This window comes from Magnolia sinica, chromosome 8 (genome assembly GCF_029962835.1).
Source record: "Magnolia sinica isolate HGM2019 chromosome 8, MsV1, whole genome shotgun sequence".
NCBI lineage: Eukaryota > Viridiplantae > Streptophyta > Magnoliopsida > Magnoliales > Magnoliaceae > Magnolia > Magnolia sinica.
Genome location: NC_080580.1, coordinates 87763413 through 87835501, shown reverse-complemented (window position 1 = coordinate 87835501; position 72089 = coordinate 87763413). Strand labels below are relative to the sequence as shown.

The 72089-nt window shown below is 41.0% G+C and overlaps 2 protein-coding genes across 2 annotated transcripts in view; both read right to left on the bottom strand.

Annotated features, from left to right (window-relative positions):
- Positions 1-1346, bottom strand: part of LOC131253611 (mitochondrial uncoupling protein 1-like) — a 1401-nt gene extending 55 nt beyond the window's left edge. Inside the window, exon 1 of the mRNA XM_058254681.1 lies at positions 1-1346. This exon is cut by the window's left edge and continues 55 nt beyond it. Within this exon, the coding sequence (XP_058110664.1) occupies positions 199-1116 (918 nt within the window). The 5' untranslated portion in view covers positions 1117-1346 and the 3' untranslated portion in view covers positions 1-198.
- A 32213-nt stretch (positions 1347-33559) lies between these two features.
- Positions 33560-34138, bottom strand: LOC131254363 (uncharacterized). Its single transcript, XM_058255352.1, has one exon. It carries the CDS (start codon positions 34136-34138, stop codon positions 33560-33562), a length of 579 nt encoding a protein of 192 aa, XP_058111335.1.
- Between the last annotated feature and the right edge of the window lie 37951 nt (positions 34139-72089).

The window sequence follows — 72089 nt, the reverse complement described above, 5'->3', positions numbered from 1 at the left end:
GTGAAATTTCCTCATGGTTTCTTTATCACGATGACTCTATAAGTGATGAAGATTTCATGAGTAAGAGCAAGGCCCTGTTCTTGGGGAATTTATAAGTCACTTGGCAAGATCCAATGGTAGAGAAAATCTCCCCCAGGAGGAAAAAAACAAACCTTTAATTTTTTATGGCCCATCAACTATAAAAATTGTAAAAATGTGTTAACTTGGCACTTCCCTCGTGAAGAATTTCTTGGCCTGCTCCAAAGTCAGAAACATGATCAGATCCCACGATCCTAGCCGACCGAAATTTGGGATGAAACCTTTATAAAAGGCAAATGGTCCATCATTTTTCAGAGTCTTGATGAAACAATCAAGGGTGTTTTTGTAGGTCGAATCTCCCATCTTTCTCGACTTCATCACATCAACAGGTGAACCAATGCATACTGCGACAAAACATGCCCCCAAACTGGCCAACAGGTGGGTAAAAACATTGTCCGAGAACCCAGGAATTTTCAAGATTGTCTGCTTCACTTGATCATAACTCGCTAGTTCAGCAGCATTTATGATGGCATTACGTGCAATATTAGGACCAAGCCCAGTCCACAGAGCCTTAAATCCTTCCTGTTTGATGATTGTTGAATAAGCATTCAGTGCTTCAGAATAACGCCTAGGTACCCCATCCTGCAGCTTTCCCTCGGAATATTGAAGACGGACTTTCACCAGATCGGTAGGATTAGCGATCGTAATTGCTAAAGCACCAGTAGTGAGGGCAGCAAGTATTTTCTTGGTCAAAGGAACATCACCAACAAAATCACTACCAACATAAAATGATTTAACTGGTTCATACAACCCAATTCGTAGCCCTCCGAAGAGGCACTGGCGATGTAATCCAGGGACTATGCCCTTCCAAAGCGCTGATAAACCCTCTTCCCTCGCAATCGTAGCAACAGTGCCCAACATTCCCCTACATTTGGGTGGGGTCAATCCATCCCCTGAGGTTGCTTTTTTTTGGAGCTGCAACCTAACTTTAGCAGTGTCCAGGGGAATCGTGCAAATCTCTGCAACACAGGCGGTGAAAGCACTGCTGGCGAACGTTCCCGCGAACAAGATCTCGGTCTTGGGCTTGAGATCAGACATGGGAGCTGAGCACTAGCGCCGGAGAATGCCGATCTGGTGTTGGAAAAAGCGATCGGCTACCGAGAAATGCAATGGAAGTGAAGACAAGAGAGTTAGGGTTTTTCCCTCAAAGACGGAAAGGGGAAGCTGAGGAAAACGGTTTCGTTAACGGGAATCTCGGGAAGAGAGTGCTATTTATAGAACCCAGCAAACGGAGGTCTATCTCTGTCTCCACTCTCACCACCAGCATATTCTTCGTCAGTGCATCATATTCAAATGTGAATTGGCTACAATAGTCGTTGGAGGGAGGCCGTGCAAGCACCTGTAGGCCCACCATCATGCATGTGACACAAACATCATCCGTCTTTGCTTCGGATCATGTTAGGACATAAGATCAGTAGCCGAGAGTAAACTCGAATGGGCCGCTTACCCTTGAAGTATCTCACACTCTTTCAGACTCATCTAATAGTGAGGGCAGCTAAGCAAGCTAGCCTCAAGGACGAGGTCTATATGATATTGGATATCCCGCATGGGGGGCAATCCATTGGGTAACTCTTCGAACCAGATTTCTTTAAATTCCTTCAGCAATGACCTTAAATGTGGATGAATGACTAAGGGCTCCGATTCCTCGCCCTTTACCACAAGGCATACACCTTACCTGTTTTCTTAGATTCCTCCATAAAATCTCGAATAGTCAAGAGGGAGCTCCACTCGAAGACGTAAATATTGTCTCGTCCTCGGTGGGTTGCATCATGGTTTGATTGTCTTGGTCGACTAATTAACATATGATATGCTTCCATGTCAACCATGTCAAAAAGCACTTGATACTTATAATTCTTGTCAATTGAAAATGAGACAGTGCATTATTCAGTTACCTTAGTCTTGTTCACCCTTTTTATCTAACCTATTAAGTAAGGGGAAGGATGCTTTGTCATAGGTAGCTACAAGTTATCCACCATCACCTTCGAGATGATGTTCTCGCTATTGCCACGATGTATGATTACATCACAGACCTTGTCATTGACAGTACACCGATATGGAATATATTGTGCCATTAGCGGTGCACCTCCTTCCTCGCAGTGTACAATATTCGCCCCACGATCAAAGATTCATCATGATTCTTGACCAACTATTCTTCATCACCAGCTCTTTCCTCAGCAGTTTATTCATCCTCATCAAATCCAGAGCCTTCTTTCACTGCATCACCTTCAGTGCCCCCTTCGTTAATGAGCAAGTTGGCTGCGGGGCATTGAGGATAGGTGTTTGATAAATAGCCTGGTTGGCCACAGCGTAACAACTGTTCGGCCTTGGTCGACCATCAGGATTTGAAATCTTACTTGGACCCACCGTTGTGGGTGTTGCACATTGAGGCATAGATGGACCGTTCCTTGTGTCATGGTTTGTGATTGTAAAAGGTTGAGGACACCCTCCTACTGGTTCCTTTCCTTTTTCCAGTGCCAAATCCTACGTGGTACCCATCATGGGAGGTCGAGTCAAGTAGGGACTCTTATAAGCTACATTTTTGCCCTATCGGCCAATTGAACTGCTTCATCCACGATCCTAACTGGGTGCATCTGAACTCGATCTGAAATTGCTGATTGTAAACCGATTATGAACCGTGTTACATCATGCGATTCAATATCCAAAAATTCATTATGCGTTACCAACCACTGGAATTCTTCGATGTAATCTGTGTGACTCGATTCCCCTGCCGTTAATTTTAGTATTACTTGAACAATACATGCTCGTAATCACTGGGGAGGAATTGTGATCAAAGAAGGCGTCTCATTTGCGGCCATAATCGGATGGGTGGCTTGTTCTATCGGGCACGTGAGAGTTGTGATCGCTCCCACCATGCAAAAGTACTATATTTGAATTTGAACGATACCAATTTCACTTTCTTATGTTCTAGTACATCCATGTAATCAAAAAATCATTCTACTTCAGCTAACCAATCGAGGAAGTCTTCTATACATAATAAGTCATTAAAACTTTGAAGTTCGGCCTTACCTCGATAGTCTCTTTCAGCACGATATAGTCAATCGTTTTTATGGACCGGTCATCAGGCAACAACGCCACCGATGTCCTCGTCATTGGAGCTCGACTCATTTGGGGAAGCCCTACGATTCACCTTCATAAGTGCTTTACGAAAATTAGAGTTGTTTCGTACATCGATCACAGGTGGTTGAGTATCGCACTGGGCTCGGGGCGGAATTAACGCATCTGCAATACGGTCGAAGGTTGTCTACAGCCCTTGCATGGTCAACTGGCTCTCCCGGTGGAAAGCTTTCATTCTTCCCTATAGATAACAAATTCTTGGATCACCGTCCATTGTTCACTCCCCAAGTATAGGGTTGTAATGTAGTAATAAACTCGGTGAGACCGAGGTCGAATCCCAAGGGACTGATACCTGTACGTTACCTGAAACTAACTAGAAATAGGACTAGCCTAAGATGAAATCTAAATCCAATATAAAGAATAATGGTGAGAGATTAATTTAAAACTTAAGGAATTCAGAGGAAGGAAACTAGGGATTCAGAGGATCCACTTGTAGAGATCAGGGAGATCTTATGCCTGCATTAAGAATCATGGAAATTAAACTGAACTTATTTGATCTAGTTTTCACGAGATGAAAGGTATATGAATTAGAATGGATTCCATCACCAAACCATGCCCAGGAGACAAGGCAAACAATAGAATTAAACTAATTACCAACCAATCAACAATGCCTGAAGGTTAGGAAGGGTACCGTCATCCGACCATACCCATGAGACGATGGTGAACAACAGGGCTTCCTGACGTTATAAACATCAAAAGGAGGAAGAAATACTCAAAGCCATCACAGATCTATTGTAATTTCAGTCACAACAAAACATTAAAAACTGAAAGCATTCCCATTAATCAACTAGAATCAAACGTCAGTTCATAAACATGAATCCAAAACGAAAAATCGCCCCATCACGCTATAAGCTTCACCTCTTAGCCCTAGCTAAGAGGTTTAGCCAGACATGGATGGCTAGATCTCTTAAAAATAAAATAAACAAAGTGAAATAATAAAAGAAAGAAATAACGAACTCTCAATCTTCTCTCTCTCTCTCTCCCTTGCAATCATCCAAGCCACCACCGATTCCTCTCCTTGAATACTTCACGTCCAACCCAGATCTAGCCAAAGGAGCCTGCACTCTTTTCTCTTTTTCTTTCTTTTATAGGCCAAAAGGACGACGGCTCGGAGAGAGTGGAAGCTCCTTACGCACATTACTGGAGTTGGAACCGTCCTTTCTTCGCAGTCCGAATCGTAGCAGGAATAGATTTCTTACGCTGTTTTTCCGGTGGGGCCCATTCTTGAATTCAGATAGGAGATCCACTCCATTCACCAGATTCTCCTCGAAATTTCGATTGGAGATGGTCAGTTTTGGATCAGATTCAGCGTGACCCACGAAAGAGATCAGCTACAACAGTTGTAAGGCAGTCCGTTTGTGACCATTGAAACCAGCACCTGCGCATGTATGAGTGCATAAAGACAACATGGGTTTGGCTAAAGCGAGCCCCTCTACATGATGGGCGGTTAAGATCGGACATCTGATCATCGCCAGTGGGCCAGGACGATTCGGAACATCCGGTTCTTCCGGACCGCGAAACAGAGTAGCGTCATTGACGCTGTGATGATGGTGGGGCCCACTTCACTGTTGTTTTAAGAAATCCAAGCCGTCCATTGGATTCAGGACGAAGAGCCATTCGGGAAGGGACAGTTTCAGTTTGATTTTGGTGTGGCCCACAAGCCGGTTCAGTCCACCGTCCATCTTCCGTTTGAACTGCCAGGAACCCATCCGTACTGTTTCTTGGAATTTTGTCACCTAGGGCTTGCTAATATGGACCATGAAGTTCGAGTGTATGGTCAGGATCAGCGTTCTGGGGAGCAAGTGGGGCCCACTGCACGAGATCAGCGTCCGCAGAGGAGGACGCTGTTTGCGCCGCAGCGGTCGGGTCAGCGCATGTTGACCGGATTCTCCGGTCCGGTGCGGCTCGCGAGTGCGTGCACTGAATGCACACACACCCTCATGTGGGGTTCACTGTGATGTTCGTAAGGAATCCGTACCGTCCATACTTTTCCTCAACCAATTTAAGGCGATAACAATGAAATTGAAGCGTATCCAGATTTCAGGCGGGCCCCAAACCATGATTTTAGGGGCTGATCTAGCCGTTGGGCCACTTCCACATGGATCCAAGGATTCAAATTTTATGTGTGCAGTTAATTTATATTCTTCAGGCCCTGTGTGAAGTTTCGAGTCGACTAGATGGTGGGAACTCTGTGATCTTGTATTCTGACTGATTTTTGGGCTACTTGAGCTTCAATTTCTCAGTTTTCTCGGATCTCTAGCATGTAAATCCATTGATCTTGGTCCCCCGGGGTCCATCCCTTGCCTTGGTGCATTCTGAGCGTTAATTCCATGCTTTCAGCATCCTTTTTCAGCCTAAGCTCCTAAAGTCACCTTGCAACACAAAAACGATTAAAATAGTTTGTTAAATAGTATCATGTTCATAAATGCAGGCAATAACTGGGTCTAATATGCAATATTTCACCCTCAACATCCATAAGATTTTTGTCTATTTTATTGTTAGTTGTCATCAGCCCGAGGGGAGTCCTCTCTCGAATACCAATTAATGCAGGAAAGGACGTGATGAGGTCAATCACCGTCTTCCCCAAGGATAACTACTCCGAATCCATGGAGCTCTCCGGACTCCTCATAGAGCTTCCTCAAATTTACAAGGGATAAAAATAGAAATAATTTCTAATAAATTTGAAATAAATTGATTCATAATTTTTAAAAAAATGAAATTGCAATCCTTTAAATAATGAGTTCAAACCTAAGATGGAGTTTTAAACTCAAATTCCAACTTAAGCACCTAAAAAACGTGACTTACTATAAATAGTAAACTTATTATTTATAGACGGTCATGGTTCCTACTAGACTTCATGGGCTTTGGCCAAAAATACTAAGTGTCCAATTTAGCCTATCAACGTTATTCTCCTAATTTTTCTAAGCCCTTTTCATGTCAGGCACAACTCCTAAAACTCAAAGGATCGAAAGCTATATATAATCAAATTAAAACTTACTACTTGTAGTAAAAAATGAATTTAAAAGGGATTTTCAACCATCCATTTGATGGAATCTCGCAAATCCGGCGTGGGCGACCCGACATAGCAAGTTGTTTGGCTAAAGTAGCTTCTCCTACCCCAAAATCATATATGATAGGAAAACTCATTCCGATTTGCGAAATATGATTGTTTTAAGGTTTTGACAGTCCTGATCACTTCCGCCTCCGATCGGGCCTTCTCCGGTTCATCTTTTCCATGAAGTATCCATGACCCGCTCTACATCAATTTTCAAGTATAGGGGAGATATGCCAATGGAGATATGGGGTTTATATGCCTAAATAATGTAGGACTGGGGATCAACAGGTGCTTGGGTCCAACTGGCCCACTCCCCCCCTCCTCAGTTTGGTCGTTCCTTCCCCAGCCTGTGGTGAACTTCATCTTTAATGGTGGGTTTATCACGTCGGCAGAAGATCTAGCCTGCTTCTGGCCTCACGATTAGTCAGGTATGTTTTCCGTCAAATCAACTTAGAACCTTTTCAGGCATAGTCGCCCCATTTCGTCGCGGTCTAAATGGATTTGGCACAAATCTCTTCCCCCTAAGATCTTCATCTTCGTGTGGAAGCTTCTGCAAGGTGCGATTTCTGTGGACTCCAAGATCCAAGCTAAAGGGGTCCAGATTGCCCCCAAATGCAACTGTTGTGAAGAAGGGCCCATCAACCGCCCTCAGACTAAAACCCCCTCACATCTTTTCCTGTATGGGCAGCACGCGTCCAATGTTTGGCATCACTTCAGCTCCTTCTTCGAGATTCCTATTTCTTAGCATTAATCCTTAGAAGCAAGACTGACGCAATGGCGTCTCACTGCAGCCCCTGACAACACTCCTTCTTGCATCCGCAAACTTCTCCCTTTGCTGATCCTGTGGGAAACGTGGAGATATAAGAATGGAGTGAGGTTTGATCAGAAGCCCATGTAGGTCGTTATCACCATTACTCGAATCAAGGGGAGTCTTAATATGCTACCTGCAGTCCAGACTTTGGTCTTCCCCCCTTGCCTTCTGTTCTAGGATGGGCTGGGAAGCTCATTTCCTCCCTATAGGAGGACCCATGCTAAGATTATTAAGTGGGCTAAACTGCCTATGGGCTGGGCAAAACTAAATGTGAATGGGTCATCTAAAGGGAACTCGAGCTTGTCAGGAGGAGGCGGTGTGTGCAGAAGGGACAATGGAAACCTTATGTTTGCTTTCTCGACGGGCTATGGTGTGGGGTCTAACAGTTGTGCAGAACTACGAGCAATCCATGATGGCCTCATGATGTGTCTGGATTTGGGGCTGAAAGAAGTCGAGGTAGAATCCAACTCTAAGGTGGTGATTGACCTCCTGTTGGGGAAGTCATCTATCTCGTGGCACTAGAAACCTTGGCTCTCTAGGATCTTGAAGTTGCAGCATAGGGGATCCTTCTCCTTCAACCTTATCATGCGAGAAGGTAACGGCCCCGCCAATGGGATGGCCCAGATGGGGAGCAAATGTCAAGCATCCTCCTATTTTGATAAGGTCAAAGACCTCCCAATGGAGGTGAGGGGGATGCTCTTTCTTGACAAAGTGGGTTTAGGGTACATGAGAGAGCTATAAGTTGGTGTGTTTAGTCCTTTTGTTATCAGGCCCATCCAAGAATACTGTATAGCTCCTTCTGCCATTATATATGAAATCTTAGCTGTTTAAAAATTTTAAAATATATATATATATAAATGCAGGACTGGGGATGATTAGAAAGGGTCATGGTGTAAATAACTACATATTTCCATTAGTGGTTGATTGAGTCTCTCAATTTCCTTTAGAGGGTCCTGTGGCTTAGCTTTATTTTTCTTATGTATTTTGTCTAGGTTGTATAGTGCTTATTTAGAGTTCACATGATAGGTGGAACCTTGTCTTTTTGTTGGGATCCCACTTGATTGAATCTTTGTAAAGCTTGAGCAGTTTAAGAAACAAAATTATAGGTGATGAGTTCCCCACCTTTCTGAAAAGAAAAATAAGGAATTGATGATTCAATATGAAAATATAATGCTTTGTAATATCAAATACACCAAAATAGCCACTTAGTTTTTGCTAGAATACCTAGGATATGTAATATAATATACACAAACAAATGCCATCATATTATTCATGTTTTAGCATATTAGTATGCAGTGTACACAGAAGATTTGCCACCTTATTAATTCATATTTTAACAAATCAGTATGTAATGGAGTCTACCGATATCCAAAATCAAATGGCCAAAAGAGGATAGGTCGAATCCATATCATTGTTGATCCGTGTGGGCCTCGCAAGTAGGGTAAAATATCCAACATATAGATCATCACTCATATATTTTCCAAAGTATCAATATCTTTCTTATGTATTTGCATGGGTTTGGTATTATTAAAGAAAACCTTTGACTTCCTATTAAATGTTATCTAAATAAAAACATGATGTTTGTTAAATACATCCCGATGTATTATCTATTGCAACAAAACTCAGGAGCTCAAACCATCACCAATCCAAAAAAGAATCAAGCTCCCACTTATGGAAGCGCTTGGACCGTGTGTGTAGGCGATCATGGGAAGATAATGTGAAATATCCATAGCCATAGATTTGGGTATATATATGAAAAATGAGTAGAGAGAGACAAAAGATATAGGTGGTTTGTCACAATATGCCTACATCCATGTGAATGCAATGGAAATTTATTCCATGATCAAATAAGGAGAATACAAGATACACAAAAAAATAATGCCCAATTACAATGAACATGCAATAAACACCTCCCACATCTTCTCATATAATAGGAGAACCTTTGAAAAAAATCATCACACATCTTCTCTTCAAGCAACCAAGAGAATCTTTTGAAAAAAAAAAAAAAAAAAAACTATCCCACCTCTTTTCTACACTTTTCTAATACATGAGAAGAAACCCTTGTAGAAAACTCCTCCTTTGGAGGCTCCTTAACCGGGCAATCCCTACCAATGAAGGTGTCCAATCCAGGGGAGTCTGCCTGGCATCTAAATGAGTGTGTTGCAAAGAGACCCAGGCACATCGGCTGGCTAAGGAAACGATCGCCCACCTCTTCCTATTCGGCATTCTAGCTTCGGAAGTATGGTAGAAATTCGGGGCTATTTTCAGCATATTGATTATGATGAACCAGACCATGGAGGACAACCTGAGAGCTTGGTGGACCCCCCTTCCCTCAGGACGTAATATAGCAGAATTGCGTGGCTTGGCCCCGTGTTTCATCCTCTGGGAAATCTAGAAGAGTAGAAATGAGGCTAGGTTTGAAGATATTGCTACTCAGCCCTCCAAAACCATCCACCGAGTTACTGGATGGTTTGAGGCCCTTAGCCCTAGTTTGAATAAGCCCAAGGCTAGTTCTTTGATGGGAGATCTAATATACAGGGCGCTAGGGATGGAGATTCCAAGCCACTAAGCGATGAAGTCCATTCTAGTTAAATGGACACCGCCACAGCCGTGCTGGGTGAAGTTGAATGTTGATGGGTCAACCAAAAACAATCTGGGCCTTTCAGGTGGAGGTGGGATCTACAAAGGGGACAAAGGTACCTTTTTGTTTGCTTTCTCCCTCGGTTGTGGGATGGGATCGAATAACGTGGCAGAGCTTAGAGCTATCTGGGACAGATTATCCTTCTGCAAGAGTTTGGGCAATTCCTCTATGGAAGTGGAATCCGACTCCATGATCATAATCGACACTCTGAAGGGCCGGTTTCAAATTAATTGGCGTTGGAGGTACTGGGTGTCATGGATCCGGAAGCTATCAAGCGAAGGGTGGGTCAGTTTTTCCCATGTGCTGAGAGAAGCGAATGCCCCAGCGGATGGTCTAGCTCACCTGGGGAGTGATAGTTGGGCCTCTTCCTTCTTTTAACAGACCACCGACCTCCCTTCACAGATCAGAGGTCAGTTCGTCCTAGATAAGGTCGGCCTAGGAACCTTAAGGCAATGCCCAAGCTGAAGACTGGTAGTTAGACTTCTTGATTTTGTGTATGTTTTTTGGGTTTACAATAGGCCTCCTCCTGGTCCTTTTTTTCGGATGGAGGCCCGAAAGCATCTCAGGTGATGTAAAGTCATTATATATATATATATATATATATATATATATATATATATAGAGAGAGAGAGAGAGAGAGAAACGCTCCTCCATTTCCTCTCACTGTTAATAGTACAAGGGAAAAACCCATAGGCTTCAAAGAAAAATGACTAACCCTTTAGCTTTTATAACATGCCCTAGCTTAAAGACATAAGAAAAAGACATTCTTACACATAGAAAAATACCCCTCATGTGAAGCCAATGAGATGGGTTGTTACCCCTAAAAAATTATATTAGCATACATTAAAAGTCTACCTCTTGAATTTAATTTTTTTTTAATTAACCAAATTTCATTATAGGGCTCTTTTTAAATGGTGGATACCGAAGCACCCTCAAATTTGATATTTCAACTCTTTGATTATACAAAGGTTACTATGACGCTCTAGATTCTATCAATCCGAGTCTAATCTCCCCTTTATCTTTAGAGGTTTGTTATTTGTGGATAGAGTAGGTTTGGGTAGTTCTTTTTTTTTTTTTTTTTTTTTTAAAGGGGGAATTTCATTAAACAAAATGGCCAATTACATTTGGGCGTCCCCTGGAAAAAAAGAACCTGGAGGATGCCTATCATAAAGAACCTAGGAGAAAGAAGAGAGCACTTTACAGACGAAAAAGAGATCCTAGCAGAAAAACTTAGCCACGGTTCCTCTCGGCTCATGTTTTTTCCTGAATATCTCCGAGACCCCTCCGTTTGTTCCTTCTCATGATAGGCAGGCCTATTTTTGTTTTTAGTTGACAGCTCCGCCCGAATATGTGTAAGCCTTTACCCATTTAATGAAGATATCCTTTGAAAAAAAATGAGCCAAATTATCAAAGAGTTGAAGTAATTCAAATGAGAGCTTTTATTTGTCCTCTATCCACCATACAAAGTGATCAAACTAATCGCATATATGGTTTATATCATTGGAAGATCTATATTTAAAGGATAACATCCGGAGACATTGTACTGTAATACGTTTGGATGTATTCTAACAATCCTCTAAAAGTATTGCCTATTTAATACAAACACCCAAAAGTGACTTCATCTCATATTATTTCATTGTAGTATCTAATGCATAACTACTGTTAAGATGAACTCATTATATGTAAGAGATCTAGATTTTCAACACATAACTACTATTAACTAAAATTAAATGATATGATAGGTGGGAAAGGTGGCAGCCCCACCTTTGGCGCCTTTGTAAATGGATATGATAGGCGGCCCAGATTTCCTTTTTCTTTTCTGGTGGTAGCCCGAAATGTCCGTTCTGTTAAGTTTTTTATCCTTAAGTAATGGAGATTAGTTTTTTTAAAAATAACAAAAACTAAACGAACTCATTTTTTAGTTGTCTACCAACAGGGCCTAAAAACTCCAAGACAAATGGTCGATTACCATATCTACGGGGTTTTTTTTTTTTTTTTTTTTTTTGGAGAAGGTGGAATCATTCCACCATGGAATTTTATATATGTGGAGTAAGATTTACAGCTATTCGGGTGGCTCCAACAAAAAGATCTGGAGCCCGCCTATCATATGGAAATCTTATACAAGACTAAACAGGAAGGGAAAAGGAACCAAAGAAAGGGAACCCTAAGGGACAAGGGCAGCTCGCAAGCAGTGCAGGGGAGGGGAGAAGAGAAGGGAAAGATGGGCCCCTCATGATAAAAGCAGAAGTGGGGACAAGACGCCTAAGGGACACCTAACTAGGAGGTGCCCTAGAAGGGCGCTAGCCAACGCCTGTCCTGTTCTTGCATTGCCTTAGGAGACCCACTCCAGCTTTGTCTAGCACCAAAGAGTGTCTAATTTTCTTGGGCAGATCAGTAGGATTGAAGAGAAAAGGTATCAGGAGCATCGCTGCTAGCAACGTTGGCGAGCCCGTCTGCCACTGAGTTACCTTCCCGCAAGGTATGGCTGAAGCGAAGATTGAGAGGTTGTGCCAGTCGGTGTATGGTTTGTAAGAGGTACCAAAGCTTCTAGCCATAGGAGAGAGAGATTGGAGACCGCTTCGAAAAGAGCCTTGGAATCGGTTTCAACTATGATGGATGAAAGCCCCATATCCTTGCAAAATTTTAGCCCATCTGCCATAGCACGGGCTTCCACTAACATGTTGGAGGCAAGACTGTAGCTGACATGGAAGGTGAAAATGAGGTTCCCTTCATCATCTCAACAAATATCTCCTCTGCCTCCAGCCCGAGGGAGGTTCCCTCGGGCTGAACCGTCGACATTCAACTTAATCCAGGTTGTGGATGGCCTATGCCATCTGACATTTATTAATCTATTGGTTTGGGAGTGAGGTGATGGCATAGAGAATCCCTGCACCACAAGACCTGACCAGACAGCGGGGTTAATGCCAGTGAGAAGTGTTTCAATTTCTAAGAGCCAGTTGGAGATTTTAGAGATAATGAGATCTAGATTGAAGGGCCTGTTGTCATATATAGCTCCGTTCCTGCCGAGCCAAATCTCTCAGAGGATGATGGGCATGGCCAGGCCCCGAATGAGTCTCCAGTAGGAAGAGAAGGACGCAGTTGCTATCCATTGGAGGATGCAGGCTTGGATTGACTAATTCTATATGAGAGGAATGTGAAATAAGGATGTAAAGTGGTTCCAAATCTGGTTAGCAGCTTTGCTCTAGCAAAATAAGTGGTCAGCATCTTCAATCTAGGGATCGAATTTGGTGGTTGAAAGAGAAGGAGGAAGGGGCTATTGAAGTGGGTAGACAAGGCTATTTGAGATGGAGGGCATATCTGTTGCAACAGGATGATAGTGTAGCTAACTCTGGATCTGGACAGGGGGAACAGGGAGGTTTGAGTGTGCTAGGGGTAGTTGGGAATGAGAATATAGCTTCTTCTTCTTTTTTTCTTTTTTTCTTTTTTTTTTCAAAAAGAATTTGTATTTTATATCATCAAAAGGAGTATGGATTTACAACCTAAAGCTAAAAGGACAACCCTGAAGCAAATAAGGAGGGTCGTCCATGCACAACAGCACAAACTGAACATCAAAAGGAAAAACGAGGGATGGGAAGGCTAACTGGCGGTACGAATAGTTCCAAGCCCAACCTTATCTAGGAAAATGAGGCCCCTAATCTCCTTGGGAATGGAACAAAAATGCTTATGAATGATTAATGCCCGGGACCCGCTTCCTTCTTTTGCCAAGCCATCAGCCGGACCATTACCTTCACGAAAAATGTAGAATGAGAATATAGCTGCTGACTCTGCCTATTGCCATGGGGAGGAGCCTAATGGGAAGGCCCGGGTGGCTGAGGGCTAGGGCTAAGTTGTTAATCTTTGCTGGATGTGTGGATAGGCATAGAGGTTGCAACCGCAGGTTGGGAATCAAAGATAGGCTGCAGGGGACGAGCTGACCGAGATTGGATGTGAGAGAGATCAGTGGGAGGGGCAAATAGGTGAATGGTTGGAGGCCCGCACTAGATGCACATCGAAGCTAGATTAATGCCTATGCGTTAAATGGCAAAATCTACCAAGATGGCATTGTGCATAATCTTTCAAAGGAGGACACCAATCTTAGGCGGGATGAATCTGTTCCAGGCCCATCTAGTCCACTATTGCTTTGGCTTGGGATGACGCAGAGAGTTCCAAGCAGATTTAATGAAAAACTTTCCATTAGAAGAGAGGGTCCATGTGAGCTTGTCTCTTTTATCGAAGACGAAGATGCCACTGTTGATAATAGATTGAATAGCTTGAGTGGGCAGAAGATCTGATACTTGCATTAGATTCCAGGTGCCAAATGGATCCCAAAAGTCGAAGAGAAGAGCTTGTCTGGCTTGGGGCTGAGGTAGAGGGGATGCTGCACCAATGAGAAGCCCATTTCCTGTCCAGTTATGGAGCCAAAAGGATACATTCATTTTGCCAATCAGCCATCTGGACTTTAGAATGGTAAATTGCGGCATACACTTGATGTCCTTCCAAATGCTAGAGCCAATATTCCTAGGCGGGCTGGTAGAAATGGGAATTTTCTGCAAGTATCTACGGGGGTTGTTCGAGTAAAACAACTCTAAAATTAAGGTCGTTTTACATTCTTTCCTTAATATAATTGGTCTTACTCAAATGATCTATGGACAAAAGATCAGCTCAATTGGAAGATGAAGTCTCTAATCTTGTTTTTCATAAATGTGGACTTTTTTTTAAGGTGTGAGCATACTAACTAAATTTATTAATTGAATGAATATGGCCCTTTATTATATATTAGTTTCTTGGCTATTTAGAATAATTTTAAATGGGTGAGATTATAGCACCTATGGTTTTTTAATAAGTCATCCTGTAGTGGCTGAAACGATCACCAACTACTTGATGTGACTAAAACCACCGCCTAAGCAAAACGCCACTAAAATCAAACACCATTTGATTCCAATAGCACATATATAAAATATGCAAGAATCGTGTATAATAAATAGAAAGATGATGATTAAGAAAAAGCCAACCACAAATTACATAAGAATACAAGATATACATGGTTTGCACTAGAGCTACATCCCTGGACAATCCGGCAAAGAAATAATCTACTAGAGCAATCAGGAATTACAAATAGTAAGGCATGGAGTATCTTCCTCAAGAATACAACAAAATTCCTTCAAATCCAAATTTAAAAGAAAACCCCCTACCATTACAATGCTAGTATTAAATCTTCTTAGCTTACACACCTTGAGAGGAAGACCTTGGGGCACCCCCTAAAAAAGCCTCCCCCCCCCCCCGCGAAACCATCTCTTGAATTGTCCGAAAAGAACCCCTCTCTCACTCCCTAAATTTATAACTTCACCTTAACCCTAATATAATTTAACCCTAAGCCTCCCATTTATGAGTGAAATATCAAAAATATTCTTAAAAGCTTCACAAACACTTGGGATCCAATCATGTCAACTATGCGGATCACTAAACCATGAGTTGTTATACATCAATTGTTTCATATAATTAGGTTGAACAAGCATCGGTAATTATAAAACAGATTCTCCTTCTATTCTAAAGTCAAAATACACCTGGATATTGGATGGTTCATGTCCATCCGGATTTCCATCAAGCCCAACTTACAAATAGGGGTGGCAATGGGCTAGTTTTGCTAGGTCACAGTAATCCGTACCACCACAGTATGGTACGGTTGCTAGTTTTCACCCCATATTGCATTTTAAATAATGATTTGAATCGTTCGCGCGTGCTCTGAATTCCATGTAAAACATTTGCTGAACAGGTGAGGTAAATGCACATGAAGATGAATATTTAATGGCACATATTCAAATCCAAGATTTGAAGTTTGGGATCATCGATGCATGATTTTAAGAATATAGATTCAATATGTTGGTACTGAAAATATGACGGGTTCAGATCATTCTAAGGATGCAATCCAGGGTAGGAAACTAGGCGACTATGGCCTAGCAAAACAAGGCATCATCACCCTGCGGAGCCAGGGCAACTTGGTCTGAGGGCTGGACTTGGTTTCAATTCTTGGTCTGGTGTCTGGAAAGTATGGGCCCTGATTAATGATGAATGGCTCATCCTGGCTTATTAGCCGGTGTGATCATTAAGTGGATGACCATCATACAAAACAACCAAAGTTTATGTCTACCTGTGAGCAGCTCCAATTCAACATACATGCGTTGTTTAAGAACACTTGAGTATGGGGTGATGTTTCAACGATCAAAACCATTTATATGTTGACAGTAATCATGGACAGAGGGATAACCCAAATTAATTTTCTTATTTCAAACCTAATTATTTCACTATTTTTTCTTGGGCCAGTCAGGCCCAAGGCCTAAAAAAGCCTGATTAGGGCAAAGGCCAGGCCTTTAACATAGTGGAATGGAGTCGGGATAGGGCCAACCAGGCACGGATCTAGCCTCGCCCTTTGCCACCTAAAGTATTATGGTGTGTCTCATAGTATAAAGACTCAGTGGCTCACGTCTGAGTCAACTCGGACAAGTCACACCAGAATCATCCGAGTCTTCAGACCATTCAGCTGTAGTAGGGCATGTGCGAACTCAGGGCTATGTAGAGGAAGGGCTGCTGTCATGTACTCTCCCCAGAGGGCTTCCACATCCACCTATGATAAGAGATGATGGTAGCTGCGGAAACCCTTGAGGGAGAGTGCATGCAAGATTCCCAGGAAGACGTAGAAGAAATAGGTAACCCATGTTTCATGTGCATTTTGCACCGTCCTTGCTCAATGAACAAGAGAGTCAACTACTTATATAGGGTCCATAAGATCTTTGATTGTGTCCTATGGCTAATGGATGAGATAAAAGAACAAATTCCTCGTCTTTTTCATAATCTCAATAAGAGATGTTTTCGAAGATAAAATCCCCTATAATCTTAGTCACGTGCATGATTCGTAGAGTCCAAGCTGTGTACGTGGAGGGCTCTTTCTTTGCTGTTTGATGGCGATTTAAAGGCCCAATCTCATTTGTTAATATTCGTTCACATCCGATCTACATTGATATCAAGAATTTTTCGTACTTCATGCACCCACCACCTTGCAGGGAGCCTGTGCAACAAAAAGTTTCGTGGGCCCATTATGATACCTGTGTTATATCCACTCCATTCATCTGTTGCATCAGCTGATCATGTTAGAGTGCGAGCTCAGAAATTAGGAAGATTCAAAACTCAAGTGGCCCACACCACAGCAAACAACAGAGATGGAAATGTCGACCATTGAAACCTTCTCTAGTCCCACTGAAGATATGGACAAGGCTAATATTGTGACTTCCCTTCATCCTAGTGATTCTCACCTTGTGAACGGGTTGGATGGCATATAAACATCATGGTGGACCTCAGTATAGAGTCATTCCATCCCCACCGATTTCCTGTGGGACCCATTTGACTAATAAATCTGCCTAACTTTTCCATCACGCCCTAACATGCAATCTACATGATGTTTTGTAATATCGAATGCACCAAAGCAGCGTATGTAGTTTTGCCAGAATATGAAAGATACCATGTAACACAATAAACATGAACGGATGCCACCCTATCAATGGGTGTTCAAATAGATCAGTACATAGAAGCTTGCCAAACTATTAATTCCTATTTTAACAAATCAGTGTGCAGTGGTCTCTACTGATCCAAAATCCAACAGGTAGAAGAGGATAGATCGAATCTACCTCATTGATCTGTGTGGACCCACAAAATAGGGAAAGAAAAACCAACACATGATCATCACTCATTTGCCAAAGTATTAGTTGTTGGGATATGTGCCGTGGAATCACATAGATATGGATCTAGGATAGCAATCCAATGGCACCAAGCAAACACAAGAGAACACAAAAATTTAACATGAAAAACCCTTGCGGGAAAAAACCACGGCACAAAACGACAGAATTCCACTATGAAAATAGAAATTATAAAGACAGAGGACTTACCTGATTCGAACAACCTCGAATCTCACCCTTGCTACACCTTTTAGAAACCCTAAAACCTTTTTAGGAACCCTTGGAACCCTTTTAGAAAGCCTTAGCCTTACTTAGAAAAGCCCTAGGGACCCCTATTTATAGCTTAGGAAACTCCACTTACGCAACTCTCTGAAACCGTCTCAAATTTACGCAGTCAGCACAGAATCCGTGTAGAATCTACGTAACCCTCGACTAGTCGAGCCATTTCTTCAATTGATTGAAGGACCCCTTCAACTGGTCGAGCCTGTCCCTCCACCGGTCGAGCATCCCCAAAAACTCAAATACCTCGTTGTTGGACTTCGAGTCGAACGGGCTACGACCAGTCGAAGAGACCTTCGACTGGTCGAGCAGCGCAGTGAAATAAGATTTAAGACATCCGTTTTACAACAATTTTCACCATGTCTTCAATCTTTAACCGTGTAGCTTCTTGACCTTTTCTCTTATCTCTGCATCACATCATAGCTTCTCGTGCACACTCCGTCCTCCTTTTATCCTATCGTCAAGCCCAAAGAAGTTATAAAGAACTTAAACTTCTTTGCAGGAACGACTTTGGTCATCACGTCTGCCGAATCTAAATCCACATGCCTAACCACCTTTGCTCTTGTCTTCCCAAAAGTAAAGACGTAGTTTTCTTACCATTTCACCGCTACCCAATATTGCTTGCCGAGGTATTTACTCACAACACTAATAGCCTATGAAATAACTAATCTAATACAGACCATGGCATGCACAGCCAACCGCATTCGAATAAGACTCATAAGACAAATCCTGTTTTTTCTCATCTATTTTGGGATATGTCCTGAGGAAAACTTGAGGAGAGATGCATAGGGAATGCTCTTCGGCTTTGCCTGGTCTATCACATCCGTGATCAATATCTACACAAGGTATTCTACCTAGGATTACCAAAACCTTCTCCTCTTCTAGTCTCAATGTTGAGAATTATCTTTACAGCCCCCCGATCCTTCATCTTAAATGTCCCACTTAACCGAGTCTTTATTATATTGATTTCAGACATGTCATAATTGGCAATCTATATGTCATCAGCATACAATTCCTAACTCACCATGAAAGAATCAAACCACTGCCTAAGCGACAGGTCGTACCACGACCTCCTGCAAACTTTTTTCTCAGCCCCTTTAACTTCGAACTGCTCTAGTTGCTTTATGTAGATCTTCTTTTCTAATTTTCCATGTAGAAGTGCAAACTCCACATCCATCCTTTCCAAATCAAGATCGCATTGGCCAACTAGCGCCAATCACGAATGTAATAGACACCTGTTATACCGTTAGTGCGAATATCTCTGAGAAGCTGATCCCTTCTCTTGGAGCATAACCCTTCACTACCAACCTCACTTTGTATCTATACTGTATCCTCCTAAAGATCCACCTGCATCCAACTGCTTTTCGATCTACTAGAAGCTCTACCAGCTCCCATGTGTTGATCTGGTACCCTCCCACTTCTCAACACCAGGCTCACTTAGAGTCATCTGAATAAAAGACGGATCCCCTGCGATATTGGAGTCATCCATGTAACTCACCGATATCTTGCAATTATGTTGTGTGATTCTTCTCATAAGTGGCTGCTCCACCTGCTCTGTATCTCTGTCCATACGTCTCACCTTTCATGCCCTGCCCACTCATGTGGCCATGCCCAGCATGCCACACACGTGCAGAGGTGAAATCCGCTACAGCCACTGCAGCTCCACCTTTTGAAGTGCTCTTGATCAACTTATAAGCATTATCGAGTCGTTGCGCTTTCATGATTACCCATGCCCCTTAGATACTTTAAGGACACCATCAATACTTGTGAACCTGCACCCTATAGCCTCAAGTGTACCAAGAGAAATCAGGCTCTTCATCATGTTAGGAACGTGCTTCACCCCAGTCAGGATATGCTATCCCATCAAACATCTTGACACGCACCGTACCAACAACCACAACATTACAGGCACTGTCATTATCCATAAATACATGTCCACCATCGCACTCCCTGTATCTCGTGAAACAACTCCGATGAGGAGTCATGTGAAAGGATGCCCATGTGTCTAGAATCTACTCGCCCTTACGATCATTGTAAAAGTGTCTGATCATAGACACAGACAAAACATCACAGTCACATCCGCTCGATCCATCTGACGTGGCAGCGTTGGCCTCTTTGTACAAAGCCTTAGATTATTCTCTCTTAGATTTAGGATTTGTACAATCCTTCTTTACATGTCCTTCCATCCCACAGTTCCAGCACTTTACCTTTCCTTTGCCCTTGCCCTTGGATTTGGATCTATAACCTGTATCTAGTTCAAAATTTCTATCTCATATAAACAGTGCATCAAAAGATATTCTGATGTCAACGTTAAGATTTCTCATAGCCTTTCATTGAAGGGCTGAGATAACGGTGTCGACACTCAAGTTTTATTCATGGTGCAAATTGTATCCTTGAATGACTCATACGATGCCGGAAGAGAATTCAGCAACATACATGCTTGTTCGAATTCATCTTTCATCACTTCCTCCATATCCAAAAATTTGTAAACAAATTTATTAAAGTTGTTGATGTGAGCCTCCAAATCTCTACCCTCTACCATCTTAAAGTTATACCACTGCCGCTTCAAGTGTAGGCGATATCCAGAGGTTTTTTTCGTATAGACATCCTCTAACTTCATACATAACTTAGACGCAATTTTATCCCTCATGATATTGTAGAGAACCTCATCCATGAGACATAAACAGATCGATGATAAGGCCTTCTTATCAAGAGTATTCCAATCATTATCAGTCATAGTAGACTTTCGCTCCTCAAGAGCACCATCTTTGCCTTGCTTGATTAAGGAAGTGATCATCTTGATCTTCCATAACTCAAAATTATTTTTCCCTGAGTACTTCTCAATCTCATACATAGTACTTCTCTCTCACTCACTTCATAGCAAGCTCCAACAACAAGAGAGAGAGAGAGAGAAGAGAGAGAAGAGAGAGAAGAGGGGAGGAAGAGAGAGAAGGAGAGTGTAGAAGGAGGTGGGGCCTAAGGGATTAGAATCTTGAAGAACCTTCTTCCCTTCCCCCAAAAATCTCACATTCACAGCCACAAGAACGAAATTCCCGCTGATTGAGAGGTAATCACCATTCTTCTTCAAAAATTCGTTGTTTAAGCTAGGTCCTTGCATGTATCCTAACATGTAGATGCATTTAACTCAGGACCTCAGCAAATCGACCCGCGAGTTTGGCACCCTTAGGATGATTTTGCAAGCTCTCAGCAATCCATAGGTGCGGACTATTATCATTAGGTGGCCAAGTACCAATTCTAGGATAAATTTATTGATTGTGGATGCTAGATTGATGTGCATGTGCAATTTAGAGGAAAATCTAATTAGAATCATGTCTGATAAGTCTACCTAACATGCATGCACTGATAAATTGATGTTAGGTTATTCTTCTAATTGTTTAGACCTGGAAACTATGTTGTATGTTCGTTCTTACATCTCATTTCCTGCATATTTTCCTTGTTGCATGCATGATTATATTTTCCTGCAGTATGGTTGAATTGTGATCTTCTTGTCTCTTAGACAATCCAACACCGCATGCACACACATCTAATTTCTATTGCTAAGAGTAGTTTGCATTCATTTTAACATCTTGAAATTCATGCTTTGATTTATTATATGTTTATTTCCATCTATACTTGAGGATGAATCTTATCTGTTTAGAAATGTTATTGAATATAGCCCATTCTCTAGGTTGGTCAGGAATCTGCAATTTGTGAGGGCGATCCCGTGACTAGACTAACTGATTTGGGCGGACACGAATGAACGACTGTAGCAGGACTACGTAGGTTGCTTGCACCCGATGTCGTGCGTTACGTGCTCACTTGAATTTGGGCGATTTAATCCACCGACTGACCAGCCATATTTGTTAACCATGTTTACTCACGCCCATTTAGAACCTGGAATACCCCACACCCACTGACAACAGCTAGAATCAATCCATAGACTCGTGAGCCGGGCATGGTGGAATGGGACACTTTATCTGAGTTGTCGGCCTACGCTGGGGCGAGGAGCCTTCCCATAGTGACCGCGATCGATCCCACTTTCCAGCACTCCTCACGTGCTTACATAGGGGGTAAGGAATCCGATGGGGTCAAGGATCGCGAGGCCATGGCCTCGCAAGTCGCAGGCCCTGGCCTTGCAAATGGATAAAGGCATTGATATCGTCGGGGTGTACCAGTTTCCCCAAATCTGCTGGATGAACAGAATTAACTAAACACTCGGCTAACACGTTCATGATCGCATCGCATTAGTTAAGTTAGTAACTCGGCAGTTAAGGTCGCAATGAGGGAGTGTTGGTCATATGCGAATGTTAGACGAAGTCGCTTAAGGGAGTGTTATTGGTGAGGTCATGCATCATACCATAATTCATGCATACACATTAATAAAGATTAGTTAGAGACTCCTTTTCCTGGACCGTGTGGGCACGGGTTCTGTGTGGAGTGGGGGGAGAAGGTAATTATCGCTCTTGTCTGCGGGTTCTCCGTAGAGAGTGTCCCGGGAGGGGGTTTTCTTTTCTTTCTTTTTGTGCAGCTTTTGTTTCATCGTGTCCTTGGTAAGGGCTCTTTCAGCCCATACGATAGGTGGGCCCAGCTTTGTGGCCTCTCAGAATAGGTACTCTTTTGTATCATTCTATCTATCAATATATTCCAGGTGGTGATTCCAAAAAAAAAAGATTAGTTAAAGATTTATGAATGTATGTTTTTCATTAAATTCATCATGGAATTGTTATTTGATGTAACTTATAGCTAATGGCACCCACTGAGTTAACTACTCACTCCCACTCTAGGACGGCATTTTAAAACACCAACCAGACACTTCATTAGATGCATGTGAGGTGGAGCTCGACAAGCCGAGCGGAGTGAGCATAGACAAGGAAGAGGAGCTTTCCTACTTCCAACTTATGGGTGGGTTCCCGTATACTGTACGGGTTGATTATGGGCTATTGAGTGAGGAGATATAGCGCACCATTTCTTTTGGACATTTCATATGTGTATTTTGCCGAGTGATGCCTTGTGTGACCCGGTTGATATTTCCTATAGACTCATATTCTCTAGCTACTTTTATTTCAGTAGATTAGTTATTATGTTCCTTTCGATTCCTTTATTGCTTATTTTAACTGAATTATATACAAAATTACTACAATTAGAATATAAGTGACACCCGGGAACTTGGAAGTCGAGTGTTGCTCGACCCCCAAATTTCAGGGCGTTACACAGAGCAATAGGACGAAGCCGCTTCCCAAGAGTTCTTCTTCCCTTCTCCTTAATTTTTAATGCTTTATTCTAGGATTTTAATCCAATCATGTATATAGTTGACTAGATCCCTTAGCTAGGGCTAAGGGGTAAAACTTGTAACATGATTGAGATGTTTGTTTTGCTTTGATTCATATTTTGTTGAACTGTCTTGGATTCTGGTTTGATTATGAAAGAATATTTTTAGTTTTTAATGGTTTGTTGTGACAAATTACAATAGATCTACGATATCTTGAGATATCTTCTTTTCCTGAATTGAAATTGTGAAATTAGGAAATTCCGTTGTTCACCATCATCCTTTGGGCATGGTAGGATGATGAAATCCTTTTAACGTTCACAATTCTCTTATAATTAGTTGTGGGATTGGTAAATCCTGTTGTTTGTCTTATCTCCTGGGCATGGTTAGGTGATGGAATCACTTCTAAATCCTCACAATTCTCATCCATTGATGATTAGATTCATGAAAAGTTCAGAGATTTGACAAATCTCTTCTTACCAATTGGATAGGATAGGACTCTGATTCCAGTTGTGTCCTTGAATCAAGCAAGGTAACCTCCCAATTATTGCAAGTGGATCCCGAGAAGCCCTAGTTTCCTACCTTTGATATTCTTAAGTTTTCATTGAATCTCTCACAATTACTCTCTATACTCCCAGATTTAGATTAGATCTTCCCCTAATTTTGATTCTAATTAATTTCAAAATAGACACATAAGATTAGTCCTCGTGGATTCGACCTTAGTTTCACTGAGATAATTACTACATCGCGACCATGCACTTGCGGTTGTGAACATTAGACCAAGTCCAAGTCCTCTCTCTCTCTCTAACAGTTGTAGTAGGGTACGTGCGAACTCAGGCCATTGAAGAACAAGGGCGGCTGTCATGTGCTCACCCCGAAGGACTTCAACAACCACCTATAATAAGAGATGATGGCAGGTGAGGAAGCCCTTGAGGGAGAGTGCATGCAAGATGCCCTGGGAGACGTAGAAGAAATACATAAGCCCACGTTTCATGCGCATTCTGCACCTTCCATGCTCCATAACAAAGTGAGTCAGCTACTTATATAGGGCTATGCATGTGTGACCCATGGGATCTTTGATCTTGTCCTTTGGCTGATTGATGAGATCAAAGAATAAATTCCTGTTGTTTGCCAACTTGGGTCTCTTTCATAATCTCAATGTGAGATGTTTTTGAAGATAAAATCCCCTATAATCTTAGTCACGTGCATGCATGAGCCCTAGATTCGAAGTTGTGTATGTGGAGGGCCCCTTCTTAGCCACTTGATGGTGATTTAAGGGCCCAATCTCATTCATTGATGTTCGTGTGTATCCAAATCTACGTGGATATCAAGAATTTTCCATGCTTCATGCATCCATCTGGTCGGTATACCCATGTGAGCAAATTTCCCAAAATATGTTGTAAGGAGCCTGTAAAACAAAAAGCTGTGTGACCTATTGTGATATTTGTGTTATATCCATTCCGTCCATCCACCGCGCCAGATCATCTTAGAATGAGATCCAAGATATTAGGAAGATTTAGAACTCAAGTGGCCACACCACAGCAAAAATGGGATGGAGATGACTACGATTGAAACCTTCTCGTGTCCCAAGATTCGGATAAGATGGATATTTGTGTTTTCTCTTCATCCTAGTGATATTCACCTGATGAATGGAATGGATGGGATATAAACATCACAGTGGGCCCCTGGAAAGTCAAGCCATTCCCACCGTTTGATGATATGGTTGTTTGGTTTATGCTGGCGGATTGGATTATTTTGACGTTGATGGTGGGTCGTTTGTGTTTCAGCCAGTATAGCAACAAGGCAGCAGGGGAGTTCAGGGAGTTCTGGTAGGTTTTCTGATCTCGATCAGATTTCTTTTCATTCCTTGTACTGTCTACCCAACTGAACTAGATTATTTCTATTCTGTGTTTGCTGTATTTTCTAGTTATTAGAGATGTTAGATTTCCTTTTCTTTTTTTATGTTAGATTTCCTTTTCTTTTTTTCTTTTTTTTTTTTATTTTAAAAAAAAAAAAAAGCAGCAGGGCTAGCTCTGCTCAGGGCCTAAGATGCAGCTTTTGCAGCCGTGTGTTTTCTGGGCTCTGAAAGGAGAAATTGGTGATCTGTTTATGCTGGTAGAGAGGTTTCTCCGCTATCCTTAATTCATTTAGGTGGCCATGGCATCGTGATCACAACAGATACAAAGTTTTCGCGAGGGCATTGATTGCTATGGTCGGGAGATTATGTTGTGGTATATGGCAGCCATGTTCTGCCGGGATAAGTTTTCACATTTTACATTGATTAGCAAGTTTTGTGAGTTTAAGGTTTTCTGCCAGCAGATGGTTGTCATGTGGTTGGTTATGTTGGTTGTTTATTATATAGATTCTGATATGCTACCTAATATGGTAGGGAAAGATCGGGTGTTATTTTCTGTCAGAGTCCGCCGGAAAGATTGTATGGTTTTTCCAAATTAATAAAATTACAGGTGTACTATCCTTTTTTTGTTTTAAGGAAAATGAAACTTTTATTGATGAAAGGGAGACCAATACACATTCAGGTGGGGCCCTAAAAAAGGCTAGGGTCTCACCTATCATATAGCTCAAAAACAAAACAACATAAGAGACCATAACCCAAGCCACCCATCCAAACAGGGGTCAAATCATCTTCCCAAACACCCAGCCCTCACCCGTTTCCTTTTTTTTCTTTTTTTCTTTTTTTTGTTCTTTTTTCTTTTTTTCCTGATAAATCCAACCCTTGCATTATCTAGCAAGATAGAGCCCTTGATGAGGGTGGGATGAGCTTCTTTTTTTTCTTTTTCTTTTTTTCGGTTAGCTTTTTAGTACACACCCATGTCAGTACACACATGATGGGCTCAAATGTCTTTGCGGATCTGAGAGCTATCCATGCTGGGCTTGCCTACTGCTCTCTCCTCGGCCTCCAAAGGATAGTGGTGGAATCTGACTCCAGGTCTGTTGTAGATTTTTTGAATGGCTCAACTAAGCCCAGCTGGAAATGGTCGTATTGGGTAACCCGCTTCAATCGTTTCCATCTGACAGCTCATGTGAACTTCACCCACATCTTTCGTGAGGGTAATGGCCCTGCAGATGGCATGGCCCGTTTGGGGAGTTCCTCTCAGGCCCACTTTTTCACCACGCAGCCCTCCCTTCTTCCCCAGGTCGTCGGGGCAGTCTTTTTCTCGATAGAGTCGGGCTGGGTGCCATTTGGGAGGATCCCGCCCCTGTTACATATGGTTTTCCTTCAGTTTAGTCAGGGCCCTGGACTTGTTCTTCGTATCTCTGCCCAACTTTGCTCTAGTTTTCTTCTGTTTTCCTTTACGATAGACCCCTCAAATCCTTTTTGTCCTGTCGGGGTCTGGATGTCCTCTTGTAATCCTCTCTTGATGAATGAAATACTTGTTTTAAAAAATTTAAATAAAAAAAAAAATGTCGGTACACACACTCTATGTTAGCCACCCCCGCTAGGGATCAATTCCAAGACCTTAAGTGTTGAAACGAGGTATCTCCACTCAATCTGCCAGTTGAGCCGTGGGAAGAGCTTTGATTCTAAGAGATTCCACCAGGATTTTTGTTGGTTTTGGCAAAACAAAATTCATACAATTTTAGGAGTCGATCCCCTAACATATCCCTCTACTAAGAGTGTTCCTACTAAATAGGATAAGTACTTGGTTTTATTAATAAAGGAAAAAAATCAAATTATTAATTTGTTTAGTTAGGATATCAAGTAGGTCACAAAAATCAAGGTCATTACAAGATCAGTACTAGGTGGTAACAAAAGTTCTTGTGTCAATTATTCTAAACGGCTAATGTTTAAAGTGCCTATATGACACATTCTTTTCTAAAATTCTAATTCTTAAGAATGATCACTAGAATATATTTGTTGTCCAATTACAATGAAGTAACTAAAGCTTAATATATGCAACAATAACAAATATCCTTAAAAATTGTGTTCATTCATGGTATAGAAAATTATCTAATATTCAAGTCAAGGTAATCAATCACCTGACCAAGGACTTATAATAAAAGAATCTCTAATAGCAAACACCGAACTATTGATCAATCACTTGTTCACCATGGGAGATCTCGCTACCAAAGTTTGGCATTTTTTTGGGTCATGTTTCAGCCTTCCCTCTTCCCTCCAGTGCTCAGCCGTGGGGAGAGCCACCTCTTAGTGGGCTACACCATCTGAGTCTGACCGGTTCCTCTCCCTTAGGGGCATGGCCCTGTCCCTCATTTTCTAGGAAATCTGGCTGGCCAGGAATGCCGCCCGTATGGATGGGACTGCGGTCTCCCCTAAACGAGTTCACCAGGGTGTCCAGATGGCTCCAAAGGCTCGCGGCCTTCCTCCCCCTCACATGTGCTTCATCGTTCTTCTTCTTTGGCCTTGGACAACGTGGGTCTCGTCGAGATGCCTACAATTCCAAAGCAGGCCCGCATGGTCAAATGGACCCGTCCTCCCTCTTGGCGGATTAAAGTCAATGTGGACAACTCTGCTTTGGGCAATCCAGGCAGCTCTGGTGGTGGCGGGGTAAGTAGAGATTGTGAAGGGTCCTTCATTTTTGCCTTCTCCTCGGGCTATGGTTTCGGCTCAAATGGTCGGGCTGAAGCAAAGGCTACTTGGGAAGGGCTATCTTGTTGTAAAAACCTGGGCTTTAATAAGGTGGAGTTAGTCAGCGACTCCAGAGTGATGGTAGATGCCACAAACAAGCAGATTGCCCCCTCTTGGGCCTTGTGGTACTAGTGAGTGAGAATTAAAGCCTTCTCATCCAATATGGATGTATCCATCTCCTATTCCCCTATAGAGGCTAATGCGGTTGTAGATGGGCTCAGCCAGAGGGGTAGCAGCAATCAAACCCACCATGCCTATTGATCCACGTCTAAGCTTCCCTCCCTCATCAGAGGCCTTCTCTTCCTAGATAAAGTAGGTCTAGGCTATTTACACGAGTTGTACAAGGCATTTGTCGCCTCTTCTTTATTTGTGGGCTTGCCTCTCCTTTTTTGCCGACAGGCCCATCCATACGGTGTACAACTCTTTTTTTGTAGATATATATGATATGATGGTTCTCTAAAAAAAAATTTAAAAAAAAAAAAACACCAAACTACCGATTTAATCCAGTAATAAGGTAAACCTGAGCAATAACATGATGAACTATCGTTAATGGTTAGACAATAACATCCAGACCTAAGATTTCTCAAATATCATGAAACTGAGATAAATGAATGGTAAGCACCTATGTCATCCCAAGAGCTGCACCTATAATGGTTGTCAAAAGAAAATCTTCACAAACATTCTTCAAGAACCCATTATACAGTCCAACACCTAGGCAATGATACTACTAAAGTGACAAGCTTGACACGCCCTAAAAATTCTGGAGTAGAACCAAGTTTATTTGTGCTGAAATTCAAAAGAAACAATGACAATTTGTTGACAACAAAATTAAATGAAAAGTTAATGGTAAGCAAAGGATGAAACAATGTGCACAAAATAATAATTGAAACTATGTAGGACGTCAACATATTGTTGAAGGAACGAGTCCGAATCCAACCAGCTCATCTGTAGATTCTTCGTGTTATTTTATGGTGTTTTTTTATCAACCGTGGTGGAGAACTCACTGGATTCTGTGCAATGAAGGCACCGACGAGCGCAGCAGCTACAAATGTCGGTGATGGTTACAGCTTCTATGCAGAAGGATGCAAACGCTCACATCCCAAACTACTCAAATCTTCCCTCAAAGTTGATTTGCCTCCTTCATAATGTCACATTACATGCGGATGCAGAGACAGAAGAGGTGTATGTGCAGATGACACTTCAGCCAGTCAATACATATGAGAAGGAGGCACTACTGGCGTCAAATCTTGCACTCAAGTTGAATAAACCGCAACCAGAGTTTTTCTATAAAGCATCGAGAACTAGTCATGTCTTTGATACCATGATAAAATACATGATTTGGGAAAGAAGAGACTTGTTTTCTTTGAGCCACAAACAACCCGTATTTATACAAGAATGGAGGAAAACTAAATATAGAAAACAATGAAGAAGAAGAATCTACAGAGATTACAGATAGATATATATATATATATATATGCCCATCATTCCTTCAACACATATAACAGCAATCAACTGTCAAAACCAACATGTTAACATTTTTATAGAATTGAAGGGCATGTATAGGCTTGGGATTCATACCAGATGGCATAGCAATAAGATATGATACGAAGTTTTATTCCATCAAATTATAATGGGATTTAAACTTAAGGTCCTATTTGCTAAATGCCTAAAAATAAGTCATCTCATTTTGGTCAACAAAAAGTATATTCTTGAGATCAAGATCTCTAATAAATAATGAGCTCATGTTAATAGTGATTATGCAATAATGTCAGCCCTCTCAACCATCTTAAGGTTGAACAATTGTAACTTTATATAGAAGCGATCTTCAAGAGACTTTTTTGCATAAATGTTCTTTAACTTTACCTATGTATCAACTACACTCTTCTCTCTCATAACATTATAGAGGACCTCATTCATTAGACACACAACTGGATTGAGATATTGACATTTTAATCTAACTTTTTTCTTTTTAAAGAAACCGAGTTCCGTTGATGAGGAAAATTAACACAGGCAACTATTTTGGGAGGGAGAACGAGCCAAAGACCCTACCCCTCCTATCATATGAAAAGAAAAACGAGCCTAATTACAATTTCTAATGGCATTTAGCCTGGCTTTGTCCGTTAGGAAGCATCTCTTAATAGCCCGAGGGAGTGCACTGACATCGGGGAAGAATCTGTCCATATGACCCCGACTACCCTCTTTTGCCAGCCCATCCGCTACCCCATTCACTTCTCTGAGGACAAGGAAAACGCAAAAGGATCCCCGCCTGTTGAGCTTCATAATCCTGGAGACCCAATATTTCCATTTTCAGGCATAGGAGGACTTCCCCTGGATACAATCTACCACCCACTTAGAGTCAAATTTAATAAGAACATTCCCCGCACCACGAGATAGGTAGAATTTCATCCCATCAAAGACTGCCCGAAGCTCTACATCGTTATTGGAAGAGCACCCGTACCAACTAACAAATGCAAAAATTAGATTGCCGTTATGGTCCCTGCAAAGCCCTCCCACCCAGCAAGGAAAACGCAAAAGGATCCCCACCTATTGAGCTTCATAATCCTGGAGACCCAATATTTCCATTTTCAAGCATAGGAGGACTTCCCCTGGATACAATCTACCACCCACTTAGAGTCAAATTTAATAAGAACATTCCCCGCACCACGAGATAGGTAGAATTTCATCCCATCAAAGACTGCCCAAAGCTCTACATCGTTATTGGAAAAGCACCCGTACCAACTAACAGATGCAAAAATTAGATTGCCGTTATGGTCCCTGCAAAGCCCTCCCACCCAGCAAGCCCAGGATTTGAGAGGTTTGACCCGTCAACACTTTTGGCCTGACCCATTTCACAATAATAAAACAGGGGGCGAGGCGGCCCTAACGACAAGGACAAAGCACCGCCGGCTGGGGACGGCCCTCCATCGGATGAAGGGGCGATGGAAACGGCGTAAAACACGACTCCATCCACCACTTGATCCTAGTGAAAATCCCTTGCCCTGAAATGCCATGGTCATCGAACCGAGCCCCATTTCTGGCTTTCCAGACTTCCCACAGAAGAAAAGTTGGGGCCAATCGGAGGACCAAGGGCATATGTCTGAGCAGAAGATCCCGCTGCCACCACCAAATGAGGCGACCCTGAGCCGAGGAGTGAGGAGCCAGAGACACCCCGAAAAAACTGGCCAGATTGTTCTAGCAATCCGCCGCCATCTGACAGGCCAGAAAAAGGTGGGATGCCGATTCCACGGCCGGGCCACTCCTGCAACACTCACACTTCGAGGTGATGAAAATCCCCTTCTTCTGGATGCCTAAGTCGATTGGCAAAGCATCTTGCAGCATCCTCCAAATAAGCACGGAGATCTTGGGGGGAATGTTGGGATGACACATCTTCCCAATCCAAGGAATTTTTTAGCTGCTCTCTCTAGCCACTTCCCAGGCTGACTTGACAGAGAAAATGTCGACGGGACTACATGGCCACCCCTGAGAATCATTAAAGTCAGAGGTGCATATACCCCGGCTAACAATGTATTCCTAGATCCATCTAGAAAGGTTGAAAGGGGCCCCCACTTTCAACCCATCCTCCCCAATAAAATCTAAAACTTTCAGCTCTAGCTTATCTACCAAGATATTCAGGGAGGGTAGCAAACCTAGAGGACCCAAACTAGACCAGTTAGAAGCCCACATGTTGCAGTCGCCACGCCCCACATCCATTGGACGTTACTGTCCAAAATGGGGAAAAGCCCCGCCAACACCTTCCAAATCGGCGAAGCACCTGCAGGTAAAACCGTTGGGGAGAGGGATGAGCCGTTTTTCTCGTATTTGGACCGCACAAAGCTCGCCCATAGGCTGCCTTCCTTCCCATACCTGACACTCCACGCCAATTTCATGTGAAGGGCCTTCATGAGATCCTTCATCTTCCCTATACCCAGCCCATCCTCTTCCTTTGGAAAGGAAATGCCATTCCATTTCTTCCATTGTAGTTTCCACACACCTTCCCGCCAACCCCAAAAGAAGTTAGCAAACATACCCTCCAAAAATTTTAGGACCTTCTTGGGCACAACTGTGCTGCTAGTGTATGAACAGGGATCCTGTTGAGGACATAGGTAATTAATGCCAACCTGCCAGCCTACGAAAGGATCCCGGAGCTCCACCCATGAAGCCTGGCAACCAATATGTCAAGCAGGGGAGAAAACTGACTGCACTTGATTCTCCCTTTCACCATCGGAACCCCCAGGTAGGAGAACACCACATTCGACCTACGAAAGCCGAGGTAGTGCTCAAGGCTTCTGATCCTAGCCGTTGATAGCTTGGGGGAACAGTAGAAGGCGCTCTTCCGATGGTTAACCTTTTGGCCCGAAGTGGCCTGATATCTGGCAATGAAAGATTTCACCGCATTAATGGAATTCCGAGACCCATTAAGGAACAACACCATGTCGTCAACATAGAGCAGATGGGCGACCTGAAGACACCCTTGCTTCAGCTTAAATGGTTGACACAGCCCACTAGAGACTAGCCTGGAAATCCCCCTGCTAAATACTTCAGCCGTAAGAATGAATAGGCTGGGAGAGAGGGGGTCACCCTGTCTCAGCCCCCTGCTAGATTTGAAGAAGCCACAACTCTCCCCATTAACTAGAATGGAGAACCAGCTGTTGTTCCAACAAGCTTCCACCAACTTCATCCAAGTATAGTTGAACCCAAACATCAGCAAAACCCCTTTCAGAAAACGTCACTCTACCCTTTCGTAAGCCTTCTCCATATCAAGCTTCACAACCAAGTTTCCGCCCGAACTTTTCGGTCGATGTCTCTAAATAATTCTTAACCCAAAGCTATATTTTTTGCAATGGATCGGCCCTTGATAAAGTCCCCTTGCTCAACAGAAATTAGCTTTGGGAGCAGGGTGCCCAATCTGTCGACAAGGACTTTAGCAAAAATCTTGTAAACGACATTACATAGGCTGATAGGCCTATGTTTAGCGAAGGATTTGGCGCCTGGGGATTTAGGGATCAGGCAGACCAACGTGGACGTGAAGGCCCTGGGAAGGCTGCTTCCCTGAAAGAAATCGACCACGGCGATATGCACATCTTTACCAACAATGTCCTAGCTCCTAGCAAAGAAAGCCCTTGATATTCCATTCGGCCCAGGCACGCCTTCTTTGGAAAGAGTAAGGACTGATTTGTGCACCTCCTCGAAGCTGGGAGGCCTCAGGACATAGCCATTATCTTCATTGGAGATGAGGGAAGGGATGACGTCCAGCAGCTCGTCAGCGGCAGGGGTTGACTGCGTACCATCAATGGGGTAAGAAACTTGTATCAATGGACAGCAGCTGTTGGATGAAGGCAGTGGCTTCGGTTTTGATAACCTGAGGATCCGAGGTGGATTCACCCGAATCGAGTTTGATCTCCAGAATCCTAACTCTTCTGAATTTCTCCAAAGCAGAGAGATGGAAAAACTTAGTGTTCCTATCCCCTTCTTGAAGCCAGTTGTTCTAGGCTTTTTGTTTCCAAAAGACCTCTTCGGCAAGCTCCCACCTCGTGACATCCATCTTGGCTTTGGCAAGCTCCTCTGAACTGTTATCGGCAGAGGAGGATTGAGCCCGAGACTCCGCTTGGACCAAACACTGTTCAGCCTTCCTGAGATTGCTGAAGACATCCCCAAAGACCTCCTTATTCCACTTCTTCAGCTGCTCCTTGACCCTCTTCATTTTCAGCAGCAGGTTGACCATGGGCTGGTTAGACAGGTCACCCTCCCAAGCTCCAGCTATGACTAACGGGAAGGACTTGTCGAGCTACCACATCCTCTGGAAACGGAATGGCCTTAGCACTGATGGGGTAGGGCTGGGGAAGGAGACGAGGAGAGGGGCATGACTAGATTGAATTCTCAGGAGGTTTGGAGGTTTTGAACTTGAAACCCCAGGAAGGAATGGATCCACTCCGCATTGCATAGCACCTGGTCAAGCCTAGCTCACATTCTCGTCCTGTCATCATGGTTGTTACACCATGTGAAGCGGTTTCCCCCAAACCCCACGTCCAGCAAGTCGGCTTTGTCAATAGCATCTTTGAACTTAGTAGCACTTAACAGATCAAAATCCCTATACCCCATCCTCTCTGAAGAGTCCACCACTGCATTGAAATCACCTCCGACAGCCCAAGGGCCGTTGGAGGAAGAAGCAAGAGACTCCAAAGTATTCCAAAGGGTTCTCCTAGCAAACCTGGAGCATTTAGTGTATACTATTGTCACCCTGCACCTAACCCAATGATCCTGCGAGTAAACATCTAAAGAGATGGTTTTGTTAGAATTTTCTATAACCGAAACAGACAGGGGCCCCCTATAAAGGATCCAGATCTTTCCCCTAACTCCATCATTGGAGAAGGAAGAGTGAAAACCGAGTTTGAGGCCAATTCCCACCCTCCTACTATCCCTAGCTATTCGCTCAAGGATAGCCACAATAGAGGGATTGTGGGCCCTGACAAGCCTGAGAGCCGAACGAATCGTGGCCGCGTTGGCCAAACCTCGAGAGTTCCATATAAGAAGACTATCCATCGGACACATTACCATTGGATACAGCCCGCTTTTTTAGCCTCTCGAACCTTCAATCCCAATCTTCAGCTTCTGCTCCCTGCCGATCCACCCCACTCCGAGGATGATCGTTTACCTGCTGACCTGTAACTGTAGTTGGGGTAGAATCCCCTACGATAATGGGAGCCTGAGCAGAGGACGTCCCTGTGACGTCGCAGGGGAGGGCCCCCCTCCCTCGAGTATGGGAAAACATTCCAGAGACTGCACCATCAGTCCCTTGATCTCCCTGACACCCTGTGGGAGATGCGATCTCCCCACAGCATCTAGTTCTCTCTATAAACATTAGCCGCCCCTCACTTTGGGCCATATGATACGGAGAGAGATCCACAGTGAGGTCCAACTGGTGGTAGACAGATATACAACCATCTGAGAGCCCTTTAGGAGGCACGGGACTCCATCCAACATCGTGGCAGAGCCGGGGAGTATGGGTTATGGACTCCTTTGCATCACAGATCCTCGCGGAGCCACAGTTTGCCCGAGGACCCCCGTGGGAGCCCCTAGTAGCTATGGTAGTGTTACTGCCATTAGTAAGTTGGGCTCTTGGAGGGGAGACGTCCATGGCTGGGTCGAGATGCTGGTGACTGCTCTCTCTATTACTGCAGGGGTTGGATCCAGTATTATTGAGAACTGATATGGTGCGCACCTGATTGGGGCCCTGATGACCCTGGAGGTTCTCTTCCTTCTTGTTGGACCTTACCCGAGTGACTAGAGTTGGCTCGTTTTGCAGTTTCTTCTGGCTGAAGTCTAGCTCCTGATTACATCCCAATGGATGGGGCTCCCTGATTGTCCGAACACCAACATCCGATCCCATTTGAAGTGCGAGACTGGGAGAGCACTCATGAGTCTCCATATTACCCGCTCCACGGGCTGGAAAAACCGTCCCGAAATCACCAGGAGGGAGATTGGAAGGGCCCTGATTTCGGCTGGAGTTGACATTCCCACGAACATCTGCCAGGGTGCTGGTTGGGGCAAATTCACAAACACCTGCACGGCTGTCCCCAGAAGAGGAAATAGCATCGCCTAAGCTGTTGCTGACCCAATCTCTGGACGAATCCACTTGCCCATCAGAGCTCCTATCACTAGCCCTGAATGTCTTGGGGAGGTCAGCTCCTATCTTACCTTCAAATTGGGCCCATATCCTGAAAAGTTTCCCATTAACATCGAGCATTTGGGGGAGGTTAAGAAACGACCATGCGACATTCCGGACCTGGATCCTAGCGAACATATGGAACAATCCGAACTTAGAGATAGAATCAATTTGAAGGACTTCACCGTATACACTTCCCAGGTCAGAGATGACCGATTCCAACCACACATGCACTGGGAACCCATACAGCCGGATCCAGCACACAACGTCTTCTAGCATCACCTCAGGCGACCAGGGGTTGATTTCCACCAGACCCAGTTTCTGCCAAGGGGGGGGGGGAGTCAGAAACAAAATTGGAAAGTTTCGCCTTGGTTTTGAACAATATCAGGAAACTATTCGTTGATAAACGAGTAACATCTATAGCCGAAGCCCTAAATCTGGACTATCGGAACCCTTCTATAAGTTGTAGAATGGAGATCATCTTACCACCTGTGTGCCCCACCAAACCCAGATCAAGCTCCTGGAGTTTCTTGGCAACCGCCGTGGGGTCAACCCTCGTGTATTGCCCTATTTGGGGCTGACCATGGGGGGTGGCAGTGGGTTTTTCCCAACCCCTCCAAGAGAGAAGACCCTTAGCAAGCGGAAAGGATCTCCGAGCTGGGGCTGCATCCCTTGTCCTCGTATCCCTGCTAGGGCCACTATAAGCTGTAGTTCGTTGTAGAGGTTTTGATCAGGCGTCCTTAACCGCAACTGGCCTTCCATAGATCCTTTGTCCGTCGAGAACTCCCTTGGCAGCCCTCACATCATCCTCGTACATGAATCTAACAAACCCATATCCCCTAGATTTGCTCGTCCCTGGAAAATAGGGCAGGAAAACCTCTGTAATCCACCCATAGCGCTGAAATATCTTGATCAAATCTTCGGAAGAGACGGAGAAAGGAAGGTTGCCGACGAAGAGACTGTTGGCCAGATAACGAACTCCTTTTTCCCTTTCTGATCTTCTGGGCGAGGGGCCCCGATCCCTCGGGCGGCCCCTAACCATCTAGGGTTTCTTTCGAAAAGGGAAGTTTATCTTGCCTACAAGAGATTTTTTCTTCTACATTTTAATCTAACTTATTTCACTCATCTAACTTGTTTCACTCTTCTTCTTTCATAGTTTCTAGTTGTTTTTTAAGGGGTGCATCTTTCAGTCCTTGTTGAACTAGAAGGCCCTTCATCTTCACATTATATAGTTTAAAGTTATTTTTCATTAAATATTTCTCTACTTCGAACTTTATGCTAGATGCCATAGATACATTGTCTTCATATTCGATCTGCTTCTCAACATTAACTCCGATACCACTTGTTGGGACTCACAGAAGCACATAGAGGAGAATCAAACAAGGTAATCACAATCACGCGAATATATCTAATAGAGAACACTCCGAATTTATGTGGAAAAATCTTTGTAGGAAAAAATCAAAACACAAAGCTATAATATAGTATAAATAATAAAGTTACAAGAGATGAAATCTTATTCAAAGCAGTAGCTTTTTCTGTCTCCAAAAACCTTTAAGAACTCAAGCCTTAACATAATCTCGATTACACCCATATATATAAATAAAATTAGAAATAAAAACAAACTGCGCAAAAACACGCCAAATTGCGCAATCTGTCAACCCGTCGAATCAACCGGTTGAGATGCATCGATTAGTTAGATCGACCTTTCGAAAACTCCAAAAATTGTCTAGAGAGTTTTGTCAAAAAATCCGAATATCTTCGATATCCTTCGACCTATTGACCAAACTGTCAACTAGTCGATGGCCCCTGTTTCAATATAGATTTGAGGCGTCCGATTTTCAACACAGGGTTGTAATCATCTGGGGGGGAATTGTACCCAATGAGGGTGAGTGGGGTCTTTTGTGCCTGGGGTTGTTTGATTGCGTCGCATTATTCCTCTCCTTTGTCTAGCACGCGTGTGGGTTTTTTTTTTTTGCTGGTTTTGCTCCTTTAGAAGTTTATATTGTTGGGGGTGGGTGGTTCTTGGGCTCATATGATAGGTTGGCCCTTTTTTTGGGGCCCAACCTGAATAGGTGTATTCTTTTGCTTGGAATATGAAAGCCAGTGTGGCGTGTTCCCACCCGCGAAAAAAATAATAATAATAAAAGACCACTTTAGACATGAGGAAGCGGCAATAAACAGTAGCTGATTACACTTTGTGTCATGGGTTGAGTCAGGCGGATCGGTTGGGTCCAACCCAATCACAATCAAATGGGTCAGGTTAGGTTGGTCAGGTCATAGGATTATATGTTGTGGGTCAGGTTAGGGCCAGATTTCTTGTGTGTTGGGCCTGGGCTGACCCTGACACGGATGGAACGCGACCCGATGCTAGGCATATCAGCAGTTGGAGAAAATAGAGAATGAAGAAAAATGGAAGAAAATTAAGAAGAGCAATTTGCTTTAAGTAGTACAGATTAGCTACCGTCTAGCTGTGTATCATAACAGGCTGTTGTAGAAACCATGGCCCATTCCCTGAAAGGACAAGATGTGCGCATGAAGGACTAAAATCACAGGCAGAGATATCGGCAACAAGTGCAAGGCAGCCACCATTCACACCCCCGCAAGGGCCCAACTGCCACACCAGAAATGCACTGTTGGAGCCATTGAGGGAGAGTGAGTGCTACATGCCTTGATCATCTCTCTCTCTCTCTCTCTCTCTCTCTCTCTCCCTCTCTCTCTCTCTCTCCCCCATGAAACCATTACAACTCATCAAGAAATTTGCAAAGAAATTCACCTGCATGATGCTATCATGGCAGGTCACCCGCTTACATATAAGAGGTATACGCGTGTACAAGCCATACCATCCACACGTACGCTACTCACATGTACCAGCGTCTGGTGCAACATCCAACCTCTCCATCAGGTGCATCCGCATCTCTATCTTCTCGGCCAAAAATCACGCTTCTCCACTCATTTGGTGGACCACGGATTTTTGGAACACGTGGGTGGCTTAGAAAACTTCGACCATGTTTTCTCAGCCGATATTTTTTTTGTAAATTGTGGCCCATCTAGTTGGCCGGGATATATAATTCTTCGTCCAAGTTATCAATGTAGTAAGACTCTCATGATGGATGGATTGGATCTTTTACCTATATGCCATGCGGACTCAATGAGTGGCGTGCACATGACCTTTTTGTATGGGCCGTTGTAAGATTTTCCTATATCGAAGATGATATCAAAGGAGCTCTGAACGCGAATGCAATAAAAGCCCCGCACACTCCACACGTGTGCCAGCGTGATAACATAAGTTCCTAATCCAATCCATCCATCGGTTTTCCCAAAAATAAATCAGGTCCACTCAATATGTGGGCTCCAGTATTAAGATATGATTGATGGGTTAGAAAATTTCAGCAAGTTCATCAGAGCCGTACCGTTATTTTGCAAACTCTGGTGGGAAGCGGATTGGCTGGTGTACCATTCACTAGCTATATAGCTGTTGTAGGTACGTGTCGTGCGTGGACGAGCACGGACTTCCTCGAGCTCCAAGTTGTACGAACTGTTTAAAGGAGATCAAAGTTACATGGGCCCCATACTGCTGTATTTATTATATCTATACCGTTCACCTATTTTTACAGATCATTTTAGAGCATTATCTAAAAAATGAATCATATCCAAAGATCATCTGCACCACACCATAAATAGCAGTGGAGATAATGATTTTCACCGTTAAAAATTTTTTAGGGCCCACTATTATGTTTATTTTACATTCAATCTGTTTAAAAAGGTTAAAAAGACCTAAATGAAGAGGAAAAAAAAATTTCATATTGATCAAAACTTCTGTGACTCTAAAAAGGGTTTCAATGATACGCGTTCTATTCCCCCCTCTGGTTTTTGCAGTGTGGTCCACTTGATAGTTAGATCTATCTTATTTTTCGTCTCAAGCCTTAAGACAAGCTCACCAAATGGATGCAAATGGATGAACAATTTGGATATAACACATGCTTCATGATCAGGTCAACAGAATTTGTTGATGTCAATATAACAGCTATATAGCTGGTGTGAGGTACACGGGCCAATCCGCTTCCACTCTGGTCCACCTGACAAGTGGGTCAACCTGAATCTTGGGCCATGGCATCAATATAATATAATGATACTGTTCTGATTGATGGATTGGATTTAGAAACTATCTGTCATTCCGGCACATGTGTGACATGTACTGCAAGCTTTATTACACACGTGTGGGCTTAGCAAAGCTCAGACAAAAGAATAAGTTCTTGTCGCTTGCTATCCGGCCTTGTTACATGAGTATCAAATATCAATCTAGAGATGTCAAAAAAAATCTAGAGATCTGCTTACAAAGATAATTCAGGTTATTTCCAGGAATGTACATGCACATGGATATATGTGCAGGCCGTTGGAATTTTCTTAAATTAAATTGGAAATTCGAAGTCCGTGTATTTGGTGAGAGCGGATTGCGTACTTGGTACTTGGTATCTCGTACCAGTAAACTCCGTGGGGGCCACCATCATCAATGTATCGTATTGGCACTGTCCGTTCGTTGTTTCAGATCATTTTAGAGCATGATATTAAAATTGAAGTAGAGGCAAAGCTTAAGTGGACCATAACAGAGGAAATAGTAGGAATTGAACACCTAGGGATATAAAAGTTTTGGATTAAGCTGATATTTGTGTTTTCCTTTCATCCATGTCTGTGTTTTCAACTGTGGATGCCGTTATCTGCTTTTTCTTATGACGCAGTCAACTAACATAAGCTTTCGCTCATAAGTTAAAATAAGCCAGTAAAATAAATGGACGGAGTGGATAAGACAGATGCATTATGTGTGGCCTCCACAGAGTTTACTCAGCACGCAATCTGTTCTCGTATTTGGTATAGCCTGGATGTCAATAGGCTGGGCTGGGTTGGGCTACCCGTGGGCCTTCGGGCCTAGCCTAGACCGTAACAGGCTAGGCTGGCTTGTCTGGAAAGAAGGCCCGAGGGCTGGGCTGGGGCTTAAAACTGGAGCCCGTATTTCAATGGGCTGACTTCGACTTAACTATCGAAAATCCCATTATCCCAGCTCACCCATTAAGATTTTCAAATTTCAAATTTTAAATCCAATATTTTTTCCTCTTTCAACTGAAATGTTGTTTTGGTAGCAGAAGTAAAGAGGCTGGAGCTCATTGCTTAGGAGAATTAGATCAGGGTTTTTTTTTTCTTTTTTTTTCTTTTTTTTTTTTCTTTTTTTTTTTGGGGGGTATTTAGAAGGGCAAAGATCATCCATTAGTTCAACAATAATAAAAAAAAGGATTCCAGCTCTAGAGAGGCTACTGTAAATGGATTCTGACACTTTCGAAATGTTGCTGAGATAGCTGACAGAAAATGAAATCTGGTTTGGTAGATGTAACCACAAGAGGGCTTTTTTGTGGACCCTGAAGCCTCTTTCAAGAGGGCTAACAGTTTATGTATTCTGGGTAAATGATAGGCAGGCTCCCCTTTTCTTTTTCTTTTCTTCTTCTTTTTTTTTTTTTTTTCTTTTTTTTTTTTTTTTGCCTTCTTTTTTAAAAAAAATTTGCCTGGGGGCTGATTGAGCTTTGTATAGTTGTTGCTTGAATGAAATACACTTACCATTATATATATATATATATATATATATATATATATATATATATATATATATATATATATATATATATATATATATATATACTGATATATCTGCATGTCGGTGGGCAGGGTAGCAATCATGGTGAGGCGGATTAGCTACAGACAAGTTGAGTAGCAAGATTCACTACTGGAGTGATGCCACAAGTTCTATGGGCCTCACCATGATGTAGAGATCATTTTAGGAGATGAGCCGAAGAATGGGTAAGATCTAAAGCTTGAGTGGAACCATCACATAAAATAATAGAGATTGAATGTCTACCATTAAAAACTTCTTGATCAAGATGATATTTGTATTTTCCCTTTATTCAAGTATGTGTTAACTTATAAATTGGTTGGATCTCAAATAAACATCATGGTCAACCCTAAGAAGGTTTTAATATTGGGCATCAGACTCTTCACATTGTTTCATGTAATGGGTCCACTCAAGCTTTGATTCTGCCTATTTTTTAGCTCATGCCCTAAAATGATCTCTACAAATGAATGAACAGTCTGGATACCACACATACAACACAGTGAATTTACATAACTTGCGTCAATTCAGTAGCCATCCCGCTACTCAACCCTGTCATGTAGCTAATCTGCGTGCAGCAATCACGTCTGTTATTAGCGTTTGATGGGTCATGCATCAGAAGGCAAGAAATGACCAATGTCCATGATTTTAGGGCGACGGCCAGTGCATTTAATGGCTGCCGACGCCTCTAGTGCAGCATGGATGCTAAGACTATATGGCAATGATAAGTGCACTCGAGAAAGTCTACTTTCATGGCAGTAGCCTCTCATATGTGTTCAAGATCCAAGCCGTTCCTCATGCACGTCCGACCATCTAAATGCCTTGTGTCACCGATCATCGCGTAAGCAACACATGTACGGTTAAGAGAAATTGGCCATCCGCTCACATTCAACGTGCAGCTTTCCCCACCTCATGAACACGTAAGTCATTGATATACTTTAAGGTATTACATGATGGGTTAGGTATTACAGCAGCCGAGCTGACCTCCCGAGAATGTTTAGCGGAGCTTTAGTACTATTAGACAACGCTGGGTCGGGATTGTCAAGAGAAACCCCAAACAGGGCCTGAGTAGCAGGGCTCTTGATGTAGAGTGGGTCGCTGACACTTTCATGACCAAGATGGACAAGAGAAGGCCCGATCAGAGGCAGAAGTCATCAAGATTGTTAAAACTTTAAAACAGGCATATGTCGTAAACTGGAATGAGTTACTCGGTGTACCATATATGATTTTCAGGTACGACGAGCTACTTTAGCCAACCAACTTAGATAGCCGGGTTGCCCATGCCGAATTTGTGAAATTCTATCAGATTGACAGTTGAATTTTCTGTTCATTTCTGTTTTTGTTATTTTAAATAAGTTTTGGTTTGATTATAACTTTTCATTCATTGGGCTTTAGGAGTTGTGTCCAACATAAAAAAGTGTTTAGAAAAATTAAGAGAATAGTGTAGTTAAGCCACATAGGACACTTATTATAAATAGTAAATTTACTATTTATAGTAAGTTATGAATTTTAGAGAGTTTTAGTTTATAGTTTAATTCCTAAACTTTTTCCAAGGCTTGATATCTTTATTTAAAGGTTTGTAGACCGGTTAATATCAAGCATCAATAAATTTATTTCAAATTTTTAGAATTATTTCTAGTTTCTATTTTCCTTATGGATTTGAGAAGTCTCTGTGAGGAGTCCAAAGAAACTTCATAAATTCGAAGTAGTCATTATTGAGGAAGATGGTGATCAACCTCTAACGTGGTAAGCATGTTAGTGTGATTGGTTGATTTGTGGCATATTGGAGTTGTACGGCTACTGTGAAATATTGCATACTAGACCCCAATTCTTACCTGAATTTATGGACATGATACTATTTAATGCACCGGTTTAATCGTGTTTGTGATGCAAGGTGTATTTACGAGCATGAACTGAAAAAGGGTGCTAAATGCATGAAATTGACGCTCCAGAATCACCAAGGCAAGGGACGGACCCTAGGGGACCAAGATTGACAGATTTACATGACAAAGATTCGAGAAAATTGAGAAACTGAAGCTCAAGCGGCCTGAAAGTCAGCCAGAATGCAAGATCACTGGGTTTCCATCATCTGTTTGGCTCGAAACTTTATACATGGCTCGAGGACCAAAAACTAACCGTACACGTCAAATTTCAGCCATTGGATCCTCGTGAAAGTGGCTGAACTAACAGATCAGTCCATAAAATTCTGATTTGGGGCCCACCCGTTGTCCAGATACGCTTTAACTTCGGCCCCCACGGCTTAAATGAAATGAGGAACAAGATGGTTGGTGTGGATTTCTCATAATAATCATACAGTGTACATAGTACACTTTTTGCACTAAGAGTGCATGGCAACACAGGGACGTATTTTGAAGAACTCTGTTTCTGTCATGAAATAGAGACTTCGGATGATCTCAGTGGGCCATCATCATGGTCCAAATGCTCAATCCGAGCCGTCCATCATGCAGAGGGGCTCGATTTAGCCAAACCCATGTTGACTTTATGCACTCATGCACGCACACGTGTTGGTTTCAATGGTCACAAATGGACTGCCCTACAACTATTGCAGCTGATTTCTTCCATGGACCACACCGATTTGGATCCAAAAATAGTGATTTCCGCCTGGTTTTTCGAGCAGAATACAGTGGACGGAGTGGATTTCCCAAAACAAAATCTATGTGGGCCCCACCAACTTCGACAGCGAGCCAGCGTCCGCAGGCCCTGTTTCCGCTTCCGGTTGAGTCCGGGATTTGCGGGGGATAGTGGGCCACGGTCATCAATAATTTGAGTGATCCATACCGTCCAATGTGTCCACAGGAAGGCCAATATTCTAGCCAAGATCTCAGAAATGACGGATAATTTGATATCGCGACATAAATACAACCCAAACGCAAGATATTTTGCGTTTTCACTGCGAACGCGAACGCGGCTGCGTAAATAACTATCCTTCTCTCCCGACGCTACAACTCAGACTTGGGCATGAAGTCTTTGATTCGCAGGGGACAGGAGCAGCGGCTGAAACGTGAAGTTGTGGAGGCAGACACGTGAAGGAGACTCTTTGGGGAAGAAAGCTTGGGTTGCTGAGATCGTGTGGAGCCTGGCTTGTTTTTTTCAGAGGGAGCTCAGTTGAGGCACGGCTGGAACGTGAGCAAAATGGGCAGGGCTTGGCTTTGAAGGAACGGAAGAAAAGAAGAAGCAGGAGGGATTCGGCTGGACGATCCGGGTTTTTTTTGTTTCTTGTTTTCTTTTCCTTTTATTCCTTTGATTGTTTTTCTGTGGTGCTAGCATGATCATGCTAGGCTAAACCTCTTAGCTAGGGCTAAGAGGTGAAGCCTGTAGCGAGATGGGAGATTCTACTTTGTGCCTTTAAATTTTATAAACTGAATTTGATTTAGTGATTATTATAAGGAATATTTTTCTTAGTCTTTAATGATCTGTTGTGACTGAAATTACAATGGGTTTGCAATGGCTCTGAATATTTCTTTCCCCTTTTATGTTTATGAAGTCAGGAAGCCCTGTTATTCATCATTGCTCCATGGGCATGGTAGGATGACAGTACCCTTCCTGATCCTCATACATTGTTGATTGGTTGGTAATTAGTTTAATCCTGTTGTTTGCTTTGTCTCCTGGGCATGGTTAGATGATGGAATCCATTCTAATTTATATACCATTCACCTCTTGAAAACTATATCAAAGGAAGTCTAGTTAAATTCCATGATTTCTGAAGCGGGCATAATTTCTCCCTGATCTCTACAAGTGGATCCTCTGAATCCCTAGTTTCCTTCCTCTGAATTCCTTAAAGTTTTAGATAATTATTCCACAATTGTTTCTTAAATTCTATTTGGTTCAGATCACATCTTAGTCTAGTTCTAGTTCTATTTGGTTTCAGATAACGTACAGGTATCAGTCCCTGTGGATTCGACCTCGGTCTTACCAAGTTTATTACTACATCACAACCCTGCACTTGGGGAGTGAACAGGTTGTGGACAGCCCTTGATCGCTCGCAATATGCTGGGTATGCTTTATTTACGCAAGTTACCAAGATGGTAAGGCTGGTGGTGCCTCTGGTTGATGGGTGGCATGATGGAGTGGATGATTGTCGTGAAAGCTTGCTATATACCAGATTTAGGCAGATATCGAGCTCCTTAAATCGATCTCAAATTAGTTTCTGAACCTCCATTCCTACTGTGCTTCATGCTTCGGGTGGTTCCCATAAGAGTGTTTGTTCATGTTGTGAGTGAGCGATTGTGCTTGTATAGTGATCAAGCTGCTGCTTGTGGCCGGAAAAAAAAAAAAAATGCTGCACTTTAAAAGAAAAATAAAAAAATTTGATTGTTCATAGAAAAAAAAAAGGCGGATTGTTTAAACACCACTTTTGTTTTTTAAACCACACAAAAAAAAAAAAAAAAAAAGGGTCCATCAGAGAGAGTCCGAGCTAGGGCTAGGGCCTTTGGGTTTTGTTTTGTTTGGTTTTGGTTTCAGTATATGATAGGTGGGCCAAGTTTTTTGTCCTAGGCATACCCTAATTGTGAGTACCATTGTATATTTTCCCTCTTTTTTTTTCAATGAAATTCTCTGTCTATATATATATAATTACATTGTTTTTTTGAATTTTAAAAAATGAGAATTTCATTATTTCAAGGAATTTACAACCATTCAGGAGGGTCCCAACAAAAAAGAGCAGACCACTTCCATCACAAGAAAAACCCGAAAAAACAAGAGAGAAAAAACCCTCCACCCCCCACAAGCAGGGAACAAAACCAGCGAGACAACGACTCACTTACACGGAACGGATGGCCCCCATTCCCGCATTATCCAAGGCAAGAGTGCCCCACACTATCCTGGGAAGGTCGGGGCAGGAAACATAAAGCCTATTTGGCCAACCTTCGCTGGCCAATCTAGCCAAAGAGTTTGTAACCGAGTTACCTTCACGCAAGATGTGGTTGAAAGAAAGGTTGAGAGAGAGAGAGAGAGAGAGAGAGAGAGAGTAGGATGAATTATAGGATCCGGATCCTCGACCCAAAGAACTTGACGGTATACTCGGATTTTGTTTTCTCCTGAGTGGGCCTTGGTTGGAATTTCAATAAACGGTAATCACATCATGTATTAAACATGCCCTGAAATCTCTTTGACATGATAGAACAATCCTACCCCTTCGAAGTAAATCATAAAGATGGAAGCTTAAAAAGAGAAAATAATGCATCAACGGTCTATGGTCAACTTAAACAATTCCCAAAAATTTGTAGCTAGGATCAATCAATGGTAGGACACAATGGATAAATGGTTTGGATTGCCAACAATGGCCCCACTTGTAAGAAATGAAAAACTGACTGTCATGTGTGGATGATGAGGCGCGCTAAGTACCTCGCGGCCACCAAGAGCCACCTAAAAAAAAAAATGTGCCTCGCGGCCACCAAGAGCCACCTAGGTGGAACTTCCATGAGATCTATCCCCTCATTAGCTAGTCTGCCTTATGTTTACATAAGAATCTAAAATTCACGACTGTATAGAAATCAGTTAGCCAGACCACTTGAAATTATAGGTTTAATTCAACTCCATGTTAGGAAAGAGTGGAAAAGCCTGGAAGTGGGCTAGATGGAATCGTATTGAGTCCCGTGCTAATATCACTCAATGTTAGCAAGTTGTGTAGGTCCCACCATGATGTGTGGGCTATATCCACACTGTCCACCCATTTTTCGAGATCATTTTAGAGCATGGGCCAAAAAATCAGGTAGATCTAAAGCTCAAGTGGACCCCACCATAGAAAGCAATGGGGATTGAATACTTACCGTTGAAAAATTCTTTGGGGCCACATAAGTTTTGGATCTGCCTCATTTTTAGGCCCATGCCATAAAATGAGGTTACAAAACAAATGAACGGTTTAGATATAACACGTGTGTTATTGTCAATAGTTTCAAATGATGGTGGTTTATTCTTCCAATGTACCACCGTATTACAAACAAAAAAAAGGAATTAAGCTCATCCCATGGCAACAGGGAACCGTGCCTGCCATGGGTAATGATGATGTTTTTTGAATCCCATCCCACCCAATACCGTGGGATCGGTCCGGCCAAACAGGCCCTAAAAATCATCACCTTTTCTAGTGGTATGGTCCACTTGAAATTATAGGTTTAATTTTGGGTATAATTTTATGGCGTGGTCTACTTGAAGATTGAATCATTCTGATTTTTTATCAAGACCAGTAAAGAAGTGAAGTACCTGATGGACGGCATAGATTTCATGCTCGCTCCGAATGTTAGAGAAAGTGAACCCGGCAGTACCTACCCGAGGGACTTAAGTGTTTTCCTGGGCATAGCTGACTTTGTAATGGGGATTTTTATCAGAATGGTCTTAAGGAATGCAGTTTTTAAGTGATTGGCCTCTCTTTATAAAGCCTTGCTTTTTTAGCCATTTAATCACTTTTTGGAGAATTAGTGGACGAAAATGCCTCTGCTTTGGAACCTAGTGCCTGGACGGACCTTTGCATATAGGAAAACCTTTGTAGCTTCAATTCTGAGGCATGTTGTGACCATCACGTGGTGATTGGGCCCATTGGATGGTAAATATAATATGTTAATCCTGACTATGGCCCATCATTTCTTTGGAAAGGCCGTAACCTTATGTTGATACGAGCTTTCTATGGCCCACAAGACCTGAAAAATGATAATGGTGGCAATTCATTACCACTATTTTCATGTGGTGTGGTCCACATGATTGGCGGATGTAGGTCATTCTTTAGACCATGGCCCTTCATCAAAATTTAACTTCAATAGATGAAATGGATTCGAGACATGCCCCCACGATTGGCCCCAGAGACATCATCCAAAGACCCTTTAGGTAGGGTCAAAGGACATTCAAGGACCCATTGTTGTTTTGTTTGGTTGTAGAGGTAGGGTCAAAGGACATTCAAGGACCCATTGCCATCAACTTCTTCAAATATGGGCACTACCAATAACTTCTACAGTGCTAAAAAAGAGTGTTGTTCTTACTCCAACAACCACATTTCTTATAGATGGAATCCACTGATATGTGAAAAATATTTTGAATGGATTTTTTATTTTATTTTATGCGGAATAACATTTTCTTATAGATGGAATCCACTTTTGGTTGTAGATAAAGAGGATGGTCGTGGTTGTTCTCATGGGGGAGGAGTGATTGTCGAAAGTATTTGAGGTGGAGAATGATGGTTGTGGTTGTCCCGTGGAAGACAATGAATTAATGTGAATTTTGTAATATATTGCCTTGGTTGAATAGTTATGTCAATCTCGACCATTAACACATGTCAACCAGGGTCGAGGTTTCCATGTGTTAATGGTCAAGGTTAACATATGTTAAGGGACCGGGTTGTTATGTGTTAAGGGTCAAGGTCATGGTTATCATGTGTTAAAGGTATAGGTTGTCATGTGTTTAGCACTACCAAAAAATCGAGTAATGGCTATGGAAGTTGAAAGCTTTTAGCTACAGATTAAATCAGTAGCAAAATAGCTATGGATTTAATTCGTAGCTATAGCTTAGGTGCTCTGTAGCTAAAACGTACCTCTCAACCTAAAGCATATATGGTGCTTAGGGGGATCCATGAGGTCCATTGGAATATATGTATTTGATCTAAGCCGTCCAAAAATTCGGATATGTACTTTTGTTGCATGAGCCCAAAAATTATGTGGATTGAATATCTAGGTGGACCACACCATAAGAAATAATATAAATTAAATGTTTACTGTTAATTTGTTGTGTGGTCACCTTAAAGATTTGATCTAAATGAATTTTTTATCATCCTTAAAATAATAATTTAAATTTATTGGATGGAGTGGATATATGAAATACATCACAGTGGGCCCCACGTAACTAAAATCCTAAAACAGCTCCCGTCCGTCACGCACCCGTCGAAAACCCCCTCTCCCTCCAAAAACAAAACCCAATGCCATTATCTCCCGCCCTCCAAAACAGAAACCCATTCTCCATCTTCGTCTCCATCTCTCTCTCTCTCTCTCTCTCTCTCTCTCTCTCTCTCTCTCTCTCTCTCGCACTCAGTCTCTCTCGTTCCCTTGCCCTCTCTTCATCTCCCGATCTCCCTCACCCTCTCTCACTGTCTCAAGGCCGCATTCCGCATCTCTCGAAACCCATTTCGCTGCATGAAGTAGAAGAAGAAGAAGCATCGTACGGTGAGTATATTTCTTTTTCCCTCTTTATCTCTTTCTCAAATCTTTCAGAGGTTCAATCCGCATTCCCCTCTCTCTGTTTCTGAAATGTAAGGGCCGTTTGGCCGGTCGGATTGGAAGGGATTGGATGTTATTGGAAGGGATTGGAAGGATTTGCCCCTTCTGTTTCTGAAATCTAAGGGCCGTTTGGCCGGTCGGATTGGAAGGGATTGGATGTTATTGGAAGGGATTGGAAGTTAAATCCTGGGATTGGTCGGGCGTGCCAAACAGAGTCGGTGATCAACAGCCAATGCCTGAGACGCGTTTGGCTCGAGGGATTGGAAGGGATGGGAAGGTTTAATCCCAGTATTGGCCGGGTGTGCCAAACAGACTGGATATATCAATCCAGGGATATAGCAATCCCATGTATCTGAAGACAATCCACTGACAACACCATCAATACCTAGAAATCCAGGCCATCCACCATAATACCTTTCAATCCCTTTCAATCCACCCAGCCAAACGGGGGAACGGACTGGCTACTCCCCCTGACACCAGCCAATGGCTGGTGGTCGGTGCTCTGTGGGCCCCACCATGATGTATGTGTTTCATCCATGCCGTCCATCTATTTTTACAGATAATTGTAATATTTGAGACCAAAAATGAGATATATCCAAATCTCAAGTGGACCACATTACAGGAAACAGTGTTGAATGAGCGTCGACCATTAAAAAAATTTTGGTGGCCATAAAAGTTTTGGATCAAGCTGATTTTTGTGTTTTCCCTTCATCTAGGTCTGTCTGACCAAATCAACAGATTGGATGTCAAATAAACAGTACAATGGGCCTTAGGAGGATTTTAATGGTGGATATCCAATCAGTATTGTTTTCATGGGGTGTGGACCACCTGATATTTATATCCTTCTAATTTTTTCGATAATACCATAGAATGATATTTAAAAATGGATAAACGGAATGGATGAAAAATATACATCATGGTAGGGCCCACAGAGCACAGACCACTAGCCACGGCAATCCCTTTTAATCCACCCAGCCAAACGGGCCCAAAAAATGCTTTGTGGGCTCCACCATAATATGTGTATGCAGGCCATTCATTTTTTCAACTTCATTTTAGGGCCAAATCTCAGGTGGACCACACCATAGGAAACTGTGGTGATTGAATGCCCACCATTAGGGCCTGTTTGGCCGGGCAGATTGGATGGATTTGGATGGTATTAGAGTAGATTGTACAAATTTCAAGGTAATGATAGTTGCGTCAATAGATTGGTGCAAGATCTATGGGATTGCTATATCCCGGGATTGCTATTTCTGGTCTGTTTGGGACGCCTGGCCAATCCCGGGATTAAACTTTCCAATCCCTTTTAATCCCTTGAACCAAACACGTCCCAAGCAATTTTAAAGGGATTAGGGTGGATTGGATGGGATTTAAAGGTAATGATGGTGATGTCAGTGGATTGTCTTAAGATCCATGGGATTGCTATATTTTTTTTTTTGGGTTTGTCAGATTGTGACATCAATTTGAATTTCTATGTTTTTTTTTTTAATTTTATTTACAATGTCTTTTATGTTACTGGAATAGGCATTCATATATATATTGAGAAATATGATTGAAGTGTTAGACTAGCATGTGCATTTACACCATTTTTTTAAATGTTGGTGACTCATCCACCACACGTGTCATAAAACATGTTAATCCACTGCATTGCATTCATCAGGAATCAAGCTTGGGGGTAAACATTTTTGGCTTTTATTCAAAAAATCAGGTTGTTTCAACTCCTAGTCTGGCCACTTATAAAATTATACCTAAAAATTATAAATATACATCGTATGGTCTACTTCAGTCTCGGAATAATACAATTTTTGGGTAGTTTTTTTCATCATGATGAGCCAATACTATATGAATGGATTGGATGCACAGGAAACAGTGGTAATTCACCATTAAAACTTAATGTGGGTTGAAGAAATTTTGGATAGAGCTGATATTTGTGTGGTTTCTTCATCCTAGGTCTTTGTAAGCATTCCATTGCCCTTGTGTGGTGAAGTCTTTGACTGGTACGATCCATCATTTAGCTTGATATATTAGAATTGCATGCGAGACTTTTCATCTATGCAAGTGGTTTAATATTATACTTATTAATTACATTATTAATTTTTTGTAAAAATACAATGATGGCAAACTCCTTAATACATTGTATTTAGTAGATAATATCTGTATGGGTCCAATCATCTGATAGCACTTCCTTCATTTTCAACTTTTGAGGAGGATGGTGCATTAGGTTAATTTCCAACTTTAATTTTTGGTAAGGTGCAGGTTGAAAATGGACCCATTGGTTAATCGAGATTTGGCTGTAATGAATAGGGAGTGGATGACACTAAGTTTCCCTGACCCACGTTTTCTTTCTGGAATCAGAAGTTTTTCAAAGTTTGCACAAGAAAACCTTCCTGGTAGAGAATTTGTTCCTTGTCCATGCACCACTTGCAGATGTGCACGTTTTCCGGTTTCTTATGATGATATGGAAATACATCTAATGAAAAATGGATTCGACCCAAGCTATAGGGTTTGGAACATGCATGGGGAACATGTATCACCTAAGTGTACTGTACGTGAATCAAGTTCCCAACAATACCATAGTGTCTCGAACTTAAATGAGGTTCACAACGTGATCGTTCAAGAACTTGGTGGTAATAACCTAGATGAAGTTGTATAGGATGAGCCCAACGTGACCCCTATAGTTGAAGGCGTCTTCGGAGAAAATGAAACTAATGAGTTTGAAGCAAATCTACGAGACGCAATGACTGAGCTATACCCTGGGGCCCAAGATTTCACCATGCTGACTTTCATTGTACAACTTTTCAAATTAAAGGTGAATCATGGATGGAGTGAAAAAAGCTTTACAGAGCTCCTTCAACTACTAAAGAAGGTGTTACCTTCCGGTAACAAGGCCCCAACTAATACTTACCAAGCGAAGAAGATCATTACAAAGTTGGGTCTTGATTATGTGAAAATCCATGCTTGTCCAAATGACTACATCTTATACTGGAGAGAGAACGAGATGAAAACCATTTGTCCAAATTGTAAAACTTCTAGGTACAAGACTGAAATGGATTCTGAGAAAAAAGGATCTACAATACCTAGGAAGGTGTTAAGGTATTTTCCATTAACACCAAGGCTACAAAGAATGTTCAGTGTGCCATGGTTGGCGAAAGAAATGTCTTGGCACTCAACCAGAAAATTTCAACATGAAAAGATGGAGCATCCGGCTGATTCTATTGCATGGAAGAATCTTGATGACAAGTATACAGATTTTTCAGCTGAGCCTCGCAATGTTCGATTGGGTTTGGCTACAGATGGGTTTAACCCATTCGGCACTTTCAGTATGTCGCATAGTTCATGGCCCGTTATGTGTGTGACGTACAACCTTCCACCAAAGCTTTGCATGAAACCTCAGTTTACTATGTTGACTTTGCTCATTGAGGGACCGCGACAACCAGGAAAGGATATTGATGTTTATTTACAACCATTGATTGATGAACTGCAAAAGTTATGGTGAGAAGGGGTCACGACGTTCGATGCATACCATGAAAATAAATTCAACATGCGTGCTGTTCTGCTTTGGACAATTCATGACTTTCCAGCATATGGTAACGTTTCTGGTTATAGGACAAAGGGTAAGTATGGTTGTCCTGTATGTGGTCCTAACACAGATTCCTTGCGACTCCAATATGGAAAGAAACATGTTTATATGGGCCACAGATGATGGTTGCCAATGTCAGAACAGGCTAGGAAGGACACAAGTGCTGGCACGTTCAACAAGAAGGTGGAGATACGACGTCAACCGATCCGTCTGGATGGGATTGAGGTTAAAAGACAAACCGCGAACTTGAATATGCAGTGGGGGAAGACTAGGAAGAGTAATATAAGGGGTATTGATGGAGGCCGACAAGAGCTAGCGGATGATGTTGAATCACCGTGGTTCTTCAAACGGTCTATATTATTTGATCTGGAGTATTGGAAAGATATTCCCGTGCGTCACAACCTTGATGTCATGCATATTGAGAAAAATATATGTGAAATCCTTGTTGCCTTGATGTTGAACACGCCTGGCAAAACCAAGGATGATGCTAATGCACGCAGGGACCTGAAACAATTGGGAATTAAGAAGCGTCTATGGCTGAAAAAGAACAATGGTAAGGTGATTAAAAAACAAAGTCCTTTCTATCTAAGAAAAGAAGAGAAAAAACTTTTCATCCAGACTTTGCATGAGCTGCGTGTTCCGATCGGTTTTAGTGCGAATTGGAGGACCATCGTAAAGGAAGATTGCGTGGATTTAAAGGGAATGAAGTCTCATTCTTACCATGTGTTGATGCAACATCTGCTCCCAGTTCTCATCCAGCATGCATTCAGGGATAGAAAGGTCATTCGTCCTATAATTACAAGCTTTTGCACCTTCTTTAATGCCTTGTGCTCGACAACCGTAGACCTTCAAACACTCCTTACTCTCGAGAGAGGCATGGCTAGGACGTTATGTCAGCTTGAGACTATATGCCCGCCATCGATATTTGTCATTATGATGCATTTGTCGATCCATTTGGCTTACGAGGCTCGCATATGTGGTCTTGTATACTATCGATGGATGTATCCATTCGAAAGGTACGTTGTGAGCTTAATAAGAATAAATCGGCTTAACATCTACATTTGCATGTATATATAATGTATCATTAACTTTGTCAGGTTCATGAAGACATTCAAGGCCTATGTCCGTAACAAGACACGACCTGAGGGTTGTATTGCAGAGCAGTACATCCAAGAGGAGACAGTTATATTCTGCAACAATATAAAGGAAAACAGAAAATAAGCCTACTGGAAAAGCTGGAAAAACAGTTTAACAGAGTCATTCCAGACTACGTAAGTTGGAAGATATCGTTGATGATGACTCTAATGATGACGATGTTGGTCCAGTAGGTTCGGGTCAAAGTGTTATCCTAGCGGGTATCGAATACGAACAAGCTCGTAGATGGGTACTGAAGAGTCATCCCAGCTACGACGAGTGGGAATGGTATGTATAATAAGCTCATATATATATATATATATATATATATATATATATATATATATATATATATATATATATATATATATATATATATATTTATCTTCCTTACTTTATGCGATTTCAATATAACAATGTTATCGAATATCGCGCAGGAAGCACAAAGATTTCTTGCAGCGATGCTATAAGAGGATCAACAGGGTGCCTAGCGAGGACGAATTCATATCTTGGTTGAAGAGGCAACCAGAGTTCATTGAATCTGATGATAATGAATTTAAAGATGTTGTGAGAGGACCTCTAGCTTTTTCTATGCAATACAATAAATATTGTATTAATGGTTTCCTCTTTGTCACTAAGGACTATGAGGAGAATAAAACGAACCAAAACAGTGGGGTTAGGACAGAGGGTATGACAACCTTTCGATCAAGTGCTAAGGATATCAATACAGTGGATGAAAATCAACCTTACTACGGAGTCCTTCGTAGAATTATCCAATTGGAGTACCGAACAGGGTACAAGCCCGTCCTATTTAAGTGTGATTGGGTGAAAGTGACACATCATGGTGTTTCTTTTGATGCAGAAGCGAATTTGAGATTAGTAAATTTGGCTAGTCTTTACAGTTCAGACAAAGTTGGTGACGAGCCCTTCATTCTTGCAGAGCATACCACGCAAGTTTTCTACTCCAGAGATCTAAAAAATCCTGACTGGCATGTCATCTTGGAGGTTCCCAAAAAAATTTTGTCGAAGAAGAGACGTGCGTTCTATCGGAACGATTAAAGGCTGTAAGTAATGCCGATGCAGGACCTGATCTCACCTCATTAGCAATGGTTGATGAGTTGATATTCAATGAATCTGAAGATGTCAGTGTTGTGGTCGAGAAAACAAAGAAAAGAAAACGATCGAAGAGAATCTACTGATTTGTTTGTATTTTCTAAGCATGTAACAGAATGATATTTATTGGAGGAAATCTAAACAAGGTTTGGATAATATAGTGAATTTTTTGTACTTTATCTGTGATCTAAATTATTTCTTAACTATTAGCTTTTTTAAAAAAAATCTTTTCTTATCTTTTCATATTAGGGAAGAAATAGGTACATGGATTCACAACCAGAGGTATTGGGTGCGCAGGTGCTTGGGAGTACAGATTCAAGCAATACCAAAGGTAATAAGATACTTCTCCTTAATTATATATGTAAATTTTCTTTTCCTTATATATTGGTAGTAATCAATAATGTGTATATATAACTGTTATTCTTTTTATGTAATTGTGTCAGCATCTTCTTCATCTAAAAAAAGAGGCATTACTAGGGGGTCTCTTTACTTGTGCCACCTGATAGGAAAAAAGTCCTAAAGACGAATGAATTCGGGCAACCGAATGAGGACTGTTCCGATCACAGAGACTTTGCATCGCATGTCGGTGTCCTCACCCGTTCTCATATCCCGATCATATACCTGGACTTTCGCCAAGTGCCTCATGAACAAATTCATATGGTCACAGAAAGATTGTCACAGTTTTATGAGTTTGAGGGTCAAAGTTGGGCTGCAAGTCTTGATTACGTTACAAAACGCATCAATGAAGCGTGGAGGAATTACAAGAGAAGATTGACTGCAAAATATATTACAAACAAGGATCCTATTGCTGTAAGAGATGGTCCTGCCCCCCCAGGTATCCCTATGGAGGATTGGAAGGCCTTCGTGGATCAACGTACCACCGAGGAATTCAAGAGGGTAAGCGCAAGGAATAAAGTCAATCGGGCCAAGCTAAAAGGACCTGCGTGTCTTGGGAGGCACAGCATGGCTATTACTCGCCATAAGATGGTATGTATTTAAAAATAGATATTATAGTTTAAAATTGAATTTAAATTTGAATTATCATTCATCTAAATCTATTAATGATGTGTATTTGAATGATATGTAATGTGCCAAAGGCGATGGAGAAGAATCTTACCTCTGATGTCGAGATAGGTAGATGTGAAGTCTTCTTAAGAGCCCATACAAGAAAGGACAAAGTTATCCAATATCCTGACCTTGCTGTAAGTGCATCCCTCGTACCACTAACTAGTACCCTTCTGAAAAGCCTAAGTATAACTTTGAATTATATTGCATTCATTTGTATTTTTTCACAGGAAAAACTAGATGAGCTCTATAGTAGCAATCCTGCTTCTAGGATGACCGGCATGGATGATGCCCTTACAGAGGTAGTAATAAAATTTAAAAATTAGTAGAGTTTTATGGTAATTATGAATATCCTAATAACTTAATTTACAATGTTTTACAGTTGGTTGGGTCTGACAATAGAGGGCGAATGCGGGGTCTAGGTTGCTCAATAAGCAAGGTCGGATTGAAGAAGTCAGCCCCTGCTCGTTCAAAGGTAGAGAATGTGATAAAAGAAAAAGAGAGCGTAACTCAAGAGTTATCTCAGGTGAAGAAAAAATTGGATGGTATGACCCAAGATATAGTTGAGATGAAGAAAACATTGGTTGATATGCAGAAAGATAGACAGTATACTCAAAATCTCTCATCACCAACAGTCGCTAAATCTACTCAGGCGTCGTCGGTATGCAAGTATAAATTTTTTACTATAATGAGCTTACAATTATATTATAAATGCTAACAATACCAATGCCATTTTATGTGTAAATGTAGCGAGATATTATATATATCGGTAAGAGATGCGACTTGCTTGGTTTTGGAAAACGTGGTGTAGTTGCTCGTGGTGAAGTACACGAAGTTAATCCAAATGCAACTGTCCATTGCGAGCCGTTGGAGGATGGAGCTTTTGTTGTTGTCCTGACTGAGGTTATACAACCTCACGCTCCTTTGTGGAAAGAAGATGGGTTCGCATCTACACTTGGAGAGGCCGGTCCAGGATCATTTATGCAATAGGAGAAAGAGGCTTTGAGAATTCAATAATTTGAACAAATTTGGTACTGTATAATTGAACATGTGTTGTGTGCATTTTGAACTAATTTTAAACTTGTTGTGTGCATTTTGAACTAATTTTGAACTTGTTGTGTGCATTTTGAACTAATTTGGCACTTGTTTTTTTTATTTCTTTTAATATTGAATGAATTTTGTACTCTATATTTGAACGTATTTATAGTCTTAGGCTCCATTTGGTCATCACATTAGTATTTATAAAAATATTTTTTTTGAAAACCAAATGGAGCCTAAGCTCTTTTTTAACTCCGCCAATGCAACTCCTTGCATTGCCGGTCCCAAGCCCGGGTAAAGGAGGAGGGAGAAGGGCTTTAGAATGAATCGTCAACTATGGAGGAGATCTTGAAAATGCAGTGAGTATCTCTGGTTTTATAGTTTTACTTGTACATTCCTATATTGATTACTCAAGCATGACGGTTATGCGCATTCTTTCAGGTGGATGTTGCATGTGGGAGGGTTGGAGTTGCATATTTCAGATTCAAGCATCTGGTACGTCTCTTGTCAAGAATGCACATGTGTAGTTCATTAAACAGTACATTATGTGATATCGTGTGCATGATATCTATGTTGTAATTTTCCTCATGTATTTTGCTTAAAATCCATGTTTATGCATGATTCTCATGCATTGACATGGATTTGGGCGAAAAAAGATCGAAATGGAAAATTTGAGAAAATAGAGGAGATTTTCTTTTATAAAGTAAGTATTTGGGACCAAGTGGTTACGTATTTGCTCCATTAAATTTGCTCGAAATTAATGGAGCAGACCCGGATGTGCGTCGGAGCTATCCGGATGAGCGGGGGTCCCTGAAAGGTGGGAACCGCTGTTATGACCATGATGAAGCTGTCCATTTCCTATGGACAACATTGGAGGGGCCTGGCCATTTGGACAGGCCGTGTTTATGTATTTGATCGAAATTAATGGAGTAGACCCGGATGTGCGTCGGAGCTATTCGGAAGAGCGGGGTTCCCTGGAAAGAGGGAACCGCTATTATGACCATGATGAAGCTGTCCATTTTTTATGGACAGCATTGGAAGGGCCTGGCATTTATGTCGGATGACTATATTTATATCTGTATTTGCTTTGCAGGGACCATACCCTTAACCTAAACCAAAACCTAAACTTGAACCTACACCTAATCCTAATCTTAACTCCTTAACCTAAACCTATACCTAAACTTGAAAACCCAAACATAAACCCCATCCCGAACCCAAACCCGATTTCCTAAACCTAAACCTTAACCTATTCTCAATTCCCTAAACCTATGTCTTATAACCTAAACCTAAACCTAAACCTAAACCTTAACTTATACCTATAACCTATAACCTAAACCAAAACCCATGACCTAAAACCTTAACCTATAACCTAAACCTCAACCTTAACTTAAACCTATAACCTAAACCTGAACATATAACCTTAACTTAAAACCTAAAATCCAAACCTAAACCTATAACCTAAATGTATTCTCAATTCCCTAAACTTAAACCTACACCTAATCCTAATCGTAACTCCCTAACCTAAACCTATACCTAAACTTGAAAACCCAAACATAAACCCCATCCCGAACCCAAACCCGATTTCCTAAACCTAAACCTTAACCTATTCTCAATTCCCTAAACCTATGTCTTATAACCTAAACCTAAACCTAAACCTAAACCTAAACCTTAACTTATACCTATAACCTATAACCTAAACCAAAACCCATGACCTAAAACCTTAACCTATAACCTAAACCTCAACCTTAACTTAAACCTATAACCTAAACCTGAACATATAACCTTAACCTAAAACCTAGAACCTAAACCTAAACCTATAACCTAAATGTATTCTCAATTCCCTAAACTTAAACCTACACCTAATCCTAATCGTAACTCCCTAACCTAAACCTATACCTAAACTTGAAAACCCAAACATAAACCCCATCCCGAACCCAAACCCGATTTCCTAAACCTAAACCTTAACCTGTTCTCAATTCCCTAAACCTATACCTAAACTTGAAAACCCAAACATAAACCCCATCCCGAACCCAAACCCGATTTCCTAAACCTAAACCTTAACCTATTCTCAATTCCCTAAACCTATATCTTATAACCTAAACCTAAACCTAAACCTTAACTTATACCTATAACCTATAACCTAAACCAAAACCCATGACCTAAAACCTTAACCTATAACCTAAACCTCAACCTTAACTTAAACCTATAACCTAAACCTGAACATATAACCTTAACCTAAAACCTAAAACCTAAACCTAAACCTATAACCTAAATGTATTCTCAATTCCCTAAACTTAAACCTACACCTAATCCTAATCTTAACTCCCTAACCCAAACCTATACCGAAACTTGAAAACCCAAACATAAACCCCATCCCGAACCCAAACCCGATTTCCTAAACCTAAACCTTAACCTATTCTCAATTCCCTAAACCTATATCTTATAACCTAAACCTAAACCTAAACCTAACCTAAACCAAAACCTATACTTATAACCTAAACTCAATTCCGTAAAGCAAAACCTACACCTAATCCTAATCTCAACTCCCTAACCTAAACCTAAACCTAAACTTGAAAACCCAAACTTAAACCCAATCCTGAACCTGATCCCGATTTCCTAAACATAAACCATAACCCATCCTCAAATCCAAAAACATATAACGTAAACCTAAACCAAAACCAAAACTTATAACCTAAACCCGAACCCATTCTCAAATCTCAAAACCTATAACCAAAACCAAAACCAAAACCTATAACCTAAGCCCGAACCCATTCTCAAATCTCAAAACTTATAACCTATAATATAAATCAAAACCTAAACCTAAACCTAATACCTAAACCTATAACCTATAATCTAAATAAAAACCTATTACCTTTCCCTAAAACATTAACCTAAACCTATAACCTATAACCTAAATCAAAACCACAACCAAAACCTAAAACCTAAACCTATAACCTATAACCTAAATCAAAACATATAACCTATAACCTAAACAGAAACCTATAACCTAAACCTAAACCAAAACGAAAACCTATAGCCTAAACATAAACATATAACCTAAACCAAAACCTATAAGCCTGAACCCATTCTCAAATCCCAAAACCTATAACCTAAACCAAAACCTATAACCAAAACCAAAACCAAAACCAAAACCTATAACCTACACGTGAACTCATTCTCAAATCCCAAAACCTTTAACCTAAACCTAAACCTTAACATAAAACTATAACCTATAACTTATAGCCTAAACTCAAATCCCTAAACCTTAACCTAGACCTAGACCTAAACTTAAACCTATAGCCTAAACTCAAATCCCAAAACCTTAACCTATAACCTAACCTAAACCTATACTTATAACCTAAAACTATTCCCAAAACCCAAACCGACACCTAAACCTAAACCTAAACCTAAACCTAAACCTATAACCTAAACTCAATTCCCTAAACCTCAACCTAGACCTAAACCTAAACCTATAGCCTAAACTCAAATCCCTAAACCTTAACCTATAACCTAACCTAAACTTATACTTAAAACCTAAAACTATTCCCAAATCCCAAAACCTATAACCTAAACCAAAACCAAAACCTATAACCTAAACCCGAACCCATTCTCAAATCCCAAAACCCAAACCTCAACCTAAACCTATAACCTAAACTCAATTCCCTAAACCTCAACCTAGACCTAATCCTAAACCTATAACCTAAACTCAAATCCCAAAACCTTAACCTATAACCTAACCTAAACCTATACTTATAACCTAAAACTATTCCCAAATCCCAAAACCTATTACCTAAACCTAAACCTAAACCTAAACCTAAACCTATAACCTAAACTCAATTCCCTAAACCTCAACCTAAACCTAAACCTAAACCTATAACCTAAACTCAATTCCCTAAACCTCAACCTAGACCTAATCCTAAACCTATAGCCTAAACTCAAATCCCTAAACCTTAACCTATAACCTAACCTAAACCTATACTTATAACCTAAAACTATTCCCAAATCCCAAAACCTATTACCTAAACCCATTCTCAAATCCAAAACCTATAACCTAAACCTGAACCTATTCCCAAATCCCAAGACCTATAACCTAAACCAAAACCAAAACCTATAACCTAAACCCGAACCCATTCTCAAATCCCGAAAACCCAAACCGACACCTAAACCTAAACCTAAACCTAAACCTATAACCTAACCTCAACCTAGACCTAAACCTAAACCTATAGCCTAAACTCAATTCCCTAAACCTCAACCTAGACCTAATCCTAAACCTATAACCTAAACTCAAATCCCAAAACCTTAACCTATAACCTAACCTAAACCTATACTTATAACCTAAAACTATTCCCAAATCCCAAAACCTATTACCTAAACCTAAACCTATAACCTAAACTCAATTCCCTAAACCTCAACCTAAACCTAAACCTAAACCTATAACCTAAACTCAATTCCCTAAACCTCAACCTAGACCTAATCCTAAACCTATAGCCTAAACTCAAATCCCTAAACCTTAACCTATAACCTAACCTAAACCTATACTTATAACCTAAAACTATTCCCAAATCCCAAAACCTATTACCTAAACCCATTCTCAAATCCAAAACCTATAACCTAAACCTGAACCCATTATCAAATCCCAAGACCTATAACCTAAACCAAAACCAAAACCTATAACCTAAACCCGAACCCATTCTCAAATCCCCAAAACCCAAACCGACACCTAAACCTAAACCTAAACCTAAACCTATAACCTAACCTCAACCTAAACCTAAACCTAAACCTATAACCTAAACTCAATTCCCTAAACCTCAACCTAGACCTAATCCTAAACCTATAGCCTAAACTCAAATCCCAAAACCTTAACCTATAACCTAACCTAAACCTATACTTATAACCTAAAACTATTCCCAAATCCCAAAACCTATTACCAAAACCTAAACCTAAACCTAAACCTAAACCTATAACCTAAACTCAATTCCCTAAACCTCAACCTAAACCTAAACCTAAACCTATAACCTAAACTCAATTCCCTAAACCTCAACCTAGACCTAATCCTAAACCTATAGCCTAAACTCAAATCCCTAAACCTTGACCTATAACCTAACCTAAACCTATACTTATAACCTAAAACTATTCCCAAATCCCAAAACCTATTACCTAAACCCATTCTCAAATCCAAAACCTATAACCTAAACCTGAACCCATTATCAAATCCCAAGACCTATAACCTAAACCAAAACCAAAACCTATAACCTAAACCCGAACCCATTCTCAAATCCCCAAAACCCAAACCGACACCTAACCCTAAACCTAAACCTAAACCTATAACCCAAAATCCAAACCTCAACCTAAACCTAAACCTAAACCTATAACCTAAACTCAATTCCTTAAACCTCAATCTAGACCTAATCCTAAACCTATAACCTAAACTCAAATCCCAAAACCTTAACCTATAACCTAACCTAAACCTATACTTATAACCTAAAACTATTCCCAAATCCCAAAACCTATTACCTAAACCTAAACCTAAACCTAAACCTATAACCTAAACTCAATTCCCTAAACTTCAACCTAAACCTAAACCTAAACCTATAACCTAAACTCAATTCCCTAAACCTCAACCTAGACCTAATCCTAAACCGATAGCCTAAACTCAAATCCCTAAACCTTAACCTATAACCTAACCTAAACCTATACTTATAACCTAAAACTATTCCCAAATCCCAAAACCTATTACCTAAACCCATTCTCAAATCCAAAACCTATAACCTAAACCTGAACCTATACTTATAACCTAAAACTATTCCCAAATCCCAAAACCTATTACCTAAACCCATTCTCAAATCCCCAAAACCCAAACCGACACCTAAAACTAAACCTAAACCCAAACCTATAACCTAACCTCAACCTAGACCTAAACCTAAACCTATAGCCTAAGCTCAAATCCCTAAACCTTAACCTAGACCTAGACCTAAACCTAAACCTATTGCCTAAACTCAAATCCCAAAACCTTAACCTATAACCTAACCTAAACCTATACTTATAACCTAAAACTATTCGCAAATCCCAAAACCTATTACCTAAACCTAAACCTAAACCTAAACCTATAACCTAAACTCAATTCCCTAAACCTCAACCTAAACCTAAACCAAAACCTATAACCTAAACTCAATTCCCTAAACCTCAACCTAGACCTAATCCTAAACCTATAGCCTAAACTCAAATCCCTAAACCTTAACCTATAACCTAACCTAAACCTATACTTATAACTTAAAACTATTCCCAAATCCCAAAACCTATTACCTAAACCCATTCTCAAATCCAAAACCTATAACCTAAACCTGAACCCATTATCAAATCCCAAAACCTATAACCTAAACCAAAAACTATACTTATAACCTAAACTCAATTCCCTAAAGCAAAACCTACACCTAATCCTAATCTCAACTCCCTAACCTAAACCTAAACCTAAACTTGAAAACCCAAACTTAAACCCAATCCCGAACCTGAACCCGATTTCCTAAACCTAAACCATAACCCATCCTCAAATCCAAAAACATATAACGTAAACCTAAACCAAAACCAAAACTTATAACCTAAACCCAAACCCATTCTTAAATCCCAAAACCTATAACCTAAACTAAAACCAAAACCTATAACCTAAGCCCGAACCCATTCTCAAATCTCAAACCTTATAACCTAAACCTAAACCTATAACCTATAACATAAATCAAAACCTAAACCTAAACCTAAAACCTAAACCTATAACCTATAATCTAAATAAAAACCTATTACCTTTCCCTAAAACCTTAACCTAAACCTATAACCTATAACCTAAATCAAAACCACAACCAAAACCTATAACCTAAATCAAAACATATAACCTATAACCTAAACTAAAACCTATAACCTAAAGCTAAATCAAAACGAAAACCTATAGCCTAAACATAAACATATAACCTAAACCAAAACCTATAAGCCCGAACCCATTCTCAAATCCCAAAACCTATAACCTAAACCAAAACCAAAACCAAAACCTATAACCTAGACGTGAACTCATTCTCAAATCCCAAAACCTTTAACCTAAACCTAAACCTTAACATAAACCTATAACCTATAACCTAAATCAAAACCTATAACCTAAACCAAAACCATAACCTATAACCTAAACTCGAACCCATTCTCAAATTCAAAAACCTATAACCTAAACCAAAACCTATAACCAAAACCAAAACCAAAACCTATAACCTAAACCCGAACCCATTCTCAAATCCCAAAACCTATAACCTAAACCGAAACCGTAACCTAATCCTATAACCTAAACTCAAATCCCTAAACCTTAACCTATAACCTAACCTAAACCTATACTTATAACCTAAAACTATTCCCAAATCCCAAAACCTATTACCTAAACCTAACCTCTCCCTAAACCTATAACCTAAACTCAATTCCCTAAACCTAAACCTACACCTAATCCTAATCTCAACTCCCTAACCTAAACCTAAACCTAAACTTGAAAACTCAAACTTAAACCCAATCCCGAACCTGAACCCGATTTCCTAAACCTAAACCATAACCCATTCTCAAATCCATAAAACTCTTACCTCAATTGACACCAAAACCAAAACTATTTAACTAAACCCGAACCCATTCTCAAATTCCAAAACCTATAACCTAAACCCGAACCCATTCTCAAATCCCAAAACCCAAACATAAACCTAAACCTAAACATAAAACCTAAACCTAAACCTATAACCTAAACTCAAATCCCTAAACCTAAACCTAAACCTAAACCTAATCCTATAACCTAAACTGAAATCCCTAATCCTTAACCTATAACCTAACATAAACCTATACTTATAACCTAAAACTATTCCCAAATCCCAAAACCTATTACCTAAACCTATAACCTAAACTCAATTCCGTAAACCTCAACCTAGACCTAAACCTAAACCTAAACCTATAGCCTAAACTCAAATCCCTAAACCTTAACCTATAACCTAACCTAAACCTATACTTATAACCTAAAACTATTCCCAAATCTCAAAACCTATTACCTAAACCTAACCTTTCCCTAAACCATAACCCATTCTCAATTCCCTAAAGCTATAACCTATAACCTAAACCTAAACCTAAACATAAACCTAACCTAAACTTATAACCTTTCCTAAAACCTTTAACTTAAACCTAAACTTAAAACCTAAATGTATTCTCAAATTCTTAAACCCAAACCTATACCTAATCCTAATCTCAACTCTCTAACCTAAACATAAACTTGAAAGCCCAAACCTAAACCCGATCCCGAACTCGAACCCGATTTTCTAAACCTAAACCTTAACATGTAATCAAGTTCCCAAAAGCTATAACCTATAACATAAACCTTAACCTAAACCTAAACCACAACCTATAGCCTAACCTTAACCTAAACCTATAACTTAAACCTAAACCAAACATAAACCTATAATCATATGGTGAGACCATTTCTTTTGTGTCAATTTCATTCCTCTTTGAATTTTTTTTTAATTCATTAAGAAAAAAAGTGGTTATACGTGATGCACTTCTTTCACTGTCTTTCTTTTCTCCAATGGGCATTCTAATTTATGAATGACATAACTGTTTGTAGGATGATGGAATATACGAAGCTGTTGAAATTTCAAGGTGAAGTCGAGCACATTTCTCTAATGAAGCCAAAGATTTGTATTTTCAGCATTATTGTAATTGTAACTGTAATTGATTGTAATTGTAATTAATTGAATGAAGGATTGTAATTGTAATTGAATGAATGAAGGATTGTAATTGTAATTGAATGAATGAATGATTGTAATTGAATGAATGAATGATTGTACAGGTGGTATTTGAATGAACAGGTGGTAATTGAATGAACAGGTGATGAATGAATGAATGATACAAAATAGCTACGGATATTGACCGTAGCCACTAGTCAGACAGGTGTAGCCTTTTTAATTTTGGCATATTGCTACGGACTTTCAGCTACAAATAATATCCGTAGCTGTTTGAAGTTTTTGCTACAGATATAATTGCTATGGATTATATCTGTAGCTATTTAACATATAGCTACGGATTAAATCCGTAGCCAATAATCAGATAGGTGTAGCCTTTTAAATTTTGGCCTATTGCTACGGACTTTCAGCTACAAATAATATCTATAGCTGTTTATTTTTTTTGCTACAGGGGAAAAGGCTACGGATTTAATCCGTAGCCATAGGTTCCAGACCTATCGTTATGGCACCTACGACGACGGTCGTGTTACGGACTAGCTACGGACTTAGTCCATAGCCTTAGGTCTATGGCTAAGGATTTAATCCGTAGCCTTTACCCGTTTTTTGGTAGTGGTTACATTGTCATGCGTTATAAGAGGCAATGTTGTCATGTGTTAAGTGTCAAGGTTATAGTATACTTGACTAATTGTATAGCATTAAAGTAAGGTATGAAGACTTCATATCAAATTCTCTATAAGGAGAAGCTAAATTTGATGTACCTATGGGTATTTGGATCAGCTTATATGAAGTACAATAATAATTAAAAACTATGACATGCTTGATGAGAATGTCTTAAAGCATGTTTTCATGGATATCCATCCGAGAAAAAATATATTGGTGTTACAATTTAGTAAATGGTCGTATCCACAAGAGTCATGATGTGAATTTTTATGAAATTATTTACAATAACATTAAGCTTCAAATAATAAGATGGAGTCTTTAGAACCTCTATCAAATACAGGATCATCCCAAAATCTTTTTGTTGGGACCCTCCCGAAAGCTTGTATATTTCTCATATCAATGAAATTTTAGTCCTTTAAAATAATAATAATTATTATTATTATTATAACAATAATAATAATAAAGATACCGGATCATCCAACTTCACAATTATATATTGAAGTGAGTGAAAAGACCCTAATCAACTAAATCAAAGGAAAAGAATTCAAGGGGCTCATGCCCCCTTTTAAAAAATAAAATAATAATAATAATAATAACTAAATCAAAGGAAAAGTAGGCTATGTCATTGCCAATTGCTAGTACAAAATGAAGATATCGTACTGTTTCGAAAAAGTTTTGTTAAGAGATTTGCAGATTATTATATGTCACAAATATTCACTTTGCATACATGATGTAGATCATGAATTTTTACGAGCTGAGTACCTTCGAAGAAGCAGCTGATGATTTTCAATGAAAACAGGCCATGAACGAAGAGATGGATGTAGTAAAGTGACATGTGGGACATAATCAAGCTTCTATAAAAAAGGAAAGCTATAATCGCAAAGGGTTTTTTTTTTTCCTTTCTACAGGAAAACGCAGATTATTAACTAATAAGCTTATTCTACAGTAAGTTACAGAGGAACCGGCCTCTGAAACGCAGGAGAGAGGCACCAGTCCTACTTCAAAACCAATCTCTCTTCCCTCTCTCTCTCAACGGAGAAGAAATGGCTCAAACCCTCTCTCTCACGCTCTCCAAACCCACTGCCTCCATTCTCACCACCCGCCCTTCCCTTCCCTACACACTCCTCTTCCTAATCCTCCTATGCCTCGCGGGCTACTATACCTTCCACAGCCACCATTCCCACCCACCACCGTCCCCCTCCCAATACAACTCCCAAAATGCTCGTCTGTTCCAAGCCCTCTTCATCAACGCCTCCAGCAACGCCACCATTTCCCCTTTCCTCCACTCCCTTACCCTGCACCCCCACCTCGCCGGCACACCTCCCGCTTTGAAGTCCGTACAATACGTCCGAGGCCAGCTCCAGGACTCGGGCCTCAAGACCCATGTCGCAGAATACAAGGCCCTCCTCTCTTATCCTGCGCGCGCGTCCCTCTCGGCGCATTTTAGCAACGGCAGCTATAATCGCAAGTTGATATACAAAATAAAGTAAAAGACTATGGGTGAAGTTGGGCATAACAAGGCGAGTTTGATGGTTAAAGGTTCTCCCAAGGATATGGCTAAGAGTATGTTCCAAAATATTGTCCCGTAGCTAATATATCAACTATGTGTAAAGGATTGTATGCTTCAATAGATCAGCATAGAGAATGCATTCTTAAACGATGATATTGATTTTTTATTTTATTTTTTTTAAAGGTATACTGTGGAAGCTAAGAATTTTGAAGATCCTAGAAAGCTGAGGTGCAATCCAAGCTTTAAAACACTTTTTAAAAAAAAAAAAAGCTCTGTAGTCTAATACAAGTACCTAGAGCTTGGTTTGTAAAGGTCATGGAATTTTTCTCTTAAGTAATTTAATTTCCTCTCATGTTGATATAAAAACTTTTGTGAAGCACTCTATAGAGAAAACAGTCATATGTGCTATTTTATTTATTAAAAAAAAAAAAAAAGTCATATGTGCTATTTATATAAATGATTTGATTATCGTGGGTGATATTTCAAAGAGTTAAATAATTCTCTCTCAAAGGTTTTGGACATAAAGGATTTGGAAGATATTTAATACTTTTTAATTATTTAAATGATAAGAGATGAAATAGAAATTATAATTAATCTTGCTAAAGAAGTTTGGTTTGCTTGCAAAATTTGGTTTGAACTTGCAAAGTTTAGTTTGTTGGGATAAAAACAATTAAGACACCACTTAAAGTAAATTACAAGCTAGTAAATGATAAATGAAAGATGCTTATAAGTGCACATGCTTATTGAGAGATAGTTGGTAGCCTAATGTATATAACAATTACTTGCTCAGATTTAGCATATCCAATTAGGGTTGTAAGTAAGTTTACGTAAGATTTGAGGAAGCCATGTGTATGCAATGAAGCGTTTTTTGAGGAAATCCGAGCTTAGCTGGTGGTGGGGGAATTTGTAGAGATCACCAAGGCTTCCTTATCTTCGCCTTGGTAGAGCCTCCAACACTATTGCTGAAGCTCGGGCCATGCTGGACAACATTCTCATTTGTAGCGAATTGGGACTCAAGAACATTATAGTCGAAACTGATTCACATATTATTGCGGATGCCGCTAATTCTAAATCTGATAATTGCCCCTGGAACATCTGGCAGCTGATGGGATCTATTCGTGAGAAGCGACAGCTCGTCGGACTCTCATTTTCTCACCCGCTCAGAGAGGGAAATTCGATAGCAGACGCTCTAGCTCCAGTCCCCTTTACTTTGTATCATGGGTTGGGACAAGCCGATCAGTTGAGTCTGACTCAAATACAATTAAATGGTCAAGTCAGGTTACGTCTGGGCTTGAAAATTTTCGAATGGGTTGGGTCACAGGAAAATTAGTTATGGGTCGGGTTAGGGCTGACCCTGAAACGGATGAAACGTGACCCGTTGCCAGTCATAGCAGCAGTTGGAGAAAATAGAGAATTAATTAAAAAATTAAGAAGAGCAATTTGCTTTAAGAAGTAGTATAGATTGGCTACCATCTACTTGTGTCCATGTCTCAAAAACATGTGTAAAACACGTACAACACTGAGTTATAAAAGGCTGTTGTAGAAATCATGGCCCATGTGCCGAAAGGAGAAGATGAGTGCATGAGGGATTAAAATAACGGCAGAGATATCGGGAAGAAGTGCAAGGCAGCCACCATTCAGTCTCCCTCAAGGGCTCAACTGCCACCTGAAATGCCCAGTTGAAGCCTTTGAGGGAGATTGAGTGCTACATGCCTTGATGAACTCTCTCTCTCCCTCTCTCTCCAAATGCTTGCTCGTCGCATGATACTATCATGGCAAATCAACAGCTTATATAGACGAGGCCTGCCAAACCTACGCGCGTGTACAAGCCATACCATCTATCCACACGCAATCGACATGTACCATCTATCCACACGCTATCCACATGTACCAGCATGGCTAGCTTGTGCAACATCCAATCACTCCATCAAGTGCATCCGCATCTATATCTTCTCAGCCAAAAATCATGCTGTTCCACTATTCGGTGGACGAGCAATGTTTGAAACATGTGGGTGGCTTGAAAAGCACTAGCCATGTATACTAAACCGATATTTATTTGATAAGTTGTGGCCAGGTTATTTCGTTTGGCTATCTGATTTTTATATCATAATATCAATGTAGTAAGTCACTAGTGATGGATGGATTGGATCTTTTACTTATGTACCATACAGGCTCAATGAGTCCCATGAACATGAGTTTCCTTGTATGGACCCTTGTAAGATTTTCTTAGATCGAAGATAAGATCAAAGGAGCTCTGCACGCGTGTGCAATAAACGTCCAGTACATGCCACACATGTGCCAGCGTGATACCATAGGCTCTAGATCCAATCCATCCATCAGGTTTTTTCGATCTTCAACATGTTTTTCCAATAATAAATCACTCGTGTGCCTCAATATTAGAAACAAGTAGATGGGTTAGAAAACTTCAGCTAAGTTCATTAGAGCCGAATATTTGTTTTAGAAACTGTGGTGCATTAAGTAATGGATCAATCTAATTCTTGAGTTATGGAATCAATATAATAGTTTTGTTCAGATGTATGGATTGGATTTTGAAACTATCATGCCCTGTAGGCACAAATTTGGCGTGTATCGAAATCTTTAGTACATACGTGTGGGCTTAGAAAAGCTCAGACAAAAGAATAAGTTCTTGTTTGACAACTGGCTCTGTTTCATTCCAGGAAATATACGTGCACATGGATATATGTGAAGGCCGTTGGAGTTTTCTACTAGAAATTTCCAAGTCCGCGTATCCGGTATAGCCTATGTCAGTGCTTGTCAGGAGAAATACTCCAGTGCCCTCAGAGCACTATAAGTTACAGTACTCCTAGTTTGTATAAGTTTTACTTGGACAGTCTAATCGTTCAATCTGAACTGTCCATTAACTTGACAAACTATTTTATGGGTTGCCACGAAAAGATCACACTCGTCTTATGATGTAATCTATCCTTGATCTGGCATTATTTTCTCATCCAGCTTTGAATTTTTCATAACCCATTTTCTTTATCTAGTCCATCTAATCCCACTGTTCGAAGTTTCTATATTAAATAGGACAGTTTCCAAGTCAATGCCTGCGTAATGGCTTATTGAGCATATCGCCTATGTGTTAGTTAGCAGAAGTGCTTCCATGCCCTCGTAGCATTTTAATCTACAGTACTCTCGATTGCATAGGATCATTTGAGCAGTCCAATCGATCAACCTGAACTGTCCATTAAGTCAGGACGCATTTCATGGGCTACCATGAAAGTTATGATCTAGTCCGTCTTTAATTGGACAGTATTTTCAAATCCATTCTTAAAATTTACAGAACACATTTTCTTAAACTAATCCATCTAATTACAGTGTTAGAAGTTATTAAATTAAATATAACGGTTGGACATCTGTGTTCACAGATTCATGGGTTCAGCACATTGAATGTATGATAGTTAAGAGAAGTGTTTCAATTCTCCCAAAGAATAATATGTTACAGCACTGCTATTTGTTGTTGCCTCTTGTTTTCAAATTAACGAAACCTCGTCCAGATCAACAATCCACTATGAAGTACAATGTTACAACATTCTTCACGCGCGCAGGAGTGGATAAATAATAAGAGAATAAAAGAAAAACAGAGAGATCTCACCGATCACGAGGACGTAGAAGCGCTGAGATGTTGATTACACAGTAGATTACCTCCACCAACATAACCTCCATTCTACAAGCTTCCTCTCTCTCTCTCTCTCTCTCTCTCTCTCTCTCTCACCTTTGATAGCCCTAAACCCTTCAGCAAACCCTTGCAAAGCTTTAGGAAACCTCTTGCATTGCCTAGAAAGACCCTGGGCACCCCTATTTATATTTTAGGAAACTCCCTTTTGCACCCCTTGCGAAAGGGCCTCAGATTTCCGCAGTCCTCGCAAGATCCGGACTCAAATCTGTGTAACCTCGACTGGTCGAGTCGAGCCTGGACTGGTCAAGCACTGTTCACTCGACCGGTCGAAACAGGCCCTCGACTGGTCGAACATTGTTCACAATTGGACAGTATTTTCAAACCCATTCTTAAAATTTACGGAACACATTTTCTTAAACTAATCCATCTAATTACAGGGTTAGAAGTTATTAAATTAAATATAACAGTTGGACATCTGCGT

Bases quoted from the DNA above. Each gene is read 5' to 3' on its own strand.
- LOC131254363 (XM_058255352.1), bottom strand. From the start codon at position 34,138: ATGGATAGTCTTCTTATATGGAACTCTCGAGGTTTGGCCAACGCGGCC.